General features: G+C 37.4%; 1 protein-coding gene and 2 pseudogenes across 1 annotated transcript; all 3 read left to right on the forward strand.

Annotated features, from left to right (window-relative positions):
- Positions 1-28541: 28541 nt before the first annotated feature.
- On the forward strand, positions 28542-29469 carry LOC134361294 (olfactory receptor 5J3-like; annotated as a pseudogene).
- An 18134-nt stretch (positions 29470-47603) lies between these two features.
- Positions 47604-48614, forward strand: LOC134361290 (olfactory receptor 5J3-like). The gene has a single exon (XM_063076328.1). It carries the CDS (start codon positions 47676-47678, stop codon positions 48612-48614), a length of 939 nt encoding a protein of 312 aa, XP_062932398.1. The 5' UTR covers positions 47604-47675.
- A 7572-nt stretch (positions 48615-56186) lies between these two features.
- Positions 56187-57127, forward strand: LOC134391779 (olfactory receptor 5J3-like; annotated as a pseudogene).
- Positions 57128-72089: the final 14962 nt, after the last annotated feature.

A 72089-nucleotide genomic window follows, 5' to 3' on the forward strand; every position in this document is an offset into this window, starting at 1 on the left:
GAAACAGCAACAAACAGAAGAGCAGACCCAAACATTTTGCTAGTTTATAAACATATTTTTTCTTATATTATTTACATAATTTGTACATTTTGGAAAGAAGGAATAAAAAAATCATGTGGCAATCAGCTGAAAGACCAAAAGAAAGGCACCATGACTATAATATATCCCTTTCATTTCTCTATGAGGAGATGTGAAAAGCACATCTGGATACCTGTTTTTGCAACTAAGTTGACCTAGTGCCAACTATAGTACAGTTTATGTTCAGTACAATACAAATACAGAGACAATATAGCTGACAATTTCCCTTTATTAGTAGAGATTAATAGAGTAGGATGGTGCCTGTCCTGAGAAGAAGATGTAGCATAAAATCTGAGCAGCACCAATATTGAAAGTGTAGAAATGGGTAAAGGAGACAAAAGAAAAAAGAATGAAGGAATTGATGTCTTAGACACCAACAGAATACAGTATTTCAATAATGAGGTGGTGATAAATATAGTTAATGTTAAAGAATGACTTGGATTTTAACAGTTTTAATGTCTAAGTAAAAGAAAAAAGTTACATCACAATGGCTTATGTAGTAAGTAGACAATGGAAAAAGGAAGCTCAGATTACTTTTCTTTTTTCTCAAGATGATTAGCTATAAGGCGAGGTTGCAGGAATGACTTGAGGAGATGTGGTGGAGGGAGGTTTGATCCATTGACCATCCAACATCCCCACTAGTCGGTGGACATCTAAACCGAAATGGTCACAGCGGTGTCTTTAGTTTTCTGTTGTGCAGGTTTTTTAAGACTTTAGTTTCAACACTTTGGTAAGGAGATAATATCATTAAGGTTATAAAGTAGGTGAACAAAAATGATGATTGTAACTGGAAAAAATTTGCAACAGTAGAGGTTTGTTCCCTCTTAAGAATTTAAAGGAAAAAATAGGTATAACAGAATAGTTACATTAGGCAAGAACACTTACCTTGTGCTTGCATTTGTTTAATTGAAGAAATATTTAATGAATACTTTTGGATACTTAGGTAAAACTGTACACCTTTAACAGTATCCTGTGGAATAGTCAAACTATCTTATTTACTTTTGTGTCATTGAGCCATATATACATCTGCCATTTCTACTTCTCATTTTTCTCTTATATGGAGGATCAAAGTTGCTACTGACACAGTAAAATTACTTATTGACTGATAGATGGAGTAAGAGAAGGCAATTAAAAATTTTTTAATTAATAAATATCGAATATTGGTATGTAATCAAATTGTCCAAAGAAATTTTATGTTGGGCCAATTTATCTGCAGATAGACAAAAGCAAGAATTTTATAATCTCATGCTGTATACTTAGCCTCTGCTTTTAAGCATCTATGAGCACATCTACAAGAATAATTCAGCCTCTTCTCTATGTACTTTTGGTTATATGGAAAGTTAACTCATGAAAACTAAATTAATACTAGTAATAATAATCAACTTCAGAAGAGAGCCCAAGGCCAGCTGGTTATCTCACTTGGGAGAGTGTGGTGCTGGTAACACCAGGTCACGGGTTCAGAGCCCAGTACCGGTCAGCCACCAAAAACAAAACAAAAAAACAGAAGAGGGCACAAGTCAGTGAGTAGCTTCTCTCACCCCCCATCCCGCTGTTTGTTTCACAGAAAAATATGGAGGATTTGAGGTAATGAGACTGGACTAGCTCACTATGGCTCAAGAAGGGAGAGAACTCCAGGGATAATCTCGATCACTTTCCAAGAAATATTGATGATTGAGGGTACTTAGTTACAAAGAGTAGACACATTCCTGGAATTTAAACAAAATTAAATGGTCATAGAACACATACAAAATTCTCCAAAACTGGCAAGAAATTGAAGCTAAAATGGTACCAAATGGGATGTATGAAACAGTGAATGTTTTGATGTTGTACCATACGATTTTTTTTTTAAGTGAAATAAAATATTTTTTGTTGAATCTATGTGTATTAGTTTCTCAAATAGCTACAAATTTGTCAGGATATAGATACTTGGGCTATACAATAAAAGTGAAATACATTTCAGCTTTATTTTTTATCTTTAATTTTAAAAATGTTTATTGTTTATTATTAGCATATTCATTCTTACAATTTGTGATATTCCTTTATGCACTTTACCTGACCTAGCACTTCGCACACCCCCTCCCTCCAGCCCCCCATCTCTAGTATCCTTGGGTTTGTTCTCTCCTTCTGAAAGTTCAACGTATTGTTGTGGTCTTTTCTTTTTTTCTTTCCTTCATTCCTTCCTTCTCCCTCTCTCTATCCCTCCCTCCCTCACTCACTTCCTTCCTTCCTCACAGACAGGTTTGAGTAAGAACATGCAGCATTTCTCTTTCCTTGTCTGGCTTATTTCACTTAACATAATTTTCTATGGGCTCATCCATGTTGCAGCAAATGGCAGAATTTCATTCTTTTTAATGGCTGAGTAGTATTCCACTGTGTATATATAACACATTTTCCTTATCCAATTGTCTGTCCAAGTACACTTAGGTTAGTTCCATATTTTGGCTATTGTAGATAGAGCTGCAATGGACATAGGAATGCAAGTATCCCTTTCACATGATGATTTCCATTCCTTTGGATATATACCAAATAGTGGGATTGCTGGATCATGTGGTAGTTCTATCTGTAGTTGTTTGAGGAAACTCTATACTGTTTTCCATAATGAATGTGCTAATTTCCAGTTCCACCAACAGTGTAAAAGAGTTCCCCTTTCCCTGCATACTCACCAACATTTGTTATTCTTGGTCTTTTTAATAATTGCCAGCCTAACTGCAGAGAGATGATATCTCAATGTGGTTTTGATTTGCATATCTCTGGTGACTAGTGATGCGGAGCATTTTTTTTTATGTACCTGTTGGCCATTTGCATGTCTTCCTTTGAGAAATGTCTGTTCATGTCCTTTGCCCATTTTTTATTTGGGTGATTTGTTTTTTTACTGTATACTTGTTTGAGTTCTTTGTATATTCTGGATATAATCCCTTGTTGGATGTATACTTTGCAAATATTTTCACCCATTCCATAGGTTGTCTTTCCACTCTGTTGATTATTTCCTTTGCTGTGCAGAAGCTTTTTAGCTTGATGCAATCCCTTTTTTTTTTTCTTTTGTTGCCTGTGCCTTTAGGGTCTTATTCATAATATCTATGCCAGTGCCACTTCCTGGAGTGTTTCCCCTATGTTTTCCTTTAGTAATTTTTGATTTCAATTCTTATATTTAAGACTTCAATCCATTTAGAGATGATTTTATTTTATGGTGAAAGGTACAGTTCCAGTTTTATTCTTCTGCATATAGATCTCCATTTTTTCCAATGCCATTTATTGAAGAGGCAGACTTTTCCCCAATATATGTTCTTGATGACTTTCTCAAAGATCAGTTGGCTGTAAGTATGTAGGATGATTTCCGGATTTTCTATTCTGTTCCATTGAGCCAAGCATCTGTTTTTATGCCAGTACCATGCTGTTTCAATTACAATAGCTTTGTAATATATTTTGAAGTTGGGTAGTGTTATGCCTCTGGCATTTTTGCTCCAGATTGCTTTGGCTATTCAAGGTCTTTTGCTGTTCCACGTGCATGTTAGGATTGCTTTTTCTAGTTCTAGTGAAGACTGTCACTGGTATTTTGATGGGGATTGCATTAAATCTTTAGATTGCTTTGGTAGAATGGACATTTTCATGATGTTAGTTCTTCCCATTCAAGAGCATGGAATGTCTTTGCCTTTTTGTGTCCTCTTTTATTTCTTTCAGTAGTGTTTTATAGTTCTTATCATACAGATCTTTCACCTCCTTGGTTAAATTGATACATAGGTAATTTACTTTTGTGGCATGTATTGTAAATGGTCTTGTGGCAGGGGGGCTCCCCCCAAGGGCCGGGTTCTGCCTGGAAACGCTGAGGCCTGGCCCAGAACTCAGTTCACCGTGTTGTCTAACTGCACCTTCTTAAATCTTCTTATACTGAGTTTGCTTTGGATTTTTACATGGAATTCCTTTTTGGTCTTATTAAAGATTTCCTACTCTTAGGTATCTGATACTTCACAGTTATTGTATTCCTTAGTGGACTCATATTTTCTATCTTTTTTTTTTTTTTTTTTTTTTTTTGGTATTTGTAGTATTTCTATGTTGTTTTCTGGTCATCTTGCTTCTTCTACTGCTTTATTACTCTCCTTCCCTGGACTTTACTTGTGACCCTCGTAGGGTCACTGCCCTTGAGCTCTTGGCAGTCCACCTGCACAGCACTAGTGGATGCTGTGGCTGCTGCTGTAATAGCAGACTTCCCTTGTGATGGCAGTGGTTGTGGTCATGACTTTTGTGGGCTGCCTAAGTGGCAGCAGTGGCTCCAGTGGTGGCAGGCTGCTCACATGTTGGTGGTGCCTGCATTGTAGTATTGGTGCTAGCGACTGTAGAAATAAATGGTGGTTGCGGCCGTTGCCCAATTGACTGTGGTATCCACAGCAGTGGCTTGAGCAGCTATAGTGTCTGCAGTGCAGCGGGGTTACCTGTTGGTGGCTCTAAGGGCATCCTTCATAGATGTGGTATCTGTATAGTAGACAATGGCTCTGGCGACTGTGGCAGTGGTGGCAGAGTGCCCCTTTTTAATCTTCTTCTGTGGGAGGAATGCTTTACTCCTCTCCCATCTTCCTGAAAGGCTCTCTCAACCTGGTTTCCTTTTGTTTGTTTGTTTGTTTCTTTGTTTGTGTTTTTTTGTTTTTCTGACCGGTAGGGGGACCGCAATCCTGGGCTTGGTGTCCTCCGCAACGCGCTCAGCCAGTGAGCGCACCGGCCATCACCCACCACTATATAGGATCCGAACCCCGGCATTGGCGCTCCCAGCGCCGCTGCTCTCCCAGTGCCGCACTCTCTTGACTGAGCCACAGCCGGCCCTCTGTCCCGCGCTACCGTCTCGCCAGCAAGAACGACGCGGCACACAAAGGATCCTTCTGCAGATCAGCTTTAATGCATCTTGAGAGGGAGAGCATAAGCTTGCCAAAAATGGAGACCCCGAGCGAGGGAACCCGCGCCCTTTATATAGAGACTGCTCCTCGCCTAGGACGTGCTCCTACCTTATTGGTGGCTGCCTAATCGGCCCAGGCGTGTTACCGAGCAGCCCTGCCCTCCACCGGAAATCAGCGCCATCTTGTAATGGCGATTTTGGGCAGCTCCTCACAGCCCTCAAGCTGGTTTTCTAGAAGAAGTAACAAGTGTTTAAAAACAGAGCACAGTGGGGCGTGGTTCCCTTGGGAGAGTGCGGCGCTAGGGGCGCAGCGGCGTCTGCCACGGGTTCGGATCCTACATAGGGATGGCCGGTGCGCTCGCTGGCTGAGTGCGGTGCGGCCGACACCAAGCCAAGGGTTGCGGTCCCCTTACTGTCACAACAAAACAAAACAAACAAACAAACAAAAAAACCGAGCACTGGGGCCGCCCCGTGGCTCATTCAGGAGAGTTTGGCGTTACTAGCGCCGAGGCCACCGGTTCGGATCCTGTGTACGGATGGCCCGTGCGCTACCACAGGGGCACTCTGCACCCTTGTCCTAAATGTTCATTGACTCTGCTCAGCAAATGAGCACCTTTGGATTTGATTTACTTACTTATTATGGTCAGGGAAGGTTACCTATCAACACACGATAAACCATCAGCGGGGAATTAATCAGACCCCTTTCAGACAACCTGCATTGCATTGATTCTTCCCTCATAAGCCCTCTTGGTTGTTTTCCTGCCCAGTGTGCTGAAGGGTGGAGTAGCAATACCGTTTAAAACATAATTGTTAAAAAAAATGTACACTAGGACATAGATATCTGAGTATGAGTAGATGCCTCATGTGAAAAAGGACGTAATGTGCTTTAAAGAAAGAAGGATGACACTTTGGATAGAAAGGTTATTTTTATAATACTTGCATTTTTATCAGTGGACGTATTTTAACAGGGATCTCTGACTGAAGTAGCAAAAATTATGACTCCGGCGCCAGCACCGAGCTCCTGACCTAACAAACGCAATGTGAATGGTCTCGCTCTTATCAGTGAGATCAGATTTCAACAATGAAGGCGAAGACCGAGGCGTTGCTCTAGGCACAGATAACCTTGCGGGCGCCAACTCCCAAACCAGAATGAAAGCATCTCTATGAAATAATGGCCAGGAAGCCCAAAGGCGTCACACTGTACTAGACAGCGGCGGGTGGAGTCAAACGGGGGAAACACTCACTTCATCTCGGTTAATGGCAGGGAAACGAAGGCAGAGAAGGACTTGCTTTGGAGCGGAGCTGGTGCGACAAAGACCAGGGTTTCGCCGTGTCACGCACCGCTTGCTGTTGCACCAGGGCTCCTTTCAGGAGCTCTGCAGCCATTATTCTAATGTGAAAAAACGTGGAAAGGAATCCTCCCTTCTGGACACTGGAAGGGCAAATGAGGGGCAAGCCTCTTTCTTTCTTCCTTTCTTGCATCTTTGTTCTCCCAGTCTCCCTCCTTTCCTTTATGCACGATGTGTTCAGAAAGGGTTCCCAGTCCCCCTGGTAAAAGGCTGAAGGATGCCCACGAGTTCGCTGTGCCCTTAGATCAACAGTTTGTCTTGGCTCTGCCCTCCTTTTGTGACTTAGCTGGCTGGGAAGTAGCACAAATACGTTCCCACCTCAGCTCCTCTCTGCTCACATTATTTTCAAATAAGCAATTGCTAAGCCCTGCCCAACCCTTGCTCTAAGCCTTCAGCAGGAAAGAGGGACAGAGGTCTCTCCCTGCGTCTTGGCCAGCCTTCCTTCTACCCAACTTCTTCTCCTGCCCGTATCCCACCACTGAGACGGGTGTGTGTGGACCGCTTCCCTTGGGGCAGGGCACAGAATGGGAAGATGAAAAGATAGGCTTTCTGGTTTTTGTCCTTAGTTGTAATAAAGAATGGTTTTCTTTTACAGTGCTGATTGGTAAAACCAAGTTCGTTGTAAATTACGGGACCCAAGTTGAGAAGTGGAGGCTGATTAAAATGGGATTTCTTCTAAATGAGAGATAAATATGATTGCTACTGTCTTTTAAAAAAAAAAAAGGAAAGAAAAAGAAAAAGAAAAGAAAAACAGCACACTGGCTTGTTCTTATGTGGTGACAGGGACAGCAAGATTACATATACAGCCAGCATTTGATTCTCAGGACTGGTAAAGTGTGAAGAACAGCAGTGACATTCTAGTCTTCAATAAATCACTGTAAAAATGTTTATGAACCCTGCAATTTACTGTCTTTTAAATGCAAATGGAAAGGGGCACCATTACAAGTGTAAAGGAGATCCGAGGTGGCCTGAAGGAATTACAAAATGTTGCAGTAGGTTTTGGAGATTGTGTGATCTTAAACGGGACCATTTCCAAATGATTTCACATTTATACGTCTGTGACAGCTCGCTTAATTTATGAACGAGATTTCTGCGAATTACAGGGAGGTGGCGGCCAGCATGGAGTTAAACAGCGGCTTAGATGGGATGATATTTTCATTTCACTGAGGGAAGAGAAACGGGTGATTCAAAATCCAGATCCGAAAAGTCGTTTCAGCAAAACAAAAATCAGGACGTAGCCCTATCGGTGGAAGTCAGCTCATAAACAGATTTAAAAACAAAAACAAAAACGAAAACTCTCATCTTTCTTAAAGAAAAATCTCCATTTAGAAATTTTGGAGACTGTGGGTAGACAAAGTAACCTTGAAAAGGGCAAAATTGTGCCAGACCCTCTCCAGCTAAGTGCTCCCTAAAGCATAGATCTTTTCTACTTTGGTAGAAAGCACCAGGCAGAATGAAGTATAAAGAGTGTGACAGAATTCTTGGTCCCCACTTCCCCACCTGTAAATCAGTTTGTTCCAAATTTGCAACAAGCTGATGCATATGCAAAGTGCTTAGCCCAGGGCTGGACCCCTGAGTAGGGGTGCATAATTATTAGTCCCCTTGTCCCCCTTTACCTCTCTCTCCCTTTCCATTCCTCCTAACTAATGTGGAGAAGGAAGAAAGAGATTACAATAAGAGATGGGGATCAGTTTATATCAATATTCAGATTAGAATTAAGATTATATCCATTCAGGGAGAGTAGTACGCATCACACCCCTGAAACGCAGGGGCGGTATGGCAGATACGGACAGGTACAGTGAGAGAAAGCAAACAGCCCATGAAAACAGGTTGCTCTGCAGTTCTTCCAACTGTTCCCTTCCCGCTTCCCACCTGCCTCACATGGAAAACACCCAAAGTAGGCACTGTTTATAGAGCCATTGCTTGCAAAACATTTCCCTGGCTTCCGACATATGTGCAGTAAATGCCGCAGGGCTGAGTCCTCACTTGCTGCTCTTGCAAAATGTAAGAAGCTTTGTTTTCAAACATGAGCATCGTCTTCCAGCCTCGGAGGGCGAGGCGCGGATCTGTTCGCCTTGGCAGCCCCTCGCTCATATGTGCGGCTCTGGCAAGTCCTGTCTGCTGACAGTGCTGTCACAGAGCCGGCTGTCAGATTCCGAAGACATTACACCGTCTGGTTTTCCAGTCTTCTGCTCTTCAGTGTAGACACACGTTCAAGCGTTTTGCGTGTGCGCGTGGCGAGGGGGTTGCTTTTTTTCCTGGAGAAGAGGAGGAGGATGCGCTCCCCTGCCCACTTCTCCAAGAAACCCCAAACCAAGCTCAAATAAGGTTTTAAATGATTCCAAAATAGTGCTCCTAGCAAGAAATTGTATAGTATGAGGTCATCTCGGAACCATCCTGTTACCAGCTTCGGAGACAATGTCCCTTTTATGTGTGTAGATAATCAAGGAGATTGGTGGCTTGGATCTGTTTTTATTCTTATCCTGGTGACATTCAACAGAGTTTAAAAAAAAAAAAACAGGTTCACTATTATCTCTGTATGTCCATATGGGCCCGGCCTCCCTATTCCCTGGGCTTTGTATTCCAGATTTTTATTTTATTTTTACACTTTCATAGTCCTATGTTTTTTTTTTTTTTTTTTCTGGCTTTCACCTGAAGCATGCAAGTGTGTGTATACAACGGTGCCTGTAAAATTGACTCTTGTGTTACTGACCATACTGAGAAGCCTAATACATGGTGAATTGTACTAAATCCCTTCCTTTCCTCTCCCTTCCCTTCTTTCCTTTCCCCTCTTTCCTCACCTCCTACCTCCATTGCTTTTTTTTTTTCTTTTCTTTTCTTTTTTTTTTTTTTCTTCTGCTTTTCCCCCTAGAAGGAAATATTCAGGCTGGTTTACAGGAGGACAGCAGTTGTAAGGTCACCCAAAGTATGGGATGGAGACCGGAATAGATTGTCTATGCAGATTTCGTGCTGCCTTCCTGGGAATTTCTGAATGTTTTGCAGCCTATTGTTTAGTTTCCAAAATTCTTTAGGGAAATTGCACAGTATGAGGAAAATGAGGACGTTCTTCTCTTCTGTTTGTGACCTATGACACACTAAAATGCACAGCAGTTCACTCTCTCTAATCCGAACTGTTGTCTGCGCCTCTGCCTTCTCCATTGGACACTGAGTCTCTTGAGTAAAGGGTCTGTGGTTTTCTGCGGTTTGTCCTTGGGCCCAGAGAAGAGCCTGCTGCCTGCACAGAAGGGGCTTCACATGTGTTTGTGGAATGAACTTGGAGATGCTCAGGGTTTTAAAGACTTTTGCAATGAGGGACTAAGACAAGTAGATAAAAATAGAGGTGATAGCACGCCTGAAATCATTCTGGACTCAAATCTGAGCTCTGCCATGTGTGATCTGGATGCTGTCAGGTGAGGTAATTGATTTAGTTAAGCCTCAGTTTCTTAGTATGTACAATGGGTATAATAATAATAATAATAGCCCCTTCACCTAGAATTTGTGCTGAGAATTAGATCACTTTGATGTGTGCAGGAAAGCGACTACACAGTGCTCAGCATAAACGAAGGACTCTTTAATTGTTGTTATTAATTGATGCTTCTCAATTTCCAGCTTGAAATGTGGGAACGAGTTTTGCTGCCATTGAATAACCTTTTGAAAACAGCACTTTGATCCTTGAACTTCAAGTGCATCTGTGAAATTCCCTCAGGTCAGCATCTCTGAAATCTGGGCACATCTTGCAGTCCTCTTTTGCCAGGCAGGGGTGGTGCTGAGATTTATCATTGCCTATGAATATAAATGTCCAAAGTGCCATCAAGGAAACTTGCAGGGTGGGTGTTGGCAGCTTCCAAGAAGCTCCCGGAGATGATATCAGGGTATTCAACCTTTTAGGAGCCAGATGTTGGTTGGAGAGGAGGGGCAGGCAGCAACATTCCAGAAATGGGAATCAAAAGTAGTTTTGCTCAGCACAACTGTAGAGCCAACTCCAGAGCCTGGCACCAGTGGCTTTTCCTTTTCTTATGGATCCTTCTAAGAAAGGCTGCATCCCCTATGCTCTTGACAGCACAGAAAATGATAGTGTATGGAGCATCATGGGCATCAGTGATTCAGAGTCAAAAAGTTATTCAGGGGAGAGAGACCCTTAATGCGAAGAAATTTTAGAAATGCCTTAATCATTTCTTCTCACTTATGTTTCACTTATATTTTTCATTGTATGCATAAGAGCTATCTGTGACAAAAATAGAGGTCAACTGAGTCTAAAATACTTCTTGCAATAAGCATAAAATAAAAATTCTAAGTGATATGAAAGCACTGTGCCATATTTTAATTGGCAGCACTTTTTTTCCCCCTTAGGAGAAAATCAAATAACGGCATCTATAGTTTTAGATTCAGTCAAATGTAGTATCTTCCCCCCCCCCCCCCAACTGAAATATTTGAAGGGTTTCTTCATGCTGTTGAGATAAAGACCAGAATCTTTCATGTGGCTGGCCAGGCTCTCTGAAATTTGACCTCTACTCTGCTCTCAGCCACATTTAGCATCAGCTCCCTGTATCCCTCTCTGGGTTCCCAAACTGTATCCACGCCTGGACATCGCTGACATTTCACTTCTCAAGGTTCCAACTTCACCTAGAATATTCTTTCTTCTCTCTCACTCTTTAGATCCCATCTGTGGTAGACAGAATAATGGTCCCCAAAGATGTCCACATCATAGTCCCCAGAGCCTGTGAATAGGTGAGGTCACATAACTAATGGGGAATTAAAGTTGCTAATCAGCTGACCTTAACATTGGGAGATTATCCTGGATTATCCAGTGGGCCCCATCTAACCACAGTGGGGGAAAGAGAGCCAGACGAGTCATAACCAGACAGATAGCAGAGTGAAAAAGACGTGGCCTGCTGTCACCAGCTTGGAAGCTGGAGGAAGAGGCCATGAACCAAGGAATGAAGGCAGCCTCTAGAAACTGGAAAAGGGAAGGAAACTAATTCTCCCTAGAGTTTCCCACAAGAAATGCAGCCCTGCTGGCAGCTTGATTTTAGCCTGGTGATACCCATTTTGGACTTTTGACCTCCAGAACTGTAAGAAAATAAATTTCATGTTTAAAGCCACTAAATTTGTGGTAATTTGTTATAGCAGCAATAGGAAACTAATATGTACTCTAAATACACCTTCCTTGGGGAGTTCTCCTGCCTCGCCCAGAGGCTCTCAGCCCCGTGCACCTCTCCTCCCTTCCACTGTCATGTGGCACTTATTTGCGTGATGATTTGATTAATGCCTATCCACCCCACTGGATGGGACAGGGACGGTGTATGATTTGCTGGGTGTCCCCAGGGCCTACCACTGCGCAGGGGCCCAAGAGGAGCTCAGTGACTATTTGTGAAATGAATGAATGTGTGAAGGAGTCAATAAATACATTAATTAATTAATCTGCAGGAGAAAGAAGGGCAAACTGCCATCAACTTTAATTAAACATATATGCCACATCCAGGTGCTGTCAAGGGAGCCACAATTTCATTTGCTGCTGAAAGCACTTCTGAATAGGGGGTCCAGATGATGGAATCCCAAGGAACCCAGTCTGTATAGAGACAGGCTGGCAGCTTTGCCTCCTCTTTCAACACAAAGGCCCTCCAGTCCCCTCAAATCCAGCACACAATAGGCTGCTCTCCAACCCCCCAATCTCAGCAGGAGAGACAGGCTGAATATTTCTTTCAGGGATGCTGTTGAGTTTCTTCTGGTGGAGCGAAGGATTTGTAGCAAAACCCAGCATGTAACTGGAGTGTCCTGTGAAGCCAGATATCGGTGCCACGCTAAATTTGTGTGTGCAGCTTCTGTTTAAGGCAATTATATACTGTGTAGTACCCAGTAGAGAAATTAAGTCGAAGTACATTTTGCCCATAGAGATTATCCTCTCAGTTGGATTTATTTCAAACAAGTTTTGCTCCTTATACATTAAGGTGCATGCAATGAATCACTTATGTAATAAACTACACTATATTACGTGGAAAAAAAAATGAGCCGGTGGTAGCGGGAGAGATTTCAGATGGAGCCAGACCTCAGGCATGAAGAGAGGGTAGAGAGGGGGGACGTGCAGGGAGGGGGGCTGAGCAGTGGGGAGTGGGGGAGGTGCGAATGGAAACCTCTGCACAGCGGACCTTATGATGCTTATGTAACAACTGCAGTGGTGTAGCTTCAGAAAAAGTTACAGAGCTTGTCTTTCTAGAGCATCCTCTTGGCTTATCTTAATTACCAGCAGCCCATAGTGAGACTGGAGAAAAGAAGATGTAAGATTTTATTAAAGATAAGATAATGGCCTGGGAGAGCATGTGATTAGGGGTCTTGAGTAACTTTGAACCTAGATGATAGGGATCAGTTGTCAGTATAAATAACATTAATAATCTAGGAATAAATATGGGACATCCAGTAAAACTCGAATCTCAGATGAACAATAGATGATTTTTAGTGTGGATATATCCCCTGTAATATTTGGGGCATGCTATATTAACAAATTATTCATTGTCTGTCTGAAATCTAGATTTTACTGAGTGTCCTGTATTTTTTAGTTGCCAAACCGGACAACCCTTACCATAGCACAACGAGAATGATCATTATTACAGCCGATACATTATTTCGAACTCTGACTTTGTGTGGGGTCCTCTGTTAAGCACTTCACATGCATTGTCTAACTTCATCATCACAAGCAACTAGGAGGGAGACACTGTGTTTATTCCCATTTCACGGAAGGGTTAATTGAGCTTTATAGAGGTTCAGTAATACACCTGAGTTCTCTCTCTCTGTAAAGGGAAGAGCCAGGGTTCACACTGAGGCCCATCCACCTCCAAAAGTCATGCTTATAATCATTAAGTTATATAACCTCTTCTAGATGATGATTTGAAAAATAACTTCATGGTGAAACATGCCAAGGGAGACTGCCTGTTCTCCTTAATGCACAAATGCATTAGAGCTCAAAAATCTGTGCTGTTTAGGAAAGAAAAATGGTATCACTCAGAAAATCATTTAAAAACTTCCTGGCACATGTACCCGGCTTACCACGGCGTGCTTGTCACGGAGCCTTGCAAGTACACGCCAGGAGCAAGACAATTCAGAACCCAATCTTCCTGCTGAAGAACCTCATTCCAGAACCCTCCTCCATGGGGAGCAAAGAGAAGCTACTCCGATTTTCATGTTTGTCATTCTCTAACTTTGAGAGACCAATAAAACCAAGTGCTTAGTGAGAATCAGACGTGGATGAGCTGCTTGTAATTTATGATTTAATGCAGCGTAGTATAAAAATAGGCAATAAAACTGAAAGGCAATCAAACTGTATTGTCACCAGGAATGGGAGGAACAGGGACGTGATCTCACGCTTGCTGAGAGCCCGCTGTGCACTGGCAACGGTACATACATGGTTTCACTCCATCCTCCCGTGGTCTGCCTGGGGCCTCTTCCATTTACCTATCACAGAGTAACAAAGTACCCCACAATTTACTGGCACAGAACAGTGACTGTTTTCTTAGAGCTCACAGTTTTCTGGGACAGGACTTTGCATAGGTCTTGGCTGGTTGAATGTCCTATTCCAGTGGCCATTGGTGGAGGTTACTTAGTGGTATTCAATTGCTGGGAGGGTTGGCTTGGAGGGTCTAAGATGGCTTTTCTCATGTGTCCTGTGCCTTGTCGGGGATGGCAGGGAAGAGTGGGCTCTGCTGGGGTCAGCATGTGGCCACTCCAGCACAGTGGTCTCATGGTGGTTAGATTCCTAATGGGTAGCTGTTCCAGCAACACGGCAGAAGCTGCATGGCCCTTTCTGATCTAGCCTCAGAAGTCACAGTGTGTATTGTATCATTGGGGGAAGCAGTCACCACTCTATTCCATCTGGGGAAGCAGTCCCAAGCCCAAGCCCACCAGAATTAAAGGGGAGGGGACCTAGACGCCACCTATTGATGAAAGGAGTATTGAAGAACCTGCAGCCAGATTTCATAACTATCATCGGGCTTTTGCTCTTTAATTTCCCCTTGCCAAGGAAGTTTCCCCCTTTCTCTCTGCAAGGCTGAGTTCTCCTCATCCTTTAGGTCTTTCTCCAGTGTCACCTCCCAAAGAGCTCGTCCACACTAAAGTCACCTCTGTCCTCAACTGACAGCATCCCTGTTTCTTATGTTATTGTTTGCAATTGGGGAGATTAATGCTAAAGAGATGGGCAAATTAATGAGGTATGGTAATGGACTAAGGGAAGAGCATTTGGTGAAATGTGGCTTTCCTGAGCAAGATCTTATTCAACCCTGCCGTTATCTTGTTTGTTAATTTGCCCATCTCTTTAGCATTTGTCTACTCCCAGCAGACAATTCCAAGAGGCAGGACCTGGTTTTGTTTGACTTGCTCGTGGTTGTATTTCAGCACACAGGTAAACTGCATCTAGCACTTTGAAGGCTCCCCATGTGTAACTATCAAATGAATAAAAATGCCTGGCAGTCCCAAACGGTGAAGCATACCATGGGTGCTTCCTCTCCAAGGAGAGTTCTTGGTATAACAGAGTCCATTCATGTCTGCCAGGCGGACTTGAATCTTTCTCATTTTCCATTGGCCCTGGAGTGCAGAAACAGAGCCGAAAAGTACATGGGGGCAGACAAAGCTGCGGTCGGAGGCAGACCCTGTGAGCGTTGGCCCCACCAGCCAGATCCTGCTGGTTTCTATTATAGCCGTGGGGTGTCAAAGGACACCATGTGACTGGGGGCACAGGTCGGCGTTCCGATCCCTTTGGGCCCCCTGGCTTGTGCATTCTTCCCTCTTAAATATCCTTTTGAAGCCATATGTTTGGTCCACCTCAACTTCTGTTTATACTAGTGTGAAGTGAGGGCTGCTCAGATTCTGGGAGTTTCATGGGAAGGTATTAAATGTGTGTTGAGGGCCGACTCCGTGGCTCACTCAGGAAAGTGCGGAGCTGGGAGCGCAGCGGCGCTCCCGCCACGGGTTCAGATCCTATGTAGGGATGGCCGGTGCACTCACTGGCTGACACCAAGCCAAGGGTTGCGATCCCCTTACTGGTCACAAAAAAATAAATAAATAAATAAATGTGTTTTGAAAATACTTGAAAGTCCAGCTGTGTATGCTTTCGTTTCATATTTAGCCTTAAATTAGAGACTCCCTATACCTCAAGTAATAAAAAGGCACATCAGGACCTGGGTTTTCCTTAAATTTGCTGGGGTTGTGCACCTATGTGAGATTTTATTATTTGCCTGCTTTTTTTTTTTTTTTCTTTTGGTTTAATTCCACAGCTTAATTCTGGCCTTTATGCTTTCAGAGGTTCCCTCTTGTGTTTCAGAAAGGAGTTATTGTTGTTGTTTCCCCTTTGCTTGAATTTAATAAAAGAAAAGGGGGAAGGGAGGGGAAGGCGGGGGAAGCAGCGCTAACTCACCCATCTTTGTCCCCTGGGCTGGGCACGCTGATGCGCTCAGCCCTCCACGCCTCCTGTTCGAAGAGGAAACTGAGTCTCAAAGAGGCCGAGAACCTTCTTCTCCTGCCTTTCTCTGTTGCTTGCCCTTTGCTTTGAACACAGCCCTGCTCTCTCCCTGTGGGCCTGAGGCTTTGGGATGCCACCTCCTCCCACCTCCAGCTAAGGTTCCCCAGAGCCTCCCTCAGGCCAAAGTCCAAGGCTCCTTTCTGACCCCAGGGAGGAGATGACCACACGAATCCCCAAAATCATTTACTACCCGAGCTAAGGGCAAAGTCACAAGGTAGCCTAGCCAAGGATGGTGGCATAGCATTAGTGTCCTAGGACTGCCATAACAAACAAAGAGGCTCAAAACCACAGAACTGTCTTTTCTCCTAGTTTTGGAGACTAGAAGTTCCAAGTCAAGGTGTTGGCAGGGCCGTCCTTGCTCTGGAAGCTCCTGTGGAGACTTCAGCCTTGTTCTTCACAGCCTCTTCTATTTCCCAGCAGCCCTTGGTGTTTTGGGAATGCCCCTGTGTTGCTCCAATCTCTGCCGTTGTCTTCACACCACTGTCTTCCCTGACTATGGGTCTCTTTGTCTTCACATGACCTTCTTATAAAGACACTAGTCGTTGGATTTAGGGCCCACCCTAATCTCATATGACCTCATTTTAACTTATTACATCTGCAAAGAACCTATTTCCAAATAAGGTGGACATGCATTCTGGGGAGACTGTATTCAGCCCACAAAACCTGGGTTCCAGAACAATCCGGTAGAATGTAGCTCGGGCTGAAAGAGAACTCAACCTTGGCAAAGCTGTGTAAGCTCAGAAGGCAGCCCTGGTCCCAGGAGGAAATCCATCCACACTCTGTTTACCCAGTGGGCATTCCAGGGGAAGGGGCAGGTGTTCAGCCCCCTCTCTCAGGAAGCATTTGCTGTAACCTCCTATGTGCTAGACCTTGGGCTCAGTGCTACCCTGACCCAGACCCACAAGTCGTCGTCACTGCATTAGGAAGTCCTGGGTCCAGTGGGGTGGGCCATGGCAGGGGCTGGCAGCAGAGACAATGAGTGCTGAGATGACTGCATTCACATCCTGTGGGAAGCAGAAGATTGGCCTGGAATTGGGGGGGGGGGTTCCCAGTCTCAGAGAATAAGTGGGATTCAACCAGTTGCACAGGGGGAGACTTGTACTGGGAATGGAGCAGACGATGTGCAGAGGAAGTGCACACAGCCATGCAGACATCCGGAGCCACAGAAGGGCCAGCGACAGGCCGGAGATGGGGTTGGGGAGGTGCCTAAGGGGGGCTTTAGGAGCCAGGTTATAGTTTTCACTTTCCAAGCTGTGGTTAAAAATGATTGAACATTTTCGGCTGACACAACCTGATCTGAGTTGCTTTTTTTATTCTTTCCAGTTTTCCATTCAACAAATATTTGTGGGGCACCGTATTAATTTTCTATTGCTGCTGTGACAAAGTATCACAGATGTAGTATCTCAAACAACCCAAATCTATTATCTGACAGTTCTGAAGGGCAAAAGTCCGGTTCAGTATTGACAGAACTTGGTATCAATGGAGTGTATGTGTGGGGGTGGGCAGAGGATTTAGAATGAGTCTACAAGCCTAACAAGTGACTGAATGGAGAACAGTGGTGTTAGCCAAGATGAGAAGAGGGAGGAAAGAAAATTTGATTTGAAGTGTGTTGAGATTGAGCCCAGGGGTGACACCCAGGCTGCTGGATGCGTGGGTCTGTTGCCCAGTGCGTTTGGGCTGAAGGTCCAGTATCCAGCCTTGGGCCTGGAATACTTTAGGAACTCACTGAATGAATGAATGAATGAATGAACCAGGCAATAATAAGAGAGGTCATCACCATGTTAATCACTGACATCTATTAATCTTAATGAATGGGCTAAGCCCTTTGAAATTATGATCTCCTTAAACATCCCTGCAGGGTTATATGGGAAGCAGCATTTATCAGCTGAGAAAGTATTCTTAACTTAGGTAACTTGCCCAGTATCACTTAGCTGCTCAGTGACAAAACCAGAATGCAAATGGAGAGCTTCTTCTAGGATACCAGAGCTATTTAATATTTATCATTGACAAATAAATAATAGTCATATTATTTGTTCATAATAAATAATTATGAAGAATTATTTAATAACATAATAACAACTGCCCTTTATTAGTGACTCATGGTGTTCCGAGCTCTTTACCAAGCAAATTATTCCTCATAACAACCTTAAGAGGTAGTTACTTTCATTGTACTATCTATTGCTATGTAACAAATTATCACAAACTTAGCAGCTTAAAAAACAAGTATTTATTATTTCATAGTTCCATAGGTCAGAAGTCCGGGCCCAGTTTGGGTCTTCTGCTCAGGGTCTCATGAGTCTGTAATCAAAGTGTCAGCCAGGGCTGGGGTCTTATCAGAGGCTCGTGGATGTTGACAGAATTCATTTTCTTGTGACTGTAGGACTGAGGTCCCATTTTCCTTCTGGCTGTTGACTGGGGGCTGCTTTCAGCTCTTGGAGGCGGTTCTCAGGCTCTTGGCTCCTTCGAGGTCGAAGGAGACTCCCCCACAGTCTGAATCTCTTTCTTCAGGAAGGGCCCAGTCTCTTTTAAGGGCTCACCTGATTAGGTCAGGCCTACTCAGGATCCTCTTTTTTTTTTTTTTTTTTGATTAACACAAAGCCAACTGCTGTGGGACCTCAATAACATCTGCAAATCCCACCTCCTTCATTGGATAGCATAACTCATTCATTGGGCCAACTATCCCATCATGTTCATAGGTTCTGCCCACACTCAAGAAGAGGGGATCATAGAGGCATGAACATCAGGAGGCGAGAGATGGTGGGCCATCTTGAATCCCGGCTCCCAGTCTGTGAAATCCTCGTTTCACAGATGTTGAAACTGAGACTTAGAAGCATTATTCAACTTGCCCAAGGCCATGGGAGGACAGAACTTGAATTTGGTTCTGGGCTCAGGAGCCCATGCTCTCAAAACCAGGCTGTCCCACCATCACAGCTCCTGGCCCCCTCCCTCCAGGCCCTGGAGATGCTGACCTTGCTGTTTGCTGTCTCTGGGAGGAGAGTGCAGGTCGCAGCACCTGTCCTAGGCTTTGTCCTCCAGCTTCATAAGCTTCCACCTGCAGCCAGAGACCAGAAGGGCATTGACCAGGTGCCAGGGCCTTTAAATGGAGCCACACTTGTATGATGAGCAGTACACACATAAAGACAAGCTAAAAATGTCCTCAAGCTTTTAAATATGGGATGACTTGGCTAGGTATTGAGTCAGCTCTATGGCACTAATGCCGTTAGACTGATTCAGGATCAGATTTATTCGCCATTAAACATATTTTAACTTGATTGCAAATAAGCCTTGCATTATTTAGAGGGATCAATGAAGCTGGCCAAGGGAGGTGGGGTGTCAGCACCCACCCTGCTTTTCCAGACTTAATAGATGCTCATCTTTGCTATTAGAGAGGTCCATTCACTATGTGGATGATTTGGAGCTGTGTAATGAAAGCAGGGATATGAAGTGAATGCCAATTCACATGAGCGTTATAAATGGTTTGAGCTCCAGAGCCACATAGCCTCAAAGTTTCTCCTGGTCTTTGCAGATGGATTGTGGGGTTGAAGGCAGCTTCTGGAATCTGCCTGGTGGGGGCTGTCGCACTATGGTGCTGTGGTCATGCCCCTCTCACTCAGCAAAAGCTCTAACTGGGTGCCAGGAACTGTGTGGGGGCTGAGGAGAGAGTGAGGAGCAAAAGCCCTGCCCTTGGGGAGCTTCCACTCTTGACGTCAATCAGATTTCCACACAAAGAAATGTAATATTTCAACCACCATACATGTTCAGATACACTTGAGACTACACATGACAGGGTGGTTTTGACCTCATCTAGGATGGTGGTTGGAGGAAGTGAGACCTGAACTGAGATTTGGAATTAATCAAGTTAAGAGGGAATTAGATAATTTGTCTATAAATATGTGACCTTGGGCAAGTCATTCAGCCTCTCTGGACCTCAGTATCCTCTTCAGAAGAAAAAGGAAGCACAGTGGGTCTTGAACATGCTGAGTACTGAGCAAGCTGATATCCCTGGAAAGACCTGAGCCAGTCCCTCACCCTCCAGTGGTGTTTTTTTCTTCAAATACCCCTTATGTTCTCACTCTACCTTACTGATGCCTAGACATTTGTGCTTTTTAAAAATAATCAGTGCATGATTCAAGTGTCGGTTTACACGGCTGGCTTTCCCAAAGGTTTTATCAAACGTTCATTGGGCATCTGCTATGTGCCAGGAAGGCATGAGGAGCTGGGGACTCAGAGAGGAGCAGACTAGAGAGATACTCATGCTAGAGAGCTGCATGTGCTGAGGGAGGGGACCCATGCATCTAGGGACAGGCAGGGCCAGAGCCCTCAACTCAGCCTCAGCATCAGAGACAGATCTGGGAGGGCATGTTCTCTACTCTGAGACACAGAGGACCTACATTTGTTAATCAGGTGAAGTAGCAGGGCTCAGCCCTGAGCAGGGGTTCCCTGACCAGTCTGTGGGTGACTGAGGGACAACTGTAGGCCCTGGGGATCCTCTAGAGAACAAACTAGATAAAAGCCCCTGCACTGTGGGGTAGGGCAAAGAAACAGACAATAATATAAGTATGTGATAAATAGCATACAAGAGGGTGGTGCGTCTAATAAAAAATAAATCAGGGAGAATTTGAAAATAAATCAGGTGCTGGACTGTTTCACAAGGTGGTCAGGGCAGCTCCGCTAGCAATAGGTGGAGGAGGGGCTCCAGCATGTTTGTGAGCACTCCTGGGGGGCTGGAGGGACAGTCTGGGGGCTGGTGTGGCAGATGTGAGAGAGATGGGGACAGAGAGCAGACAGACACATTGTGTGGGACCTGTTGGGCCCTGGCAAGGGCTTTGGCTTCTACTCTCAGGGAAATGGGGAGGTTTGGGAGGGCTCTGAGTAGAGGACGGACAGGTTCGGGCTTATGACAATTTCTAGCATCATGCCATCTTCTTCTATGTAGATATATAACGCATATATATCTATATGTGATATATAGGATTATATGTACATGTATATACACACACACATACATGTGCAAATATACTTCTTTGAACCATTGAAAAGTTGCAGACATCCTAACTTTACCCTTAAGTTTCTTAGCAGGCATCTCCCAAGAATAAGGATATTCTCCTACACAACCATCTGACCAGTGCAATGGAGCATCTGAATTTTAAATTTATGTAATCCTGATTAATTATAGAAGCTACACGTGGCTAGTGGTCACTGTAGCAGGGATTACAGCTCCAAGCCAAGAGATTGCTGTGATTAGTCAGTGAATGAGTAATGAACATCCAAGCAGAATGAACAGTACATGCAAAGTGCTAGAAGTTCTACAAAGCAGGACATATTTCTGTATTTTTCCCTTTTTTGGTGGCCAGCTAGCCCCTGAAACACAGCAGGTATTTGACTCAGGACTCTTTTTCTCAAGGTCCTTTGGCTCCTGTCCTATCCCCAAGTCCCTCTCAACATGATGCGTGGCAGTCTGGGCCCCTCTTTGGAAATCCCACCAGCCAGCAGTAACTTGGTGACCCTCACTAAATGTCTGTTGACTGTCTCTCACTACTCCTATCCTCTCCTGCCCCTGCCCAATCGGGTCTTTTCCTCTGGCCACCCACCCCAGAACCCCAGGTGCAGATTCCATGTAGGCTGCCTAGACAGTGTAAGCTGCGTGCCCAAGGAAGGACAGAGCCTTTGCTGCTGCAGCTCACAGAGCAGGAAGAAGCCTTCCTCTCTATATCTTTCCACAGAGGCAACAGTGAGTACCTCCCATTTAAAATAAATATGTGTACACCAGTACTCATGGGTTCTGATTTGCAGTCAGGCTCTGCTGGGGAGCATTGTGTAGCACAGTGATGTATCTGACCCCAAGAGAACTGCCCCCCTCCCCATCTTGTCTCTGCTCAGCTTTGATATCTTTTATCTTCCCTAGAGATGTTTTCCTCTTTCTGTTTTTCTGTGTGCTCTTCCTAGAGTAAGACACAAGCCTCCCCCCAAAGTAACTCAAAGCTCTGCATCTGTCACAAGGGCATCGTATGCACACACATTGACAGTCAGAGACACTGCTTATTATTTTGGTTCCACCCGGACACACCACTCTCAGCCCACTTGCCAAGGGTTAATTAATTCTTGTGCCAACTGGGTGCAGGTCTCTCCGGAGCTAGCTTTGCATCATGCGGAAACATTAATCTACCCAAGTTGACTTGGAGAACCAATCTGAAATCAGACGGGAGCTCCCGGAAGCAAAGCAATTGCAGGTTCATTTATTACTTTTGTTATCTCATTTCTTATTTTTTTAGCCAAATTGCCTCCTACATGGGGATGGTTGGGGCCCTCTTTTTCTTTTTATTCATGCTCTGCCTCCCTCCCAGGTGTTTGTAATCACATATTTTTCATTTGGTTTCTGGGTCCACAGACAATGAACACCAGAAACATCTCCCCAGAGAGAAAAAGAGAATGCTCCACAATCTGTAAGGATTTTTCCACTCATCTTTTTGTCAGCTGGCATGGGATATGCTTCTCAGGCAGCAATTTAGAGACTGTCAATTCTGGAGAGCCACTGGGAAGCTGAGCAATCACCTGTATTTCCTCGCTTTAACCTGAGTTGGGTCTTCGAGCTGGCAGGGAACGAGATCTCTTTCTGGGAAGGGATAGTCCTATTTAAGGAAAGCCTTGGGCCTTGTCAAGTTTGAAAGGTTTTCAACATCTTCCTGAGATGGTGATCGTGGGAGTGGTGATCGTGGTTGTTATGACACATCAGACTGGAGAATGTTGTGCCCGGCTCGTGATTTATACCCAAAGATACTTTCCTGGAGAGGGTTCTGCTAGCAGTTGGGCATTGACATAATATTAATGTTTTCCTGTTTTCTATTGTCCCTAAATGGAAAAACGCGTTGGAGACTTTAAACTTTCTCAAGATGTCTGTGTTTTCCTGGATCATCCCTCAATTTTCCACGGTATGAAAAATGTAAATGTTGCTACATTTAGTTCATGGAAATCCAGCAGTTGCTGCAAATCCTTCTAAGATTTTTAATTCCAGAGATGTTTTCACCTGGAGGATCCCCAGACTTGGTGAAAACAACCCAATTTGTAGCCACTGTTTTTGAGTGACTACTGAATTCTCTTGACTTTGCATATGTTATTGATCATGCTTTACAGCAACCTTTTTAAAAAGATGTTACCACCCTATTCTGGAGACAGGAAAGCTAAGGTGTAGAAATAAAGTTGCGTTTCTCAATAGTGCACAGCTAGTAAGTGGACTCAACTCCAGTTCTGCCTGATTTCAAGGCTACTTATTATACTTTCATTCCTTTCTGTTTTCTACTTTTGCTTAACATACATTTATCCAGTTCCCTTTCACAAGCACTTCATGAATGTCGACTGTTTCAATGGACATTTATTTCGTGAATACTTGTGGTTCACCCAGGAAAAGGTGATAGTGCTCTGGAATATGCAAGAGAAAGATGATTTCACTAGACAAAGACATCCTCAAGTGATCAAAGACAGCAAGGCAAAAAGTCAATGACTACGTGTGACATGAATCAGGCTTCTTCTTTCACCTACTGTCATCCTGAACCTCTGCCCTTCACATTTAGATGTGTCAGAGGCCATGGACGCTTCTATCCATTTATCTGTTATTCCCCATCGAATTGGAGTGCTTTCCCTGAATTTCTGTGGTGTATTGGATATGCTCCCAGGACTTGGAGGCAGAACAGTGAGCAAAGCACATACAGTGCCTGACTTCACGGGCCTAGCTAAAGGGAGAAGCAAGACTTTGGAGTCAAAAGAACTTTAGCTACAGAATTTCAGTGCTGCTGTTTTTTCCAGCTGCATGACCTTCTGCAAGTTAATTGATTTTTCTTGAACTTCTTTTTCCCTTATTTGCAAAATAGTAACAGTGTTCTCCTTCCAAATGGTTGAGAGGATTCAAGAGTTATCCTGAGGGTCTGCTGCGTAATAGGTGCTCAATAAATATTAACGTCTTTCTTTCCTTTCCTTCCAATGAGCAGTCACTTTTCCCAGAGGAAAGCCACTTCCAGGAAAACACCCGGATCAGCTCACAGGTTGCTGGTGAGGTTCAGTCCTCCTATCTGTTCCCAGAGTTGGAAACGTGCCGCTGATTTATCTCTATGTGTACTCCACTTCCAAGCTGTCTTTTTAGTCTTCTGATTAAGCTATCAGTGACATCCAATAGGCATGCACATTTCAGAAGGGCTCTCCTGCCAGGTGCTGAAGGTTTCTGTAATATTTCCTATCCCAGTGGGGTATAATGAAATAGCACTGGGGACTCTCTCCTTCCTTTTAATTGAAACCGCTGTTCAACATTCCTCCGCCCAGGGCGATGCAGAGATGCTGTCACAATTGGGTGTGTGCTGCTCCCAGCAATCCTCTTCCCATGTCATGTTCAATCTCTCTCCCATGAGCAATAACTCCTCTTTCTTATTTTATCCTCTCACCAAGTCTCGAGGCCCACCCTGGCCCACCCCATCATTCCTAGAAGATGACCTCACCTCCAACTTTGTTAAGAAGATTCAGGTTATGTGACTGAGTTTCAGTAATGTCCCCAGTCCCTGTTTCTGTGTCTTTTCTCATCCTCTCATTATTTTACCTTTTCCAAAATATTGGCTCTTACACCTCTGATCTTGGTTTAGTTACCATGGCCTCTGCTTAGGACCGTGCTCATCAGTTAATTCTCTTTACTGAAGTTCCGATATTCCCATTTACCTGCTCCCTTGTCTCCATCCACACCCATTCGCTTCTATCCCCAGGAATGCTTATTCGACCCATGCCCTCTTTAAAGCAATGGGCCTATCACCTTTACCTTGAGATTTGGAGTTACCAAAGCAGCTACCCTCAATCCTCTGAAATTGGATACAATGGGTTATATATTTCTTCTCAGGTGGCACTTTTTCTCAGAAACGTGGAGTTTTGAACCCCCGGGTGGTATTATTTCCAAAGCTTAATTAGGAAGAATCACGTGGACACTGACATTAACCGCAGGCTGGTTAGATAGTTTGCTCCTGTGTTATCCACCTAGTTAAATATCCATCCATCTCATCCGTAGTACACAAGAATTAGAGGGGCCTACAGCAGGGATCAGCAAACTGTTTCTAGAAAGGTCCAGGTGTCGTGGGTCATACAGTCTCTGTTCGTCATAACCCTGCAAAACCAGCCACGGACAATGCTCATACATCAATTAGTGGGCACGGCTACGTTTCCATAAAACTGTATTTACGTACACTGAAATTGAATTTCATGTGTCATGAAAGTATATTCTTTTGATTTTTTATTTTTTAATTTGGAAAACCATTCTATAAAAGCAATTGAGACTTTTGTCATCACAGGTTTTAATCTGGGTATCTTCACCTTCCTTATTTGCATAGCAAATTACGGATTGTAAAAAACAAGTACTATAAGTAAGCCTGGTGGGTAGGATCTGGCCTGTGGACTATAGTTTGCTAACACCTAGTCTAGAGGGTTAATATGCAATGAAGTAATAAAACATATGTAAAAATAAAAACCAGGTAATGTCTAGCACAATACATGTTTGCATGCCACAGTATCCAAAAAGGTTATGTACTTGGATTAAAGATTTGGCTCTGAGTTTCCTGGTAGTAAAAGCAAAAAGGGAAACAAAATCAGTTACAAAGTGTATTGACCATAAGGGCAAAAAGACGTCAATTTCTTATGGGAGGCAGAGTCATCATGGCCTCTAAGAATCAGGGACCTTCCTGCAAGTTATTTCTTTTCTCCGAGCGTCAGTGTACTCAGCTGAAAAATGCATCTGATAATAGTACCTATAGTGCAGGGTTTTAGAGGATGGAATAAGATAGTGTAAATAGAGAGTTTAGCACAGTACCGGGTATGTAGCAAGCGCTCCATTTGTTTATTGAAAGAATAATAATAGCACCTACCATCACGGAGATAACCATAGCAACAACAATCATGTTCAACTCTGTATTCAGTTTAAGGAGAAAATGTGATGGAGGCTTTGTCATTAGATATATTGACACACTTGACCTAATGGAAAGCTTGAAAGCAATTAGATGGGGCACAGTCTATCTTCTTGAAGTCTCTTGAGCAGTGTGATACCAGAATTACTGTTCTCTCTTTGCATTTATGCGTGGCATTTCTCTGTTAAATTCAGAATGCTTTATAGACCCCTGGCCAGCTTCTAGCATCCTCTTGGTATACACTCTGGGAGAGAGGAGGAGTGGGCATGATTTCCTTGAATAATTTACTAAGTGGTGACCTGGAGTTATGAGGACAAAAGCGCGGGGCAGACCAAGAGTGGCAGTGCTCATCCCAAAGTGCTCAGGGCGCACAGGATAACTGCGTGCAGGGAAACGAGCCGCGGCAGGGCCTCCTGGCCATCTGGCGCAGGCAAAAGCCCTGTATTCAAAAGGAATGAGGTTCTGACCCATGCTGCAACATGGATGAACCTTGAAACATGCTGCTAAGTGAAAGAAGCCAGGCACCAAAGTCACTTACTGTACGATTTCTTGTGTGTTAAATGCTCAGAACAGGCAAATCTATAAAGACAGCAAGGCTGGGGTGAGGGGAGAATGGGAAGTGACTACAAAAGGGTACGCAGCTCCTTTTGGGGGTGCTAGAAATGCTCTGGGATTAGGTAGTGGTGATAGTTGCACGACCCTGTGAGTATACTAAAACCCACTGAATTATATACTTTAAGGGGCTGAATTGTACATGTGAATTATATCTCAGCTTTTTAAAAAAAGCACATGAGGGTGAGGCTGCTAGTGCTTGTCCTGCTAATTGCAAAGAATGCCCTCAAACTGGAGACTCTGAAAGGACCCCTCAAGACGCTGACGTTGCTGGTCCCAGGGAGGAATTGAGTTGGTGTGGATGTGCCTACGTGTGTTTATACACCTCTACTCTCGACAGCCAATTGGTTGCTTAAGCGCCTTCCTGCCCCTGTGGGAAAGACCCTCAGTGCAGCCAGAGACTGCAGACTCCATCAAACCTGAAGCCAGCGTTTGAAGGTGGGGCAGGGCACCGGTTCAAGAACACTCTGTGTTCCTGACCAGTGTAGTTCCCATGCCCTCCAGGGTAGTGCAACCCCACGCTTCTCTAGCCCTGTATCTTCCACTGGAAATCAGTCTTTAAGGAGGAATGGGGGTTGGCCTGGTGAAGAAACACATGAGGGTGGGGTGGGGGTGGGGAGGTAGAGTGATGTGAGGCCAATACAGCAGGAGCCAAGGCCTGGGGACCTGAGTTAGTATCAGTGGCATTTACATGAGGGAATTACAGGCAAGTCAGTGGAGTTGTGCCCAGTGGGGGACGATCTTGTATTCCTGCTGGAGAGTGAGGGTCCCTGCCTGTACCTCCCACCAAGGGACGTGAAAAGCCAGGAAGGAGTTTTGGTTTTTTTTCTTTTTGGTGGTTTCTCTTTTTTTTTTTTGATCAGGAGAATATTTTCCCATGTTGGACTTGTTTTAGAAAGATGTTGTCACTGGCTATGGGGGCAGGGAGATTAGTTGAGAAGCTCTTGCAGTAATCTGGGAAGGAGTCGTCCAGGAAGGCTTGAATTAAGACAGTAGCCTCTTGTATTGGTTTAAATGGTGGCCCCCTGAAAGATATGTTCACCTAGAACCTGGGAATGTGAGAAAAAGGGTCTTTGCAGATAAAATTTAGTTAAAGATCATTCTGGATTACCCGGTGGGTTCTAAATCCAATGGCATGGGTCTTCATGAGACACAGAAGTAGAAAAGACACAGAAGAGAAAACCGTGAAGACAGAGGCAGAAACTGGAGTGATGCTTCTACAAGCCGAGGAGCAATGAGGATGCTGGAAGCCACCAGAAACTAGGGTAGAGGCAGGTAACAGGTTCTCCCTCAGAGGCTCCAGCAGGAACCATCCCTTCCAACACCTTGATTTTAGACTTCTGGCCTCAGAACTCTAAGAAAATAAATTTCTATTGTTTTAAGCCACCATGCAGACCTATGAAACTTAGACCCCCTAATGAGAGTATTCATATCCCTTCTTGGTAACCTTCTAACCCTTTCTCTCCCCCATTGCCCTTTCCAAAACACCAAACTGATTATGTTAATCACCCACCCCCTTTCTAAATTTTTCTCCTTCCTTTTAGGTTAATAACTCAGATCCTCAGGGCCGGCCTGTGGCTCACTTGGGAGAGTGCGGTGCTGATAACACCAAGGCCACGGGTTTGCAAGTGGGGGGTCTGGGCAGAAGCTGAGGCAAAAATAGGTTTGAGTTCTAATATTTGGAAAGAAAGAGGTCTTCATATTATGGAAGTCAGTGCCATGAGCTCAACTGGGTGTGAAAAAAATCGAAGCAGGTTTGCCACAGGAAAATGGAAGATTTATTATCATTTGATACCAGTCAGTTTGTATCCTATGTAAGAAGAAGGCTTGTATATATCATAGAAAGAGTCAGAGACTAAGTACCAGCCATATCTACATTTGCATGTCAATTCTACCCATTAACAGTTTTGTGATCTAAGAGAGTTTCCTTTTCCCCCCTTTTCTATGATGTCGAAACTAAGCCAGGGGATAAAATAACCTCAAATTCCAAAAATTTGTGTTACTTTATATAGATTGACTAGCCATAAATATAAGCTACTGCTGAGGTTAATTTCTTTTCCTTATCTAACTACAGGGTAACCATAAATGTCGCATGATAATATGGATTCTGAATCATGATGGAAATATATATTTTTTTCATCTAAGTGATATCTTGTTCTACAACTAAGGACCTACGTGAGCCTAAATGCATGGCAAGATGGAATCATACCATAGTAAAGGAATTCTATCTAGTAGGGTTAACTGAAAATCCTAAGTTGCAGATCCCACTCTTTTTGCTCTTCACACTTATTTATTTCATCACTCTGGTAGGTAATTGGGGGATGATTTCCTTGATCTGGTTAAATGTCCAACTTCACACTCCAATGTACTTCTTCCTTAGCCACCTGTCCTTTTGTGATATCTGCTACTCTACTGTCTTTGCTCCTAAGATGCTGATCAATTTCCTATCAAAACATAAGTCCAGTACATTCTCTGGCTGTGTTCTGCAGAGTTTCTTTTTTGCAGTGTATGTAACTACAGAGGGCATCCTCCTGTGTATGATGGCTTATGACCGCTATGTGGCAATAGCCAGTCCCTTGTTGTATACAGTCATTTTGACCCAAAGTGTGTGTATTCTGATGGTGCTTGCATCTTACTCAGGTGGGCTCATTAATTCCCTGACACATACAATAGGTTTACTCCTGTGGTCCTAACATTGTGAATCATTATTTCTGTGACATCCCTCCTCTGCTAAGGCTTTCTTGCTCTGATGCCCATGCCAATGAGATGTTACTTTTGATCTTTTCTGGAGTCATTGCAATGTTCACTTTCATTATCATCATGGTCTCTTACGTCCGCATCATCATTGCCATCCAGAGAATCCGCTCAGTTAAAGGAAGGCACAAAGCCTTCTCCACTTGCGCCTCCCACCTGACTGCTGTGACCTTATTCTATGGGTCTGTGACCTTTAGTTACATCCAGCCAAGCTCTCAGTATTCCCTGGAACAGGAGAAGATCTCTGCTGTGTTTTATACACTGGTGATTCCCATGCTAAACCCATTGATTTATAGCTTCAGGAATAAGGATGTGAAAGATGCAGCAAAAAGATCAATTTGGTGCAAGAGAACCCCCACTTGATTCAATCCTGTCAATGGCTTTGCAAACCTGACATTAACTCACAAATGGATAGACTTTCTTTAAAATTGTCAAAAATACCACTGCAAACAAAACTATAATCAAGATGCTCTAGTACAATTTGGGCCAGGAGTATTGAGTTTGACCTGAAGACTGAAAATCACTCTGGTATTTTGCTGTTCATGGTTTGGGTGGCTTAACAGTTTCATTCTTTCAAAAGTTAATAAATATTTTTTCTGACATATTCTCATGCTAGAATCTGAAGAAGCTCACTGTGGTTTTAAAAGAATCCAACGTGGATTCAAATAAAAGAAGACTCAAACAGTGGGCATTTATCAAATGAATTGGTATCTCAGAGAAAAATCACAGAATGGCAAGAGTAAGAGACAGAAGCTCAACCAGGAGGCTACACAATAATTCAGCTAAGAGTTGACAGCGTGTTGGACAAGAGGTGTCATAGTGAAGCTTGTGAGAAACACAAATACATGATACATTTTGATGCTAGAACTCTCAGGATGGTGCGGGAAAGAGAAGAGTCAAAAATGACTCCAAGATTTTTTAACAAACAAGCAGAACTGAGATAAGGACGACATCCAAATCCTACAAAATGTGTATTCGTTTCAAACATACCTATGATATTTTACAAAGTAGACCATGTGATAAGACCAAATAAATAAATAAATAAATAAATAACTCAATACACTTCAAAAGATGGTATGTACTAATTCTGTGACTCTGGACAAAACACTTGTTTACAAAACCCAAATTTTCACTTGAAAATAGGAAATAATTATTCACTTTGGAGTTTCATGAATAGGTAGAGAGAGACATTAAATAGATGATTGATTGATTCAGACATATAGATAAACATTGTTTGGCGTGATTTCAGTGACTGTTAAGAGATGAAATTCTGCAAGGTAGGAGAGATAAAAAAAGATGCATAATTACATTAAGTTTAAGGAACTCATAACACAAGAGTCAAAATTACAAAATACAACTAGATATTATAACACACAGAATAGGGCTTGTAGACTACTTCCAGAAGGCATCACCTAATATTAGATCTCAAACTTTGGGAAAGCATAAACATGCATTGTATATTAGAGAATAATATTATATAATTATTTTATAAAAATAAATGTATGCATATATATTTGTGCATGTACATATAGATGTATATGTTTATATATTAAGATAGAGATTGAGAGAGAAATTAGGAGAGTGAGAAAGCAACTGCAGCTATTGCAATTAGTGTTCATAGGTAAGGGGTACATGAGGGATTGCTTATCCTTCCAAATTTGTGTTATTCTTGAATCTCTTCTGTAGCTTTAAAATGTTTCACAATAAAAAAGTTAGGGAAACATGGGAAAATATTTATACAAAATGACAGAATCACTTTTACTTCTAAATGGATGGAATCTGTTGTGATTTAAACAGCATTTCTGCAAACACAATAGGAAAAGCAGGATAAGACATAGAAATCATCTCTTGAAAAGGGGTGAATAGCTATTAAGGACAAAAGAATTGGAGTGGCTGAGAAATCAGAGAGGTATAACCTTGGAAAAAATGAGATGACTTTTATTGCAGTGATTCAGAACACACTTAAAAATCCAGTCTTATCCTGCATGGAGGCTCTGTAGGAGTGCAGAGGTCCCAGCAGAGATTTGGCAGATACTTTGTGGGTTTAAACCCAAACTGTGCAATTTCTTTCAGGATATTAGTCAAATTCTGGGCCTAACAGGCCTGGAGACTAAAGAAATAGAGAGATGGACATATAAACAGGTAAATAATAGATAATAGATAGATGATAGGTAAATAGATAGACAATAGATAATAGATTAGATAGACAGATGCATAGGTAGGTTAGATATATAGTAGATAGACTTAGTGGACAATTTCTGCAAAGCAAAGAGGAGCTTTTGGTTGTATCCCAAGCAAAACAAGTAATGAAGATTGTGACCCACCAAAAGAAACAGCTACTGAGTCTGGGCATGTGCCTTCTGACTGATCTGAGGAAAGATAAAACAGTGGAACTTTAAGTGATTAGGTGGGCTGGAGTGATGAATTTGATTTTAAACATACAGCTGGTCTTCCCAGAAGAATTTGGGGTGGGATGAGTGTGAGAAGCTGGTTCTGGGCCACAAAGGCTGATTATCTTCTGTATGCTTGCTGCACTTAGAAGAAAAAGTACTTCTAGAGGGAAGAGCCAGCAACAAATGTAATGTAGGTGTTTCCTCCAAAGTATTTGCCAGATTTTAATCCTGCTTCAGCCAGGCACAGAAAGTTAAAATTTCTTCCAAAAGCCAAAAGACAAATCTGGAGGCTCAGACTAAGCTGACAGGCAGGATGAAATCTTTCTTAGCGTCTAGGTGCTGGGTTGATAATATCCCACCAAAGACAGAGGCTTGCATCAAACACAAGCCCAACAGCCCCCTAAAGATATTTGCTGCCTATGGAGATGTAGAGGGAAGAAGTTGAGTTCACACCTCCAAAAAGTTAAAAACTTGATATTCTGCAGTGTTTAAGGGCTGAAGAAAGTGAGGGAAACATAGAGAGAGACAAGCCTCTTAATCAAAACACTGGGAAATCCACACAACAGAAATAAGGAGGAAAAAAAAAATGATGTGTAACTCCAAACCAGTCCACTGCCAGCTCCAATAGTAATTGAATTAACATAATTAGCACCTCAGCCTTTCTGTCTATAAGAGAAACAAAACCCTCCCCTGTGGAAACTAAATTCATCTTCAGTTTCTCTGATCCTTTTATTCACAGGCAAAGAGGCAGAAAGTATAATCTAGAGTAAAAACACACAAAATGCAAACAGGCTCACCGAAGATCTGCATGTTAAAGAAAAAGACCTTAAAAAATGTTATGACTGACGTGTTACAGAAAAATTAAAAAGAAAATTAAGATGACTTATTTTACGAAATATTTAAATGAATAAAAACAAAAGCGAATGGCATTCTACAACTTAAAAAGAAATCCCACAAACTTGGAAAATAAGAACTTATTGGAAGAATTTCAGAGCATATCAGAGAAAACTGATGACAGAACTGATAACACACATGAATACAAATTATCTAAATTGAAGCACTGAGACAGAAAAAAAATTACAAAGATAGATCAGAACACAGGAGACGTGAGCAACCCAATCAAAACGTGTGAAGTAGATGTAGCTGAAGTCACAGAAAAAGAGGAGAGAACAGACAGAAAAATATATGATAAGATAAAGATATTTTAAGATAAATATTCAAAATAAACTGTTGAAAGACTAACTGTTCTAAAACCGATGACTTTAAACAAACATACTCAAGAAGGTCAGAAGATCCCAAGTCAAAACATACAGAAAAACCTGTGCATAGAAACTCTGTGGTCAAAGAAACAATGGTAAGAATTATGCAAACTATTAACAGAAACTATAAAAAGCAAGGGAAATGAAATGACATATTTAAAGTATGAAAGAGGAAAAAAGTAAATACCTTAAAGTCTCTTCTTACTTAAAAAGAATCTTCAAAAAATATACAGGAGAAATAAAGATATCACTAACAAACAAAAGCTGAGAGAATCTGTTAGACCATAAAATAGGAAATCCTGAAGGAAATTTTAAGTGGAAGGAAATTACCCCAAATGGAAACAGAGCATGATGAAGAACACCCTAAAGGGTCGATATATTAGAGAATATTGACTGATTAAAGGAACACCAAAAATGATTTCCTAAGGAGAATGTAACAAGTGGCAAAATAAAATATAAAACAAAACATAAATGCTAGAAAGGAATAAGCAAATTAAACTATTGGAAGTTTCTTCCAGTGTTAAACATGGTAAAATTATTAATTTAAAACAGACTCTACTAAATTAAAGATGTATGTTACAATACCTACAGCAGCCAATAAAATAATGAATCAAAATGTGTAGATAAAAGCCTAGTAAAAATCATAAAATTTAATAATTAAATATTTATTAATTCAATAGTACACAAACAGAAATTTCAGAAGGGAAAATATAAATCAAATAGTGAGATGGAATACGTACATTAAGCCAATTATTACATACTAAAACAAACTGAAATCAAGGTTTGTTAACCTTAGCATTATTGTAATTTTGGGCTGGGTGATTTATTTTTTTGTTATGGGGGCTGTCCAGTTCATTGCAGATTGCTCAGCACTAAATGCCAGTAGCAACTCACCCTTCACCAGTGATAACAACCAAAAATGTCTTTAGACATTGACAAATGTTGCCTGGAAGCAAAATTGCTCAGATTGAGAATCACTGATATAGATGAAGAAAGCAAACAAACAAGAACAAAAAGCAAGATCCAATTAAATGCTGTTCATAAGAGATACAGAGACATAGGCAGATTGAAAGCAAAAATATAAAAAAAGTAATAAAGGAGTTACACCTTATAAATCCAAACTTAAAGGAAGCTGGTGTCACTATAGTAATATCAAAAAAGATAATCATTAAGGGAAAAGGTGTCATTATTTATAAAAAGGTACATTTATTTTTTGTAAAATAATGACTAAAATAGAAAGAATAGTCCTAAATTTGTATCTACCTAATAAAATACCTTCAAAGTACTTATAGGAAAGATGATGGAAAAGAGATAATAAAATTCACAAATATCAATAAAGGTTTTAATAAAAAACACTCTAAGTAATTGGTAAAACAAGCCAATAAAAATAAAACTGCAGTACAATAAGTTTAATTTACCTAATATAAATACATAGAACACTATGCCCTAATACAGAATATGCTCTTAAATACTCTTAAATGCACATAAAACATTTAAAAATTCATTCTATGTTGTGTCATAAAACAAATTTTAATAATTGAAAACATTCAGAGTATATTCTCTTTTCCCAGTGGAATTTAACTTTTGAAAAATAATAGAAAGCCAACTAATAAATACCTGAAATTTTGGAAATTGATGAACAAACTCATAAATAAACTATGCTTAAAAAAATTAAATCAACGTCTAAAATATTTTCAAGTTAAACCAAGTTAAAAAAAATAAGTGTAATGAAGTAAATAAAAATAAAACAGAAAAGATATAATAGAAATCAGATGAGAAAATCAGCATAGACAATATTTGAGAGTAACAAAAATGCTGAAATTATAGAAAAATTTGATGAGAAAAAATGAGAGAAACATAAATTACTAATACTATGAATGGAAAGAAAATTATCATTAGAGATTCTATAATGTTGTAAAAGAATTGTAAGATAAAACTTTAGATGAAATTAAAAATTCCTTGAAAACATCTTCCTTGAGAAACTAGACTTACTAAAACAGGTGAAAAACTAGGCAATGTAAATAATTCTAAGTATGTGAAGGAAGTAATTCTAGTATCTGACTTCAAATTATACTACAAAGTTATAGTAAGTAAAACAGCATGGTACTGGCATAAAAACAGACGCATGGACCAATGGAACAGAATAGAGAACCCAGAAATCAATCCACATACTTGTAGCCAACTGATATTAGGCTAAGGTACCAAGAACATACATCAAAGAAAGGACAGCCTCTTCAATAAGTGGTGCTATGAAAACTGGGCCTCGTATGTAGAAGAGTGAAAACAGACTTGTACTTCTCATAATATACCAAAGTCAACTCAAATGAATTAAAATCTTAAGCCAAAGTCCTGAAACTATAAAAACATAAGGGAAACACTTCAGGATGTGGCACTGGTCAACAACTTTATGAATAAAACCTCAAAAGCACCAAAGCAACAAAAGAAAAAATAAACAAATGAGATTATATCAAAGTAAAAATCTTCTGCACAGCTAAGGAAGCAGGCAACAGAGTGAAAAGAACCTACAGAATGGGAGAAAATATTTGCAAACTATGTATGCATCAAGGTATTGATATTCAGAATTTGCAAGGAATTCAAACAGTAGTAAAAAAAAGAAAATAATCCAATTTAAAAATGGTCAAATGAGCTGAACAAACATTTCTCAAAGGAATACACACAAATGGCCAACAGGTCCATATAAAAAAGCTCAACATCATTAATCATCAGGGAAATGCAAATCAAAACCACTTTGAGATATCATCTCTGCCAAGTTAGACTGACCAGTATCAAAAAGACAGAGAATTGGCCAGCTCTGTGGCTCACTCAGGAGAGTGTGGTGCTGAGAGTGCCGAGGCCGTGGGTTCGGATTCTATATACGGATGGCTGGTGCGCTCACTGGCTGAGTGTGGTGCGGCAACACCGAGCCAAGGGTTGCTATCCCCTTACCAGTCAAAAAAAAAAAAAAAAGAGAGAATAACAAGTGCTGGCGAGGATACAGAGAAAGGGGAACTCATCTACACTGTTGGTGGGACAGTAAATTAGTGTAGCCATTATGGAAAATAGTGTGGAGGTTTCTCAAACAAGTATAGACAGAACTATCATAAGATCTAGCAGTCCCACTACTGGCTGTGTACACAAAGGAATAGATATCATCAAGTCAAAGAGATACCTGCACTCCCATGTTTACAGTGGGTTTATTAACAATAACCTAAATATAGAATCAATCTAAATGTCCATCGACGGACTATTGGATAAGGAAAATATGGTGTATATATATATATATATATACACACAATAGAATACTACTCAGACAAAAAAGAATGAAATTTTGCTATTTGCAGGAATACAGTTGAGCTCGGGGAAAATTATGTTAAGTGAAATAATCTAGGCATAGAAAGAGAAATACCACATGTTCTCACTCATAAGAGGGAGCTGAAATGTAAAAGAGAGAAAGAAGGAAAGAAAGAATGAAAGAACAATCAATAATGTGTTGAACTTTCAAAAGAAGAGAACACAACTGGTTGCTACAGGTGGGAACAGGGGAGGTGGAGTGGGGTTGTGAGAAATTAGTTAAGAGTCATAAAGAAAGAAAGTTTATGATTTGTAGTGATGAATATATTAATTAACCTGATTTGATCACCACATATACATAGATACTGATATTGAACTCTGCACTCCGCAGATACGTATAATCAATTATGTTTCAGTAAAAAAAAAAAAAGAAAAAATAGAAATTGAATTCATAATGATAAATTATACTCAAAAGAAAATGCCAGGTTGAGATGTTTTTCTGGTGTTGTATCCCAGTTTTTAGGCAATAAGGAATATTATTATAAGATTATTTAAAGAAAAAAGAAAGAAAAAAGGAACAACTAACTTAATAGTTCCAGTAAAACACTGATATAAAAATCTGGCATATACATCACAAGGACATATAATTGCAGCCTAATATATTTTATGCTATGGAAGCCAAAATTCTAGAGAAGATGTCTGTAAACATAGTTAGGACTTGTTTTAGGGATACAAGGTAGTTTTATATATCTAAAGTCAATTGATCCAACAAAGAAAGAAAAAATACTTTCAATTATGAGATGCTTAAAATATGTATAAATTTTAATATCCATCCATGATTAAAAACATATCAAAATATGGGTAGAAATTAAATTCCTTAACCTTATAAGAAGGTGTATGTGTAATTGTGCATGTATCTGTGCATATATAGCTAGAGCTAACATCATGGCTAATGATAAAGATGGTGTATCCAACATTATATTACTCATAGTTTTGAGAGCAAGACAAGGATATTCATAATAAATACTTCATTAAAATTACGCAGAAAAACAGAGCTAACACATTAAGTCTAGGAAATGAAAAAATACAATATTTTTAATAAATTACTAAAGTTCTCTTTTTTCTTGGATGATATAATTTTGTATATGAAAACTCCAAAAGAATGAGAAGTAATACCTCGATTTAGCAGTTTATTGGATTTAAGATCAATTAAAAATATTAGATATATTTGTGTAGAATAGTCAAAAGAAATTGGACAATAAAAGTGAAAAATGCATATAATAGTATCAAAGCAGATGAAAAACTAACAATAAACCTATTTAAAAGCATATAAAAACTTTATGTTGAAAATACAACTTATTTCTAGTATAAATTACAGAAGGCCTGGGTAAATAAGAAGATGTATTATATGCATGTGTTAGTAGATTTAAATTTCTTAAATGTTAATTTTACACAAATTCATCTGTAAATTCAATGACACTCCAGTATTGTTCCCTCCAGTTCAGTGTCTGTATGTCGTGTGTGTGTGTGTGTGTGTGTGTGTGTCTGTGTGTGTGTGTGTGAGAGAGAGAGAGAGAGATGACAAGTGATTGTTTATTTTGTTTGTATGGTCACTGACCTAAAAGAATCATGACACTTTCAAAATCAGCAACAAAGTGTGATGACCGTCATTATTAAATTTCATGAAAAAATAAAGCTACAGCAATTAAGACAATGTGATATCAGCTCCAGTATAGACATATCAACAAATGCAAAACAATAACTGTAGCAGGAGAACAACACATATAAAATAACTTTTTGTTGTTGTTGTTTACAACAGAGTCATTGATATGCAGAAGAGACCTTTTTTTTTTTTTTTTTTTTTTTTTTACAATAACTGCTGCTAGAGAAATTGAATGTATGTATGGAAAGAAAAAAAAACCTTAACATGTCACTCACTCACACCATACTTGAAGACTGATTTGATAGCTCATATACCTAAATGTGTGAAAGAAAAAAGAATACAATCTCTAAAAGTGAATGTAATTCTTTATCTTCATAACACTGAAATGGGGAAAATTTTCTTAATGAGGATAAATAAATGCTAAAAATAAAATGACTAAAAGAAAAACTGGTGTTTGTTTCAACTGAGAACTATGCTCCGTGGAAATACACCATTAAGAGGCTAAAAGAGAAAGCCACGGAACATGGAGAGGTACTTATAGCTTCTGTATCTGATAAAGAACCTATATCCATAATATATTAAGAGATGCTACAAATCGATGGCAAAAAAATGAATAAGAAAACTAAAAATATAAAAAAAAAATAGAAAAGGGGCTTTGCAATGAAATAAATTCAAAATAGCTAATAAGAATACAAAAAATGTTCAGTGTCATTAATCACACATTTCTATTAGGTTTGTAAAAATGGAAAAAACACTCTGAAGAATTGTTTGACAGTAAGTTGGACATATGCTAATTTATGTCCCATGACTTTCACTTAGATATAAGTATGTCTTATATCTATGTCTTATATCCATCAAAATACATGAACAAAAATTCTCTTACCAGTTTTATGAGTAATATTTATAAACTAGAAACAAAAAAGTTCATTGTTAACAAAATTAATATTTTAATTAAAAAATTAATACATTTTTATATTTAAAAATGAAAGGTGTACAGCATTTTAAAAAAATTCTGCTATATACAATAAACCTCCTTAATGTAATGCTCAGTAATAGAAAGCAGACATAAAAAGTTCATAAGCAAGAGTTCATGTTTATAACTTTTAAATTAAATTATGGTATTATGACCAGGAAAAAGCATTTTTGAGTTCTGGAAATGTCTGTATCATTATTTGGATGGAGATTATATTGATATATATAAACATAACATCTAAAAAAGCTGTACACTTAAAATTAGGGTACATTTCAAAGTATGTGTGTGTGTGTGTGCATATGTGTATATGTATTTCTTAAACATAGTACACAGTGGAAAAGATAAAATCATGTAATTTCAATCAAGAAATGACAGAAAGCAAAGGGAAAGGTGTATATGAAAGTTTGAATAATAATACATGGTGATTAAATTTTTACTGTAAAAAAAAATTTATTGAGACATTTATAATAGATAGAATATGAGCACCTGTCAATAATAATGCAAAATACAAATTGAATCAATGGAATTCAATTTTCTAAGCCTCCAGTTCTTTTAGGAAAGTGCAAAAAGAAACAAAGTCCATTTTACTTAATATTTCAAAAATACATAATTTAAATTGTAAGAAGAAAATAATAAATTGAACTTTATTGATATTTAAAATTTTATTTATATAGTGAAAAGGCAAGCCACAGAGTCAGTGAAAATATTTTTTCTAAATATATATGAAATCATATCCACACCAAACTAGATAAATAAAGCCAAGACAGTCAAGCCAGTAGAAAAATGGATAAAACATTTGAATAGCCATATAACCCAACAGCTATCAAAATGTCTTCCACAAAAAATAAAAATAAAAAGTTGCCTGGCTTCATTAGATTTGTGGGAAAAAATTAAAACCACAAGAAATGTTATACTCTCACCAGAAAGGATGCAATAAAAAGGTAAACCATAGCAAGTGTCGGTGAATGTGAGGAGCAACTAGAAATTGCATAAAGCAGTGCTGAAACTGTTACTTGGAACAGCAGCTTCATAAAAATGACTGACAGTGTCCAACAGAGCTGAGCACACAGAATGCAGAGTGTCTATCATATATTTTATATAAGGCATAGTTTTCAACAAAAGCTTACAAGACCTGCAAAGAAACAGGAAAATGTGATCATTACATAGGGGGAAAAAAATAAGTCAGTTAGGAACCATCTCTGAATGACCCAGATGTTGGACTGAGCAAAATAAGGCTTCAAAGTTGCTATTATAAATAATATGTTCAGATAACTAAAGGAAATAAATATAAAGAATTCAGGGCCAGCCCTGTGGCTCACAGAGGAGAGTGCAGTGCTGGTACCACCGAGGCCATGGGTTCGGATCCTATATAGGGATGGCCTATATAGGCCATGAGTTCACAGGCTGAGCATGGTGCAGACAACACCGGGCCGAGGGTTGTGATCCCCTTACCAGTCCAAAAAAAAAAAAAAAAGGCTCTTGGATTGGAAGAATCAACATAGTGAAGATGTCCATACTACCCAAAGTGATATACAAATTCAATGCAATCCCCATCAAAATTCCAATGACATTTTACTTAGAAATGGAAAGAACTATCCAGACATTTATATGGAATAACAAAAGACCATGCATAGCCAAAGCACCGCTGAGCAAAAAAATAAAGCTAGAGGCATAACACTACCTGACTTTAAACTATACTACAAAGCTATAATAACCAAAACAGTATGGTACTGGCATAAAAACAGACACACTGATCAATGCAATAGAATAGAGAATCCAGAAATCAACCCACACACCTACAGCCAACTGATCTTTGACAAAGGCACCAAGCCTATACACTGGGGAAGAGACTGCCTCTTTAGCAAATGGTGCTGGGAGAACTGGATATCAATATGCAGGAGTATGATACTAGACCCATACCTTTCACCATACACTAAACTCAACTCAAAATGGATTAAAGAATTAAATATACACCATGAAACAATGAAACTTCTTAAAGAAAACATAGGAGAAACACTTCAGGAAATAGGAATGGACACAGACTTCTTGAATACGACCCCAAAAACATGAGCAACCAAAGGAAAAATAAACAAATGGGATTATATCAAACTAAAGAGCTTCTGCACAGCAAAAGAAACAATTAACAGAGTTAAAAGACAACCAACAGACTGGAAGAAAATATTTGCAAAATATACATCTGACAAAGGATTAATATCCAGAATATATAAGGAACTCAAACAACTTTACAAGAAAAAAACAAGCAACCCAATTAAAAAATGGGCAAAAGAGCTAAGTAGGCATTTTTCTAAGGAATATATACAAATGGCCAACAGACATATGAAAAAATGCTCAACATCACTCAGCATCCGGGAAATGCAAATCAAAACCACACTGAGATACCATCTAACCCCAGTTAGGATGGCTAAAATCCAAAAGACTCTGAATAATAAGTGCTGGCGAGGTTGCAGAGAAGAAGGAACTCTCATACATTGTTGGTGGGACTACAAAATGGTGCAGCCTCTATGGAAAATGGTATGGAGGTTCCTCAAACAATTGCAGATAGATCTACCATATGACCCAGCTATCCCACTGCTGGGAATATACCCAGAGGAATGGAAATCATCAAGTTGAAGGTATACCTGTCCCCCAATATTCATCGCAGCACTCTTTAAAATAGCCACGAGTTGGAGCAAGCCCAAATGTCCATCATTAGATGAGTGGATATGGAAAATGTGGTACATCTACACAATGGAATACTACTCAGCTATAAAAACAAATGAAATACTGCCATTTGCAACAACATGGATGGACCTTGAGAGAATTATATTAAGTGAAACAAGTCAGGCACAGGAAGAGAAATACCACATGTTCTCCCTTATTGATGGGAGCTAAAAATAAATAAATAATTCACACACACAAGAAAAAAAAACGGGGAGAGGGGAAGAAGACACAACAACTAGAGTTCTTTGAAGTTGATATGACAAGCAAACAGAAAGGACATTCTTGGTTGGGAGAGAGGAGAGGGAGGAGGGAAGGAGGTTTCGGTAATGGGCCACAATAATCACCCACATTGTATATCGACAAAATAAAATTAAAAAAAAATAAAAACAATAAATAAAATAAAATAAAATAAAATTTGGCCTTAAAATAAATAAATAAATAAATAAAAGAATTAAAAGAAAGCATGCCAACAATTATTCGTAAAGTAGAAAAATCTCAATAAATAGGATAAATACAAGTATCAAATAAAAATTCTGTAGTTTAAAAGTACAGGAAATAAAATGAAAAATACTCTAGGGAGATCCAAACACAACCAAGAATGATAGAAAAAAAAAGTTTGTAAATTTGAAGGTAGGTCAGTGGAAGTCCCATTTGAAGAACAAAAATGTAAAGAATGAAGACAAATGAGCAATGCCTCAGAGACAGGTAGGACACCATAAAATATATCAAAACATGCTGGAGAGAGAGGAGAGAAGAAAACAGTAAAAAACAAAACAAAGCAAAAAAACCCAGTCTGAAATAGTAATGGATGAAACTTCCCGAATTGGGTGGAACAATTCTCTTCAAAATTTTCCTGGAGATTCCTATTACATAGCATGCAATACACAAAAATAAATTTCATGTATAGGTAGGCTTAAATGCGAAAAGAGAGTAATAAAAAAATGAAGCAAGAATTAAGAATGAATGAATGAATAAAAAATAAAAGAAATGAAAGGCATCAAAATAGGAAAGGAAGAAGTATACTCATTCTTGGGGTCCATTTTTCTTTATGTAGAAAACCTAAGCAATTCTTACAGAATGAATTTAGAAAAATCAACTATGTGTCTGTATGTTAATAGCAAGCAAACCAAAAATGAAATCAGAAAAATATCCACAAACATTAGTAGAAAAATGCATAAAATATTTAGAAATAAATTTAACAAAATAAAACTTGACTGTAAGTAATTAAAGCTATCAATTATTGCAGTGAGAAATTAGAGAGGATCTATACAAATGAATAGGTGTACCCGGTTAATGGATTGGAAATTACACTACTAGGAATTTTATGTTGATATGAAATTTTACTCTAATGTTTATAGTAGATTTCTTCATAGCAGTCGAAAATCACAAACCACCAAAATGACTTGCAACAGGAGATTGGATAAACAAAGTGTACAAAGTTCATACAATGGAATATTACTCAGCAATAAAAAAAAAGAACAAACTAATAATTCATGCAGCAATGTGAATGATTCTCAAAACATTATTCTGATTGGAAAAATCCACACAAAAAGAACATATGGTACATTATTTCAATTTTATGAAATTCTATAAAGCAAATCTCATACATAGGGATTTAAAGCTGATTAGCAGTTTCTTGAAGTTGCACATCAAAGGGAAGGACTTCTTGAATAGAAAACAAGAAATATCGAGGGTTATAGAAATATTCTATATTTTGATTGAGATAGTAATTGCCCTGGAATATGAACTCATTAAATTATACATTTAAATTATTAGAGTTTATTGTATTCTATTTGATCCACAATAACCTATATTTGAAAAGAGAATTATTTTCTAAAATATAACACTTTAATATATTGAGCACTAATGTATTAATTAATATAACTTCTGAATAACATTCTTCACGAAAAGACTTTTAGGACCAAAAAACTAACATTAACTACTGTAGGCTACGTGAGTTTTAAAGATTTCTACTAAATTTTTCTATATGGCAAATTTAACTGCAATACTATAAATATTCCCAATATCAATAATATTAAATTTAATATCAGTTTTTACTGCTCATAGGAACTATTAGGCCTTACTTTGGAGACCTATCTAATAAATGATATAGGGCCAGTTTCCAGAAATATGTGCTTTTAAACATAATATTATATAGAATTCAAGGGGTTAATAGACCTACAAAAGATAGAGGACCTCATTTGGACTTTATGTAATTATTTGCTTTTGATGTTTGTTTTGTTTTGTCTTGTTTTAGTTCTTATTGACAGAATGCCTTCAAATACAGACTTTTATAAAGTCTTTTCAGATACTTTTTTTTTCTTAATCTACAATTTCCTAAGAGAAAAGAGAATATGGCCTAAGAAACTCAATCTATTTATTTCTTCTTTATATACTGACTGGGAATAAATTATATTTTTAAAAAACCAACCACAGCATAGAATATATCAGGTACTTAGAATGGTCTAGGCCTTCTAAGATAATGGATCTTCTGTATTAATTCAATCTTAGAATATCACCCAGTCTCCAACACTACCACCTGCCCCATTGACTCTTAATTTAGTACATTAAGAAATTAGCATATAAGAAGAAAAAAAAATAATTGTTTTTAGTATAAAGAATGAAGTTCAATTTTTATTTAGATACATATACATGTATGAGAACAGTATGTGACATTGCTACCAAAATCCATCATAATACAGTTTAAGCTGAAGCCAAAAGTCACAAAATTGTCCATCAACAGACACACGTTAGCCTAGAGGAATAAACATTCAGGAGACGAGTAATCGGGTTATTTCAAGGAATCCTTTTAAGAAGTGCAGTAGTGGTACCTTATCCACAAAGGATACGTCCCCAACTCCCAATGGATGCCCGAATCCCCTGATAGTACTTAACCCTTCATATGCTGTGTTTGTTCCTATATACGCATCCATACGATGACGTGTAATTTATAAATTAGGCACAGTGAAAGATTTACCACAGTAACTAATAACAAAATTAAGTAATCATAACCATGTATTGCTATAAAAGTTACGTGAATGCGGTCTCTCTCTCACAATATCTTATGTCACTGTACTTATGCTTCACGTGATGCTGTGAGATGATACAACGTCTAGGCAAGGAGACCAAGTGACAGTGGGAAAGTGTGAGATTCCATCATACTCAGAAAGGCATACAATTTAAAATGTAGGAATTGTTTATTCCTCAAACTTTCCATTTATTATTTTTGAACTGTAATTAACGGTGGGTAACTAAAACCATGAAAAGTGAAACCGTACACAAGGGGGGACTACTGTAGTTTTAATTTTCTTTGATGATATTCTTCCGATACAGGGAAGTAAAGGAATAAAAATGGTTTGATGCTTTGTCTTTGTTTTTTTCTGACAACTAAGCCAATTAATATGTTCTGAAAAGCATGATAAACTTCCCTTATTAAATTTTTAAGTAGTCATCACTATTAATTCTATTGCCTTTTTTACAGAGGTCACAGGTTCTATTTTTCCCATTTGCCCCACACTTCCTTCTATTCTTTGTAACATTTAGGAAATTAAATGCCTTAGGGGAACCATCAAGTTCTTGAGAGTTTCTTAAATCCCTCAAGAAACACAGAGAAACTTTTAATATTATATGTATTATAGCTTTTAATCAGAAGATTAGCTCTAGGGATTTTATTCCCATTTGAATTAAGGTAAACGTATAAGTGAACTTTTTATCTAAACCCATCTCCCGACATGACTGTTTTCTGACTATCTTGCTCTTGCTTTCACGCTGGGAAGGCTGTGCCTTTGATTCTCCTACTCCTACATTAAAGATAAGTTTGAATTCTAATCATGCCACCTATAACTACTATCATTTACTTAATTTATGTATCATTGTAAATGTCAGACAAATTTAACTGCTCAGTTTTTGCATTTGTTTTTTGTTTTGTTTTTCTATTTTTTAGAAGGATGATAGGGAAATAAAGCATGGGAAGGAGTGGTCATGAGGTTTCAAAATGAGCTGAGGTGTTGAATATTTATCCTTACACTGGTAAGTTAAATTTACATATTTGAATATCTAATATACATACGTTTTACAAATCAGATAAACATTTTAAAAATTAATGAGAAGAAGAAGAAAAGATGTTCAAATTTTAATCTGAAGAACAATTAAAATTATAGGGGCAGGAAGAATCTGTAATTTGGCCACTTGTTCACCACCCGACACTGTTATCCTGCACTTCCATTTGTTTTTCTACATTAACATTAAAATTGTTGTGCGACTTCTACTGGAGTAATAGTAATTAAAAAAAAATCAGTGTTTTAATTTAATGGAATATTCTTTCCTAAAGGAAGAATTTCAATTTAAATCACAACTACAAAAATAAAATAAATAAATAAATAAATAAATAAATAAATAAATAAATAAATAAATAAATAAATAAATAAATAAATAAATAAATAAAAATAAATCACAACTACATTTCCCATGGAAATTATTCACCTATCCCTGTAGATACCCTAGGTGGAACAGCCATCTCATTACTTATTATTTCAGTAGTGTCACAATTTTCTTTTTCTGAATTTTACCTCCTCTACGGGGAATATTGTCTTCCAAGTGAAAGGATGATGAAAAACATCATTCTTCATTCTGTAGATGTAATGTTACCAGTATCCTGATCCATTTAAAATATGTATTAATATTTTCAGCTGGCCAAGAGGTACCAACAGTGGATTTACTCCACCGCACCCCTATGAAAGATACACCTTTGCCAAGATAAACCTTATATCCTCTCCACGCAGGGAAATGCTGAACAAGGCTACTCGGTCAGCTCTGATCTCGCATATGCTTGTAGACAGGACCTAAGCTGGATCTGGCCTTGTCAAGGAGACTGGTGCCTTGTGTTCATCACTTTTTCAGAGTTCTGCTATTTATGTTTCTAAAATTTAAAAAAAAGAGTTGATTACAAAAACAAAGGTAACACAATGTTTTAAGGAACTGGAATCTAGGTGAGAAAATTAAGATACCTTTTCACGAATCATGCAGAAGTGTGAGTGAGAGAAAAATGACAGTGCAATTTAAGAATTGTGTAAGGAAGTAGGTTAAAAATGTTGCTTCTCCAGTAGGACAATGGGTGAGCAATGGTTTGTGATATGGTTTCGATTTAGGAAGAATGAGCTTCTTTCTCATTTGATTCCAAAAGATGATACATAGCACTCCAGGTAAGAGTCTGGACCAAGCCAGATAAAAGAACAAACATCAAGCCCTAAAATACTCTACAAATTTGGATTTTATATTTGTTTATGTCTTAAATAAATGTGAAAAGATAGTTGCATTTTCCAGGACGAAGGTAGTACTGATCAACACATAGATATGCACTAGTTAAGTGAAGAAGACATTGCATTTTCTAAGAACTGTGTTGAAATATGAACAGAAAGGGGATATTGCACAGAAGTACCTGTATGTTTTAAAAGTTTACTTTATTTTGTGAGTTTACTTTGCTTTTTTCTCAGAAAAAGTAAAAGGACTTCTGTTTCCCGAGTCTCAGTAAGGCATTTCTGTTGCATACCAAAGGCCAACTGTAAGTTGCTGCTCACGGTGTTTTATATTCCAGCTCACAGAGCCCTCTCCTCCCGTTCCTCTTCTCAGAAGCCAGTGCCTCTGGCTATTTTCTAAGGATGACTACAGAGGTTTTGGGTGCTAGGTCCTTGCCTTTTGTCACATATGTCTTAAAAAAATGTGGAGGAACTAAACATGAAGTCGTTAAGTGGAAAATCTTAGGTTTAAATGCCACTGTATAGTTTATTTTTGTATCTTCATATACTTAACATTAGCTCCTCTTGAATCTGAGTGATAAGTGGAAAAGAGAGCTTCAATGGGACCATAGATTAAATTTGCAACTTCATTTTTTATTTTCTTATAAGCTAGACTTTTATTTTATTTACACATCTTTAGAATGAAATTCACTTTAGATTTTGGTCACATTAAGAACAGCATTTTAAATGCATCTTGAAACTAAGACCTGACATTTTTTTTTTTCACTCATGCATTTTATTTTATTGTTTTTTGTTTGTTTGTTTGTTTTAAGGAATAGGCAAATAAACAGTATTTGAAGAGACTAAAGACTTTTTATTTAAAATTTTCTAATTTTATAGGTAAGGTAACCAGAGAAGAGAAGTCACTAACTCAAGTCACACAGCTAGAGATTCCAGATAGTCTTAACATTGCAGCATCATGACTCTCAATTTATTCCAATCTCTTTATTAACAGGTACAAAGAAACACTAACACATGGATGATGCTAATTTTACACTGGTTACACAGTTTATCCTTTTGGGATTGACAGATCGTGCTGAATTGAAGGTGGTCCTCTTCATGTTGTTCCTGCTGATATATTCCATTTCCTTGGTGGGGAATCTAGGAATGCTCTTTCTAATCCAAGTAACTCCCAAACTTCACACACCCATGTATTATTTCCTTAGCTGCTTGTCATTTGTTGATGCCTGCTATTCATCAGTTTTTGCACCCAAAATGCTGCTGAACTTCTTTGTTGAGCAGGAGACAATCTCATCCTCTGCATGCATTGTTCAGTATTTTTTATTCGTGTCACTCCTTACCACTGAAGGCTTCTTACTGGCGGCAATGGCTTATGACCGTTATATGGCTATCGTGAACCCTTTACTTTACGCAGTGGCTATGACTAAGATCGTTTGTGCTGTTCTGGTCACTGGCTCATGTGTAGGAGGTTTAATCAACTCACTGACACACACAATTGGCTTGGTGAAACTGTCTTTCTGTGGGCCAAATGTCATCAGTCACTTCTTCTGTGACCTCCCTCCCCTGTTGCAGCTGTCATGTTCTGACACATCCATGAATGAATTGTTGCTTTTAATCTTCTCTGGCATTATCGCCATGATCACTTTCTTGACTGTGATGGTCTCCTACGTCTTCATTGTTGCTGCCATCCTGAGGATTCGCTCAGCTGCAGGTAGACACAAAGCCTTTTCCACTTGTGCCTCACATCTAACAGCTGTGACCTTATTCTATGGCTCAATAAGCTTTAGTTACATTCAACCAAGCTCCCAATATTCCTTAGAACAAGAAAAGGTGGTATCTGTATTTTACACCCTGGTGATTCCTATGTTAAATCCATTGATTTACAGCCTAAGAAACAAGGAAGTGAAGTACGCTGTAAAAAGGGCCATAGAAATGAAATATTATCCTTGTTAATTTTATATCATATGTTACCAAAAATAAGATACAAACACCAGTGGATTGTTTAATGATATCTGTAAAGATTTAGGAAATTTTCAATCCCACAGGAACCTCAGAGTTTATTTATTTGGAGCTCTGTGTTTTACAGCCAAAGAAAGAAGCCTCGAAGAATAACACGCCATAGGACACATGGCTGGTTATTATGTTAACTAATCTAAAAACCAGACTAAGATTTAAGGTCGTTATCTCTAGATTATTAATGATAATTTAATTTCTTTATATGAGTAAAAATGAATATAAACATATATGAAGGTACTTCATAAAGTTTGTGGAGAAATAGAGTTCAGAGATAATACAAATCTATCCATGAACTTTCTGAAGTACCCTTGTCGATACATAGACACTCAAACACACAAGTAAATAGAGAGAGACAAACCTGAAATCCATAAGTAATGCAGTATCACTAGCTTGGTCTCGTTATTGAGCACGGAAATAAGTCAAAGATGTTAGTGAGCACGGAAATAACTAAAACAGGTTCAAGGCAAAAAGTACTGGTACGTGGCATTGTCTAGAAAATGGACAGATACATGTTTCAGGAATTAGTCTGGATTCCTTATGGCCATTTATTCTTCAAAATAAATGTGCACACTCAAACATACTTACAGAAAACATGGCTCTAGATTACTTTTCCGTGCAGAGGATTACTCTAAACCTTTTCCCCATTTCTGGCCTCCGTTTCCACTACTATATATAAAATCAAATAAGACAGAATACCACTATATTTATTACCACTCCACATAGAAGGTCATTAATCCTAAGAGAAAGCTTGCTCTGAAGAATTTCTAAACTTGAAGAATTACTTAGGAATCATTAGGAAGTCATTAGCAATCAGATTTGCCCCCACCCTTAACTTCAGGATATTTCAGATTTCTTTTTAGACATTACACAAAAAATTCCTTGAAGGGGTATTCAAGGTAAGGAAAACTTATGATACGTAGTCCAGGTAGGGGAAATCTGGGAAGCCAGTCGTTTTTCCTTTCAATTCAAATTATATATACAAGTCCATCATCATAAAATCAAGCCCACAAATACTAATTGATTCATAATTTCTTCTCAAATTTCTGTGAATCCATCTGGGATAAAATATTTAGAAAAGAAAAACAGTATTCTAGAGAGCATTTTCATTTACAAATAAAATGATATTAAATTATTGGAGTCTAATTAAATATTGAAATAACTAGAGGCAAATGGGTTTAGCAGCACTATGCAACACCTGAAGACTCACGAATATTAATTCATAATTTTACATGGTAGGCTAGGTTAAACTTTTATTTTTTTCTTCTTAGTGACAGCCACGATTATATAAGTGAATATAACCAGCATCTGTACAAATGAAAGTAAAGGTAGCATATTAAAATGCGTATTATATTAGACATTAGGGCAAACAAACTGATATGAAAGTTTAATTTCCAGGGTGAAATAATAACAATAGGAATAAAAATAACATCAACATATAATGCTTCTGTAGCTCTTCATGATTTTTCCAGACCATCTTATATATTATTTATAATCAGGTGCCAAAAGGTGAAATACATGTAGCATTCATATATATGAGACATTTATTTGTATGAAATTTTAAGTGTTTAGAAAGAAATAAAAATAATAATAATGATAATGATAATAATAATAATAAAACCTAATTTTATAAAGAATTCCACAGTTTTAAAGAGCATTCAATATGTTATATCCTAGAGTATGAAACACGGAAAGATAATTGAAACTCAGAAAAAAAAGTGAACTACTTATAAGTTATTTTACAGTTTACACCCTATAAAAGAAAGGGCTCGTGTACCAGAATGCAGACAACGTAACACAGTTCACTAAGTGTGTATGTGTGGGAAGGTGTGATATTTCATGGGATAAAAATATTTTTGTGTGTGTAGTATGAACCTTCAACTCATCTTAACAAATAATTATTACATTATACTAACAAGAACTAGGTGCTTTGATGAGAAAAAATATCACTGTCATAGAATTATGAGGGAAATGGAAGAAGCTGGTAGCAGATTTTTATAATGTAGACTGGAAAATCATTAATTATTCCTGCTTTCATAAAAAGTATATAAAAAGCTATATTATATGTTTATTCATGTATTATATATTTTTATATTTATATATAATATAAGTTTAATATATATAGCATTATTCTGAAGTTAAATTAAACCAATTTAAGCATATTCCAAATGTTCTTAAATGCTTGATGTAGCTAGTCAGTAGGAAATAAATGAGGAATTCATCAGTGAAATATCTGATGCTACACCACTGATTGACATGTAAAATATCAGGGAAAAAAATCTGACAATATACATTTGTAGCCCCAGTTCCTTCACTTCATTAATAAAATTGGTTACTGCTCAGCACTTGGAGAAATCAGGACTCAGGAGACATTTATTTTGCATAACTTTCCCCTAGGTTCTTAGTTTTCCTCTAGGTTCTAGATTCTCTATCAAATACATGTTTTTGTTTGTTTGTTTGTTTTTAAATTTTTTTTCCATATATGTAGACTTGGAGTTTGCAATTTGGAAATTCACCTACAGAAAAATAAATTGCTGGCACCATCTGGACCGATTATGGCTACATTTGTATCCTGCTCTTTTTTTTTTTTTTTTTTTTTTACTTATATGGAGACTCAGGAACCAATGTAATGAATTTATGCTCCTAAGATTTAAGGTTTGGTCCTGTTCCATGAGCACACAGAGATTATATTGATCTCAGCTATCATGGCAATTTTCAGCTGTCCTTGGTCAAATGTGTCCTGTATACAAATTCCAGCTCTCAAAATCATGAACATCTAGTGATCAAAGAACGATCCCATCCAAACTCTAATTTGATGTAGAATAAAAATACTGACTAAAATAAATAATGACACACATATATATATATTTTTTTCAATTTAAGCAAGACATACCTCTTTCCTTAGAGCTTACATAGCCTTAGATATGTCTTACAAACTCTTAGAATTCATGTGTTCTTATTCTTTTTCTTAGAATTCTCAGATGCTCAGTTTTTGCTAGATACCCTCCTGAGTCTTATGATTTCTAAAGTGCAAACTTGTGAAATTTCTTTAATTATTCTGAATCACCTGTAATGTGAATCATGTGAATCAGAATATTTAATTAAATAAAATTGTACAATGGTTAGGGATAATAGCTGTGATGTGCCTGGAAATTAGTAGGCACTTAATAAATGGAAACCATTCCAACTTCATGTCTTTTGTTTGTCAGACAAAAACAAACAGCAAAAAAAAATACTCATTTTAACAAGACTGATTATATTTCCTGTGTGTTAGTCCATTTTTCACTATTGCTTCATTTTAAAATAACTGCAAATTATCACCACCATGGTCCTGTGCAGTTATGGTTGTTGATTTGGTTGCATTTGACCTACACTGGTAATTGATTTGTTCTTTGTTACCTCTCCCCGTTTTTCACATTTAGCTCACCATTTCACCTGCATTCATCACTTTTTATATTTTTCATTCCATTCTCCAATTATCAGTCTACTCAATATTTCTAAAAATTACATTTATGTTTAGCCAATATAGTGACAAATACGGTAATTCTGATATATATCCTGGTGTTGTAATTGTATAAATTACCCCTAGTATTAAAAAGTACTATACTGTTATGAAAATGCACACATTCTGTTTAGTAATTGCTTCCACTTCTTTGGGGTTGTTTCATATCAAAACATGGATATATTTTACATAATTCTACCAATAATAATGTATTGATAGAAGAATATGACCATCAGCACATGGAATTTAAGGCTGTTTAAAAGTAATTTATATAATATATTTTATATAATATGTATGTATAATTAAATTATGCAAATTATACTTATAAACGCAGGTGGTGTTGATTTTTTTAATTTTATTTTTAGTTGTGCAAATTTATGGGGTATAACATGATATTTCAGTTTTTTCCTTGTGGATCCTCAAACATGTGAGACAAAAATATCTGTGAAATTTTTTTCTCTAAAATTGTGGAAAGGCCAAATACATGAATTGCCATACTTTGGAAAGAGTACTATGGCCTTACTTTCCCCAGGCCTATCCTCAGCTGTTTTAATGAAACCTAGCGATCATAAAATCACTGGGGATTTCATCCTCCAAAGGCCCTAAGCCAAATATAAACACAAAAGTCAGGAAATTCAGAGAAAAAAGCCAGGGCTTCCTTTCAGAGCTAGGTAGGTGTCATGTTTTTTTTTTGTTGTTGTTGTTTATTTGTTTTTGTTATTTATTTATTTATTTATTTATTCATTATTTTTTTTAACTTTTATTTTGCGATATACAGTGTAGTTGATTATTGTTGCCCCTTACCAAAACCTCCCTCCCTCCTCCCTCTCCCCCCTCTCCCCCAACAATGTCCTTTCTGTTTGCTTGTTGTATCAACCTCAAGTTATTGTGGTTATTATATCTTCTTCCCCCCCACCCCCGGTTTGTGTGTGTGTGTGTGTGTGTGTGTGTGTGTGTGAATTTATATATTAATTTTTAGCTCCCACCAATAAGTGAGAACATGTGGTATTTCTCTTTCTGTGCCAAAAGGATTAGAAATGCCTTATCTGGATTTCAAAAAGGGTAGCTCTCAATACATGCTGTAAATAAAATGTGGAAAAAATTATCTGTCTCATAAACATTCCAATTATTTAGATAAGTGAAATAAAATTAGACCATTGCCAAAGTCAGCTGGCTTTCTTGAAATAATTTGTGAGTTTGTTCTATATTCCCTCATACAGCTGTAGTTAAAGCTTTGTATCTATATCCTTGTAAGCTGCAAAAAAGAATTTATTTAAAGATACTTTTTGAAATCTAAGACTGATTGTGTAGACTGTTGAATTTTGTTAAATACGAGGAAAAGAACAGCAATTTTTTTGGCTTCATCATCAGAGCTAATTTTTAGACTCAAACATTAATTGATTGTATGTAGGTGGTTTTACGGCAAAACAGAAACAACATGAAAAGAAGTTGAGACAAAACTTACAATATATTAAATAAAAATTTTTAAAAAACAAATATAAAATTAGTGAAATAAAAAACCCCTAATCAAAATATATTTGGTTTGTTTAAAAAGAAAGCTGATCAAGTCAAAGCTTGTGAAACAATTTTAATGCAAAAAAGAAAATAAAAGTCAAAAAGTTAGTTTAGTCAAAAGCCTTTTGTGAAGTATGTAAATTATTTTTCTGTCTCTGTTTCCTTTGCTTGTTTTACTTTGAATAGGAAACATTTGGAGAGTAACTATGGTAGGCCAGGCAGTTTCCACATATTTTCTTATTTAATTCTCACAACTACCTGTTGAGGAAAGTTTATAGATGAATCTAATAGTTTGGCATGAAATGACAGGTTACTGAGGTGAAAAAATGACTAGTCATTCTTTTCAAATTTCTTGTAGTTTCAGTAATATGGACACAATCGTAGCTATCTTGTGATGACCTTTGCAGTAGTTGAATTGTTACTTAATTTGTAGTTTATTTACTTTTCACTGATAATAAGAGTTAGAAATTCAAGCCTTTGTCTCTCTTTATTCGATATCAGGGAAATGCTATTTCCCAATCATTTTAGATTACTGATTGGTGAATATCATATTCATAAATATTCATTGAAAATATATTCAGTTGTCAAATTAATGTAAAAATGCTCTATAGTTTTTTCTCTTATTGAAAACTCCCAAACGAGAGTAGCATATGTACCCCTAAAAATCCCAATTTAAAGAAAGTTTTCCTTAAACCTCATATAACCAAGTGTTTCACAAATATATTAGATATCAGAACCGTACTTTTCATGCATTTTGCATTATATGACAAAGCCTAAAGTAAAATTAATTTAATCATCTAACTTTCCCAGTATTAGGGAAAAAAAAAAAAAACAGATTTATACGTGATGTAACGTGCAGGAAAAATACGCATTAGATTTGAGATTTTCACTACAGGAACTTACACATATTGAAAAAATTTTTTAACTCAATAATAATGAAAAAATCAAAACATTATGAAAAATGTAATTTACACAGATTCAAGACATTGGATAATAAACTCTATTGGAAGTCAGAAAATAAAATGACAAATATCATTTGGAGTTGCAAAAAATGACTTACTGGAGGAAGTGAGTCTTAAAAACTAAATAATTTTATTATGATAAAAAATGGGTTTTTTTTATCTTTCTTTATTCCAAACATCCCTGATTCTCTTTCTCCTTTTTTTTTATTGGCAATCTGTAAGTTTTATTAGATAATATTAATATGTATGCCTATGTATACACACATATATAAATTCATATACTCATATTCAACACACAAACATATGACTATATTCCTTTTGTTTTATTGATTAACATATGTGTGATGTGTATTCATTGTCTAAATATCACACAGAACAATTTTGTTATATATCTCAAAAATTTGCCTGTTAATATTGAGAATGTTTTTGTTAATTTGCTTTGTTTTTTGCTAAAGGATTTTCTTCCTTTAAAGATGAGGTTCTAGCCTTGTATTTTGGAATCTGGAATATACTGTTAACTGGGATCCATCTCCAGAACTCTTTCTGTTAAATACCTAATCCCATTAGGGCTCTCCAGGAGGATTCTAGTTTCCCACAGGTTCTTATGTGATACATAATGCCAATTTATATTTCTTGGTGGGATCCAACTGAAGTTTTATTTTATCCTACCTTTTCATAGTTGCAGGATTTGAGTTTACTATGGAATATTTTTTTCAATTTTATTTATATTTATTTTTATGGAGCACAGTGTGTTGTTTCAATACACATATGTACTGCACAATGATTCTCTTAGGGTACCTAGTATAGTTTTGTACTCATTACTCCGCCCCTTCTCCTCCCACCCCCAGCTTCCAATAACCATTATTCTACTCTCTACCTCTATGAAAGCCACTTTTCTGTTCCTTAGATCCCACATGTAAGTGGAACCATGTGATATTTGTCTTTCTGTTTCTGATTTAGTTCACTTACCATGATAGTTTTCATCTCCATCTGTGTAATGGTAAATGATAGAATATCATTTGTTTTCCTAGCTAAATGGTATTGTGTATGTATACACAGTACTTTTATCCATTCATCCACTGATGGGCATTTAGGATGGTTCCATCTCTTGCTTATCGTGAATAGGGTGGCAATGAACATGGGAGTTCAGGTGTTTTTTTGATATGCTGATTTCATTTCCTCTGGGTATATAACCAGTAATAGGAGAGGTGCATTGTAAGGCAGATCTACTTTTAGTTTTCTGAGGGATCTCCACATGGTTTTCCACAATGACTGTACCAATTTACATTCCCACCAACAATGTAGAAGGGTTCACTTTTCTCTACATCCTCTCCAGCATTTATTATTTTCTGTCTTGTTGATAACAGCCATTCTAGCTGGGGTGAGATGGAATATTATCATTGATAATTAAAACCATGAAATTTTCTAAAGATGCCAGTAGATTGAATTTATATATCCAAGCTGTACTCTTTGGTTATTTTCTCTTTCCTCTTGTTGCCTACAGGTCTTTCATTTCATAAATGAGCCACATAAATGGCTGACAGAAATGTTAGTGTGATAGCTGAATTCATCCCTCGAGGCCGACTCATGACACTGAACTGAATACTGTCCTTTTAGTGCTGTTTCTCGTGATCTATCTCATTACTGTGGGGGGCAACATTTGGTTATCACAATAATTCCAGCTAGTATCCAGCTCCATTCTCCCAAGTACTTTTTCCTTAGCCAGCCGGCTTTCTTGGATTTCTGCTATTCCTCAGTCTTCATTCCTAAAATGTTGGTGAACTATACAACAGGACAGAAAGTCGTCTCCTATCATGGTTGCCTTCTTCAGTATTCCTTCATCAGCATGTTCTTGACTACTGGATGCTTCCTCCTGCCTGCAATGGTGTACGGCTGGTATCTTGCCATTTGATGCTCACTTCACTACAAAGTTCTCATGACCCCCACATTCTCCCTCTACCTGTTGACTGCTTCCTACCTGCTAGGTTGTGCCAACTCACTCACCCACCTGAGCAGCTTGCTCAGTCTATCTTTCTGTGGGCCCAATATTATTAGCCATTATTTCTGTGATGTACCATTGATCTTTCAGCTCCCCTCTTCTGATACCCAACACAGTGAGGTTTTATTAATTGTCCTCTCTGGAGTAATCTCTGTGATTACCTTTTTGTAGTAGCTAGTTCCTATCTCGGAATCCTTCTCACTGTCCTGAAGATCCACTCAACCAGAGGCAGATATAAAGCCTTATCCACGTGTGCCTCTCACCTAATGGTGATGTCTCTGTTCTATGGAACTGTAATATTTCCTTTATGGGTATCAGCTCTAGCTATCCCCAAGACAAAGCCAAAATACTGTCTGTGTTTTATACCATTTTTCTGCCAATACTAAATCTTCTGAAATACAGTGTGAGAAACAGGGAAGCCAAAGAATCCATGAAAAGAATCATGAAGAGAAAAATACTTGCTGAGTGGACATAAATTTTCACGCAGAAACATTTAAGGGATATTTATTGATGCAGCAGGCAGATACATTGTTAAATATATCTGGGACTTTGAGAGGTAAAATGAGGTATTTTCAAAGCAGCATATATTCAAAGATAACAGTCATAGCTGGACTTTAGAAATACACAAACTCATGCACACACAAACACACACACACACACATGCACCCATTCACAAACACACCCACATATAGGGAAAACTCTTTCTTTATGCTCTTAGGTTCACTAGTTGGGAGGCCTTTGAATTAAACTTACAGAAGAATATATTAACCAGAGTAAAAAACAAAGTTCATTCATAAGCACATTGTAGCACACAATAAAACTAGCTCACGCAAAAATTACAGATCAAGATCTGGGTTTATATACCTTATTTTCAGGGTAAAATGAAGGGGAAATACACACACACACACACGCACACACACTCACACACTCTCTCTCTCTCTCTCTCTCTCTTACACACACACACACACACACACACACACACACCCCTCTTGAGGAGAATTGGTTACAGAAAGTAAACAGAATTTTCCTGTCTCTTAACCACTTTCTGACAGCTGAGTTGTTTTACAGGTGAGAAAACCAAGCATCAATGGAGTTAAAAGCTTACTTACCCAAGATGAGACAACATCAATGTTTGAGAGCTAAAATTCAAACACACCTACAGTCATATACCTGTGTCTGGTTGAAGAGAAAGCTTCCTTTCTACCCTATGAAGGTTTGCTGAAATGAACTGACAGTTAACAGGAGAAAAAAAAACACACATTTATTAACATGCAAGTGTGCACAGGAACCATGCATAATATGGAACCCCAAAAAGGGCCAGGTGGCTGAAACTTAAGTAGCATCCTTTCCATGGGGGAGAGGGAGTTGAGGACATATAGGCAATTCTGAGGAGTAGTAAATGGTTTACAAGGGAACAGAATGAGTAGAAAAAACTGACAATGGTTGGTAAATGATTCTCTTTGGAAAGTGAATAGAACCAGAAGAACAGAAAATAGATTGTAACAAATTGTGACTAGGTGTGGTGACATTTCTCAATGAGTTTAATTCTCTTTGGTTAATAAAATTTCAGAGAGGGGACAAAAGGCAATTAATTTGGAGGAGCTTCAGATAGAATTTCAGGAAGTTCTACACTATGCTTGGGAGGAGAAACAGTAGAAGTTGATAAAGTCCTTGGGTCTGAGGCCGCTTCTAAGGCCCTTTAATTTCCTTTAGTACAAAGTGCTCAGCAAACCAAAGCACCATAATTTGGGGTATTGCTTTCTGAGCCCCAACACTTGTACATAGGCCTCCTCCACATTTTACATTAATAAATAGAACATCCTGTATGTATTTTATATGCCATCTTTGCCCACAATTGTAAAAAATGTGAATATTAGATTTGAAAACAATAATTCCACAGGTATAGAAGAGTTTCTTTTTATGGCAACCCCACTTCTGTCAAATAATACAAATACCAAAATGACAATGTAAAGGTACTCTATTACATTTGAGTACAATGGAATTCATCAAATATCAGCCTTTAGGAAACTTCCCTGATACAGTATACCCATTTGAAAGTACTAAATGCTATATTTTCTTTTTAACAAAAGGGCACTTAGAACCCCATACTGCTTATTTTCATACATCATTCCATATGGTGCTTATAGTTCTGCTCACTTAGACGTGCATTAAACACTCAGTCCAACACCAGCATTATTCCCACAATTGTTGAGAAAGCAAACATAGCCTTTGTTAAATGACACATTTGTATTATGCAGTGAACAATGGTTTAGGGTTTCTGAAAAGAATGCTTATATCTATCAAGAGGAATGACAGCACCTAGCAATAAATCTGCTCTGTTAAATCCACAAAAGTCTATGATTTTTTATCCTATTGCTCAGCTCAGCAATTAAATTTATGTAAATATGTAACTAAACATGTCAAAGCAAATTTTATTTTGTTGTTTCTGTACAGCACATTGTTTCTTCCAGAATAATCAAATTGTCAAATATTTTGATCACATATCACCACAACAGCACATGCATTTGACAAAAAATAAGTAATCACCATTATTGTTATAGCGAAGTTTTCAAAAGCAAAAATACTTCCTAATAAAGGAAAGGAGTCATGAGGATACGACAAACAGCTTTCTAATGACATTTCATTATCATAAACTAAATCTCAGATAAGTCTAAATTTATTATGTCCTTCTTTCTGTACCTCTATACCTCTATACTCTTTTTAAATGTGTTTGTGTGTTTCTCACATTGAGAAACTTTTTCTTTTTTTATGTCTGCATCTTCCAGTAGGCCTTAAGAAGTGTGCCTTTAATGACAGGCAAGTCAAAATGCCTACATTGAACAAATGCTTGTTCAATGAATGAATGAATAAGTAGGAACCTTGTGAACTTGAGGAGCACTAAATAAGTTCATTTAACATAACTATCAAGTTCCTTCAGTTACTCAAATAGAGTGTTACTGTCTAAACAAACTAGATTTAACTGTGCATGTCAGTCACTCTCCCTGCACCTTCACTTTAGATGCTGTCATACCAATCTTTCCATCTTTCCAGAATGAATCTTTATTTTTCTCCCGTCATTATTTCTCTCTCACGCTCCCAGCATTCTTGGTCTCTCTCATGCCAGATGATTAACTCTTTGATCTTTGGGAGTATGTCTCCAGCAGGAATAAAATATGTGAAATTTACCAGATATTGTTTTCTATTTTTAAGATGCTGAGAAAAGGCACTCAACTTAAATGTATTTGATGTATTAGGACTCAAAATAAAGATATTTAATTTTTATTCAGTTCATTAAATGTGTGATGCCCTTGTAATGATCCTGTTAACCATCTGCATTCTTTGAGTTTGCATTCTATTTCACCCCTTAAAGATACATTTTCTATAAAAAAAAAATTATAAGGTAACTTTTCTCTACTTCTTTTATTTTAAGAAGTATTTCAGGAATTTCTGAAGAAACAAATGTTACTGAAAATAAAATAAATAGAATAAAATTGATTTTTGATATCATATAGATTAAGACACACTCTTACACTCATATACAAAGACTATCAGGTCATTAAAATATGAATTCCAGATTATTGTCTGTTAATTGGAGAAAGTAGTGTATGATAAGTGAGGATTTTGCATGGGATACTTTCCTTTAAAAATATGGAGGATAAAGGAGGATGGGTAGAAAACATATATATAAATAACTAAAGACAACAGATAAGAAAGAAGAAAATATACTTGAAAAAAGAACATATTTTGATATCGGTACTTTGAAATATGTGAAAGAAAAGATATCTGTTTATAATTATTAATTGTAATAAATTCCTTTAAAGAGCCAAAGGTTATCAGGGTGAACCAAGATACAAAATCTAGTATATTATATTGCTCATACAATTTTTAGTAATTAAAGTAATACAAACCATTAGGATAAAGCAATTAATCAATTTGCAGGAATTCACTTCCTACAGGTATTTTTATGGCTCTCTACTTCTTTGTGTGACCCTCTCACTGAAGACTTCCCTGAACATTCTTTTTTAAGAGAGAAACTTCAAATATCTCCATGCACTGTCTCCTCTGTTTTTCCTCACAGCCCTGTCACCATCAGTACAGATTCTTCACTGTTTTTTCTCTCATCAGCCCCCTCCACCACCACCACAGAATGACACTCTTACTGTGTAGTCCTCCTTGTGATTCCTCAAGCTACATGGCCATCCTCTGCACAGGGCCTTTGCACTGATGTTCCCCTGGACTGCAACACTTTCCTTCCATACACCTGAATCACTGATTCTTCTCTCCTTCAAATATTTGCTCAGTTATCAACTTTTAATTGAGGTCTCTGTTGACCATATTCTCTCTCATTGATGTCAAATGCCCCTGGCAGTGAACCCTCATATCCTGTGTTGTTTTCCACTTTATTTATTATTTTAATAGTACATTTTACCTTGTAATGTGAGTGTATGACTAGTTTTTGTATTTTTCTGCTTTCCTCTGCAGAGAATTTATAATCTATGAAAACCATAACTGATAAGGCCTGGCTTGCATATCAACATTTGAATATTTCTTTCCCAGAATCTATGAGGAACCTACACCAGTTGATTACAAGTAATGCACAAACTTCAATAAATGTACACAGCTTAACTAAAAGGAGTCATATATTCTGATCATGATGCAATACAATTTAAAACTGATATATGAAAGATCAAAAACAAAGTGACTTTTAACTCAAAATTATAAAAATAAAATGAAAATCATAATCTTGTTATTTTTCATCAAATAAGAAGTTAAAAAAAATAACTTCAGACTATCTATATAATGTACCAGAATAGGAATAATCCAGATTAATACACGTAAGTGAAAAGTAAAGTGACATTCAGATGAATAATGAAAATAATTAAATTCCAGTATTATTTAACAGGTAGCAAAAAGAAATAAGTCAAGCAGTTCTTACTAGGTGCAAGTGAAAGAACAATAAATTCAACCTAATAATGCAGGGGAAAGAACATGATGAAACTAAAATAACAATTAACGAATTAGAAATTTTAAGAAAATTGAAAACCTTTTATCAAAAAAAGCAAAAAGAGATACTATTTAGGGAGCCAAAGATGAAAGAAAAAATAAGAGTAGGAATAATTCAGGAGAGAGAGAGGAAAAGAGAGATCAGAAAAGAAGAGATGTGAGAAGCATCATTTAAAATGGAATGGATTAGGGAATTAAACTATATTATAATTTAAGCTGAATGAGATTTAATTGTTTGATCAGACTTTGGCTTCTGCCATGACACAGTGAATATGACAAGAATTGCCTTCTCATTATACACAATTCTAAACCTGAACAAAATGGGTTTCAATACTGGGAAAACATTAAGGAAGAAAACTTTATTACTAGTAATTTTGCAACCACCATGCATGCTAAGGTGGCATTGACACAGAAAGTCACCACTAGCCTCTCATTTGTCTTAAATCCTGAGGCTACCTTTTGTTAAATAGTTTGATGCTGGCTTCTTAATCTCCATTTTATCCTGTCTCAGCATCACTAAGTTTTCAATGAATAGAATTGTCCTTCCCAAAGTTCATCAAAGATACAATACATGCAAGAGTAGCTTCTTTATCCACACCAAAAAAGTACCTCCTAAAATTCTGGGGAATGAACAAACTTTCCTGCAAGAGTCACTTCTAAATCTATATGAAAATTGATTCCATTATCATGACGTTGCAAGATTCACAAAAATATTTTACTCTGATTCTCACCGCATGCCTTTTCAGATTCTTACTTTGCTTGGACAAAAAATCCTCAAAAAGTATTTCATCTTTTAAAAAATATTTTAATTGTTTTTCATTCATATAAAAACATTTAAACTGGTTATATACAGAAGAAGTAAGTTTTGAATCTTTAAATTAATTATAAAATGTTTGCTAGTCTCAAGGCTGATTTTGTCTTTCTGCTATGATTTTTTTGTGTGTATAAAATTTTAAAAGCAATGTTAAAATAATAAAATACTTTAAAAAATTTTACACATAACATACAATACAAATATTGCATGTAGATAAATTAAGTAACACTTCCAGACTAGAAAGCAGATCCTCCACCGTTCCTTGTGATCCCTCAAAATGTCTACGTGTCTGCTGGTGAACACTTTGTTCACATTGATAGTTATGGGCAGTAGCCAATACATAATACTTGGAGTTCTGTGGTCAAATTTTTTCAGATTAGCTAAAATTTTAAACAGCATTATGAGCATGCTCTCTGGAGTCCACATATCTTGGAAACTATGTAAATTCATGGCTATTAAACAACATGTTTCTGAATGACCAATGGATCAAAGAAGAAACAAAGCAGGAAATCAAAAATTCCTTGAAAAAAATGAAAGTACAAGCACAGTGTACCAAAATACCTAGGAATAAATTTAACCAAGGAGGTAAAAATTTCTACAATGCAAACTTCAAAACACTGTTGAAAGAAATTAAAGAGGACATAAAAAGGTGGAAAGACATTCCATGCTCTTGGAGTGGAAGAACTAACATTGTGAAAATATCCATACTGCACAAAATGATCTACAGATTCAGTGCAATACCAGTCAAATACCAATGACATTCTTTGCAGAAATAGAAAAACAAAAAATCCTAATATTCATGTGGAGCAACTAAAGACCTCAAGTAGCCAAAGCAATCCTGAGCAAAAATGAAAATAAAAATGAAGCCAGAGTTTAAAAGTGTGTGATTTCAAATTATACTACAAAGTTATAGTAATGAAAACAGCATGGTACTCACATAAAAATAGACATTTGGATCAGTGGAAAAGAATAGAGAACCCAGAATCAGCCCACATACTTACAGCAAATTGTTTTTTGACAAAGGCAACAAAAACATACATTGAGGAAAACACTGCCTCTTCAATAAGTGGTGCTGGGAAAATTGGCTATCCATATACAGACGAATGAAACTAGATCTGCTCCTCTCACCATACACTGATATCAACTAAAATGGATAAAAGACGTGAAACTATAAAACTATTATGGGAAAATTTAGGGGAAACACTTCAGGAAGTAGGACTGGACACAGACTTTATGAAAAGGAGCCCAAAAGCACAAGCAACAAAATAAAAAATAAATAAATGGGATTATATCAAACTTAAAAGCTTCTGCACAGCAAAGGAAACAATCAAGAGTGAAACTACAACTTACAGAGTGGAGAGAAAGTATTTGCAAGCTATACATCTGACAAGGGATTAATATGCAGAATGTACAAGGAACTCTAGCAACTACATAGTAAAAATAAATACACAAATAAATAAATAAATAAATAAATAAATAAATAAATAAATAAATAAATAAATAAATAAATAAATAAATAAATAAATAAAAACCCAATTAAAAAATGGATAAAGGAGCTGAATAGACATTTTTCTAAGGGAAACATAGAAATGGCCAACAGGCACTTAAAAGAATGCTCAACATCACAAATTATCAAGGACATGCAAATTAAAACCACATTGAGTATCACCTCACCCCAGTTAGACTGGCTATAATGAAAACGATGCAGAATATCAAATGCTGGCAAGGATGTGGAGAGAAGGGAAAGTTCCTATACTGTTGGTGGGAATGTAAACTGGTACCACCATTAGGAAAAACAGTGTGGAGGTTTCTCAAACAATGACAGACAGATCTACAACACAATCCATCAATCCCACTTCTAGGTATGTACCCAAAGGAATGGAGATCACCATGCCAAAGGGATACCTGCACTCCCATGTTCATCACAGCTCTATTTACAATATTCAAGAGTTGAATCCAACCTAAATGTACGTAGATGGACAAATAGATAAGGAAAATTTGGTATACATACACTGTGTGATGCTACTCTCTCACGAAAAATGAATGAAATTCAGCCTTTCATAACAACATGGATGAGCTTGGAGAAAATTATGTTGAGTGAAGTAAGCCAGGCACAGAGGGGAAATACCATGTCCTCACTCATAAATGGGAGCTACGAGAGAAAGCAGGAAGGAAGAAAGACGACAGTGGTGCACTGACTTGCAGAGACAGAGAGCATAGCTAGGGTTGTGGGTTGGGGTAGTGGAGGAGAGGAAGAGGAAGGAGATCAGGGACTATTTGGGTGGAGGACAAGTGGAATAATCACAATTTGTCATAATGGACGTGCTGATAGTATGTATCTGGCTATCACATCTTGGGCAGAAGTGGTGACAGTCAGCTTTGTACCACATGAATAATCATAATCAATCAAAAACAAACAAACAAAAAGTAGGAATGCAAACCCAGCTTTTCTTTGCCTGCCAAACAGAAATGTGTCCAGGACTCCACACTGAGCATTCAGGGACCAGGCAAGAGGTCTTCCCAAGTTCTAAGCCAGAATTTCCAGCATTTCACAAAGATACTGAGACTCAGAATCTGGGATCTGGGAGCCACCCAGACTCTCCTGCCTCCTCCCTAGTAAAAATAGACTTGGACTCAACCGGGAAACTCAAGTGACCACAGGACAGCCCAGATGCTGAGCATTAACATTCTGTCTCTACAAAACAGACCTCACCAGAGTACCATCAAAGCCTGAACTGTCCTTAAACCTCCATTGTCTAGATATGTTCCAGAACAGCCCCTCAGAATTGTCTGGACAAGATGGGACAATGGGTGGTGGGCGTCCAGATTCAGAATGGATTCCCCATTCCTCCCTCCTGAGAAGTCTCTTCCCACACTGGTCAGAGCCCTCACATCTTTGAGGGCTAAGCCCGTGTCCTGTAAGTATCCCTTAAGAGGACCTTTTCTTCTGGTCCCCTTCTCCTCTGAGGAGAAGGCTCAGGAATGAGACTCAGCCTCCATTCTCACATGACTTAGTTGACCGATGAACTACTGCCCTAAGAAGGGAAAAGATGCAGGGAACAGCAGCTTGTGTCTGGTGAACCAGTGTTTTTACAACTGTGGTGAATGCCTTTCTTTCTTTTTCTTTCTTGCAAACTAGTCACTTGTGTTTTTTTTTAATTTTCTTTTAAAATTACTTTTGGTTAATTTAATCAACAAACATAAAAACATCTAGAAAGGCAGAAAATTGGCAGTTTTCAATTTTGGATTTAGAACACAGTAAAACACTACCATGGAAATAAGCGATAGGAAAATGTTAGGTGTTAATTTTGGCGAAAATTTGGAAAAAATTGAAAAATATTAAAAGAAACAGAATCACGCTAATATTATTGATAATAAGAGTTTCAAATGTATATATTATTTATGTAAAACATTCTGTCATTTCTACATACTGTTTTGCAGCTTTTTGTATCCACTTACAAGTTTAACATTTGATAATCTCTTTCTATTGAAATTTGTGAGATGAGTATATACTTGGCATATGGCCAAAATCAAGACTCATCTTGTAATGTTTCAGACCTGAAATGTTGTAAATTCACCAAGTAAATAATCTAGATGCAGTGATATATCTTTTGAGTGAATATACTAAACATTTGAAAACCCTGCCTTCCTGTGATGTGTCAAAAATCCTCAGTAAACCGCATTTTTGTTGAAATTCTGTGTACTTTAAAAAATTATTAACTTCTGATTTCATTAGGTTTGCAAGTCTTTAAAAACAGATTCTTAAATTAAATGTTTACCTTGTTTGTTTTATATTTTTAAAAGAGAAAACATGTAAAGCAAAGAGTTGATGACAAATTTACATCTTGTGGCATCTCATGAACTTTACTCAGGTGGAGTGCTAGTGCTAAAATTTATTTTATTTTGAAATTTTTCTATTACATTTTCTTGAATTGCAGTTTTAACATTTCCTGCTATTTAACAGCTGTTTTAGAACGTATTTTTCCATTTTCCACTTTATTTTTAAAAAATTTTTGTGACAGTTACTTGATATATTGCTTAAATTCAAGCAATATGATTATATATATATATATATTTTAAATGAATGTTAAGAATTTTTTGTAAAATTACATTGGATTATTTTTCCTAAATGCATTTTCAATTAAAAATCTTTAATGAAGGTCCTTTTAAATATAATTTTGTCAAATATAACACCCATTAATATTTTCTTTCACTTAACTTTTGCTCAACTTTTATTTGTTGATCCTTCTATTGTATTTTTAGAATGTGAGTTTTTGGAAAATTCTGGATTTATTAATTACAGTTTAAAAATTTCTGCCTCCTCAATCTCAGTTTTGATTCACTTTTTTTTAGTACTTTTCTTATTTTGTTCTCTTTTTCATAGCAGAGTGTTTACTCACATGTCTGGTAATCTTTATCATCTGTGCATCTTTAAATGTGGTTTAATGAAAAGAATTCTCGGTGTTACATTTCGTCACTTCATTCAGTTTATGGCTCTGATGTCACCTCATCATGGAGGTACCCCCTATGCCCTCTAAAATATGTCCAAAGCCCATTACAACATTATACCTTTTCCCTTTCTCAGCTTTACTTCTCTTCAGGGTATTTAAAGTCCCTGACATTATTTTTCTATTTCTTGCCCACATCGTAGACCCTCAAATGTGTTTGTGTATATAAATACATAAATGGTCCTGCAAATCACTTCACTACTGTAGACTTCAATTTGCTTTTTTATAAAATGAGAAATTTTCTCTAGATCTGTAGGTTCCAACCTGTTATCAGGAGCATCTGGAAAATTGATGAAAAGTCAAAATCAGTTTGTGCTTTCTTGTTCTATCAATGTTAAATAAATCCATTATGGTTCCGGGGATGTTCGTGTGTGTGTGTGTGTGTGTGTGTGTGTGTGTGTGTGTGTGTGTGTGTGTGTGTGTGTTTGTGTGTGTGTGTGTGTGTGCATTTCTGTGTGCTTGTGCATGTGTTTAATGCATATGTCTGTGTGTGCGTATATATGTAAACATTCTATCTTATCTGAGTAAACAACTATAGATTAGCATTTCTAATTCACAAATTGCATACTTCATGAAGTCTTACAGAGTTTTAAATTTTTTGTCTCCTCCATATTTATGGCATTTTTGTAGTTTTTTATGACCTCTACTAACAATACTGAAGTAAGTTCAAAACTTATACATTATTCATTCTAAACACAGCAGTTTATAATTTGAACAGAGTAAAACTTTAATGTATTTGAATGACTAAATTCATCTGCTAGATTCTGCAAAAGACAGAGATTTTACATGATTGTAGTTTATGGTATTTACTGACTCATTGTAGAAAATGACTTACATTGCCAGCATGAGGAAACTAGGCCTTAATTAAGTTAACTTCTAACCTAGTGACAAAGCTGTGTTGTAAAATAACATCTCATATCTTAAGATTTCTTATCTTAATGTTAAAACATTTTAAAACATTTCTTCTAAGCCATCATTTTAAACCAGAAGCCAAAGAACTCTTATTCATTAGATAAATGCCAATATGTGATGCATATTTCCAGAGCCATTTACCTTTTTATCACTGAGTAAATCATCATATTGCTATTTTGAACCAGAAGATAATTGGAGCATATTCCTCTAAGGGGAATCTCCTGTGGGTTTCATCAACAGTCCAGAAAGTAAATATAAGCAAACTAAATGAGCCATATTCATAATGTAATTAAAGCTGCACTTGCTGTTTCACAGGTAAGAAAAATTTCCGTATAATTTGAAGAATATTTTAGGAGATAGAACCTAAAAAATTGAGGTTAAATATGTTACTTTGTACTACACATTTTAACTACTAAACACACAGTATGAAACACTTCAATTCTTGCCTATTGCATACGTGAATAGAATGCAGTCATCAAAATCTGGTTTATACACGCTTCTACCTAAGAATTGAAAACCAACACATCCTGAAAAACAACAAAGAAGCTATAAAAATATTACATTTTTATTTTTGTGGAGCTAAGTAAGAATTTTTCAAATAGAGTATATGCTTTCATTTTCAAAATGGAAGAAGAAACACCAGTTTGAAGTATGGACAATCAGGAATTTACCTACAGAAGAAAAGAAAACATTCAACCTATTCAACTATCAGCAGCTTATAGTTGGATATAATACAAAAACAATCAAGAATTTAAAGGTTTTTTTTGCTAGCTATGTAATTTAAAGTCAATTTGGACTATTACTTATTTTTAATATTTCTCTAACCTCAATGGTTTACAAAAAATCTAACTATATCAAGAATTATGTTTTGTTTTATTTCACTGTGGATGGTGGCAGATGGGGGTGTAACGTGCAGAATGAAGCCATGGTCTGATAGGAGGCGGTGTAAAATGGTGAAAAGTGCATGCATTATGAGCAAGACATGGTATCACCTCTTGCTTCTGGCACTTAACTGTGAGAGCTGCTACAAAGGTGAAATAAAGTAATGTGCACACAGATCCATTCCCCTAACAAGTAAGCTTTGTGTTTCAACATTGAACAGAAGATATTGGGAGTTTTCTGCCTTATATTAAAATTGCCTTTACAGATATAACTACATTAATTTAAAAAGTAGATTCTGTATTATTAAATTCTTCAAGAATCATAGCCACTTCCTATTTATGACTCTGAATCCTTTCAATATGGGCTAGTATTGTCTTTGTCAATTCTAGTGTAACTTCTCTTTTGGTATCTAGTTAGAAATGCCAGTTTAAGAGCAATGTAGCTGAAGTACGTAAGATCAAGTTAAGTGCCTTTCACTATTTTATTTACCCAAAGCAAAACTGAGCCCACTGTACTGTAGCAAATAGAATTGTGGTAAACTGTGTGTACATTTTTTTGTATCAATAGATCACACAATTTATGAAATATTTATTTTTTAAAGATACAGAGAGAGAAAATGGACAGAAGAAAAAAAAGCATAATTAAGATATTGAATTCAGAATCGTTGGATTTAATCCTTATAGAATAATGCTTGAGTGTCTATTAATAATCACAAAACAAATCTATTACATGTAGGTAAAGAATGAAACATCTGTTTCAAGGTACTGTTCACAAAGATTTTTCAATAATTTAGTTATAATAGTAATTTTGTGACTCAATGTCTTCTTTTGAAATGTTTAATTAACACATAAAAATTACATATGTCTATAATGTACGACATATTTCACAATGCACACATGTTGTGGAATGTCTACATGAAGCTAAGTAAGACAGGCTGAGTGTCCCTTATCCAAAATTCTTGGGATTAGAAATGTTTCAGATTTTTGATTTTTTCTAATTTTGAAATATTTGCATATATATATCTTGGGCAGGGGACCCAAGTTAAAACACAAAATTCATTTCTGTTTTATATACACATATACTTAAGTTAACTTTATTCAATATTTTAAATAATGTTGTGCATTAAAATAAAGATCGTGTACATTGAACTGTCAGTACAATTCTCCTTGTGGCATAATGTCCGTGCTCCAAAAGCTTCAGATTTTTAGAATTGCAGAATTTGGATTTTTAGATTAAGGATGCTCAACCCATATATACACTACGTCACGTATTTTTTGTGGTGAGAATACTTAAAATCTCTTTTAGAAAGTTTCAAGAATAAAAATCATTATCATTGACTATAGTTCCTATGTTGTACAATAGACCTCTTAAATCTATTCCTCTGATAATAACAGAATTTTTTATCCATCAACCAACATGTCTCCAAATCCACCTCATCCCTAGTCCCACTGGTAACCAACATTCTATGCTTCTATGAGTTCAATTTTCTCACTTTTTTAAAAGATAATTTATCATACATATATGTGGGGTACAAAGTTGAATTTCAGTAGTTGTGTACAATGTGTGATGGTCATATCAGGAGAGTTAGCTTATTTATCATTACAATACACAATCTTTCTTTGTGTCCAGTAAGCAATTTCTTGTTACCCCATCTCCTTCTCCCCCTCCCCTTCCCTTTTCAACTCTACTAACCACAGTTCTTTTTCCTCCTTCTAAAAATTCAACATATTACTGTGATTGTTTTTTCTTTCTTTCTCTTTATCTCTCTTTATTGTTTATTTGTTTATTTTTGAATTCAGCTCCTACTTATGAGGGAGGACATGTGGTATATCTGTTTCTGCACCTGGGTTGTTTCACTTACCCAATTTTCTCCAGACTCATCCATGTTGCTGCAAATGGCAGAATTTCATTTTTTTTTATGGCTGAATAGTATTCCATTTTATATATATTCACATTTTCCTTATCCAATTAACCATCAGTGGACATCTAGGTTGGTTTCATAGCCTGGCTACTGTAAATAGAGTTGCAATAAACATGGGAAGGCTGGTATCCCTTCAACATGAAGATTTCCAATCCTCTGGATGTATCCTCAGGAGCTGGATCATATGATACTTCTATCTGTAGTTGTTTGAAGAACCTCCATGTTGTTCTCCCTAATTGCTGTAGTAATTTGCAGTCCCCAAAACAGTGCAAAAGTGTTCCCCTTTCTCCATATCATTACCAGCATTTGTTATTCATGTCTTTTTGATAACAGCCATCTAACTAGGATGAGATGATATCTCAAAGTGATTGTGATTTGCATTTCCCTGAAGATTAGAGACATTGATAATTTTTTCATACACCTGTTGGCCATTTGTATATATTCCTTTGAGAAATGTCTAACTCCTTTGCCCATTTTTAAAATTGGATTACTTGGGGTTGGTTTTGTTTTGTTTCGTTTTGGTTTGGTTTGGTTTTTTTACTCTAAAGTTTTTGAACCCTTTGTAAATTGAGGATATTAATCCTTTGTCAGATGCATAGTATAGTTCACAAATATTTTGTCTCATTCTGTAGGTTGTCTTCTCACTCTGTTAATTGTTTCCTTTGCCATAAGGAAGGTTTTTTAGTTGGATATAATACTCTTTGTTTATTGTTTTCTTTTGTTTTCCCCACTTTTGGGGTCTTATTCATAAAGTCTTTGCCCAGCCCTACATCTTGGAGTGTTTCTCCTGTTTTCTTCTAGGAGTTCTTAAATTTCAGGTCTTATGCTTGAATCTTTACTCCATTTTGAGTTGATTTTGGTATATGGTGAGAGGTATAAATCAAGTTTTTTTCTTCTACATATGGATGTCCAGTTTTCCCAGCACTATTTATTGAAGACACTGTCCTCTTTTCATTGTATATTCTTGGTGCCCTTGTTGAAGATCAGTTGGCTGTAAATATGTGGGTTGATTTCTGAGTTCTCTATTGTGTTCCATTGGTCCAAGTCTCTTTTCTTAAGCCATCATCATGCTGTTTTGATTACTACAGATTTGTAATATAGTTTGAAGTCATTAAGTGCAATACCTCTGGCCTTACTTTTTTTGCTCAAGAATGCTTTGGCCATTTGGAGTATTTTTTCTTTCACATGAATGTTAGGATTCTTGTGGAACAAATGTTCCACATGAATGTTAGGACTGTTTATACAGTCAAACAAGTATATGTACCTGCAGTATTATTCATGACAGACAAAAGGTAAAATGAGCTTAAATGTTTATTGACAGATGGATGAACAAATTGTCGTACATGCAAACAATGGGAATATTTTACTCATAAAAAAAAAGTTACTGATACATGGT

Source organism: Cynocephalus volans, chromosome 12 (assembly GCF_027409185.1).
Source record: "Cynocephalus volans isolate mCynVol1 chromosome 12, mCynVol1.pri, whole genome shotgun sequence".
Taxonomy (NCBI): domain Eukaryota; kingdom Metazoa; phylum Chordata; class Mammalia; order Dermoptera; family Cynocephalidae; genus Cynocephalus; species Cynocephalus volans.

Excerpts from the sequence above, each read along its gene's own strand:
- LOC134361290 (XM_063076328.1), top strand. The coding sequence starts at position 47,676 with ATGGATGATGCTAATTTTACACTGGTTACACAGTTTATCCTTTTGGGA.